Source organism: Callorhinchus milii, unplaced genomic scaffold (genome assembly GCF_018977255.1).
Source record: "Callorhinchus milii isolate IMCB2004 unplaced genomic scaffold, IMCB_Cmil_1.0 Scaffold9, whole genome shotgun sequence".
NCBI classification, from domain to species: domain Eukaryota; kingdom Metazoa; phylum Chordata; class Chondrichthyes; order Chimaeriformes; family Callorhinchidae; genus Callorhinchus; species Callorhinchus milii.
Window position 1 is genome coordinate 105,003 of NW_024704750.1, and position 72,089 is coordinate 177,091.

Consider the following 72,089-nt stretch of genomic DNA (forward strand, 5'->3'; position numbering starts at 1 on the left):
GCAGAACATCAATGTCCTCAGAAACACCTCGGCTTTACACACAGAGAGCAGCAAAAACGTACAGCCTGACTCACTCAGTAACAATGATAATAATAATCATTGCATTTGATTTAGCGCCTTATTATGTCGTTGAGACGTCTCAAAGTACTTCACAGAATACACTGTAAGGTGAATTGACTTTTGTGGGTGAAACGTGGCAGCCGATTGTGTACAGCAATGTTTCACAAACAGTCGTAGATTGAGTGACCACATTTTTTTTGGAGGGATTATTACACCCGGAAACCACTTTGGCGTCTACCTCAGAAGGCTGGTGGGTTCAAATTCTATGTCAGAACTTGAGCTCTCAGTCTGGGCTGACACTCCCAGTAATGCGAATGCCCTGCATTGTTGGTGCTCGCTGTCCTTTGGATGAGATGCTAAACCAAGGTCCTGTCTACTGCTGTTTGGATGGAGGTCAGGGTTGACCTGATATCTTTCCGAGTTTTCCTGACTCGACCAGACCAGACACAGAGACTCCTGAGCACAAAACTTAGTAAATTCTGGAGGCAGTCTCTGTTCGGGAAACATTTAATACAGTATTGGATACAGTGTATAGTTTGGGACACGACATGCCAAACGACTGCCAGAATGGTGGAAGGTGAACTAGATGGACCTTGATCTTCTTTTGCTGACCAAATTCTTATGTTCTCATTGCGACTTGCATTATTGTCAGTTCTCTCCCTCCTGCTCCCAGTGTCAACTCCAGTTCAGCTGCTGCCAGCAAAAAGGTACTGAAGATTGTGTAGTTTCCACAGTTCATTCAACATCAAAGGGAAACAGTGCAATTTTAGTGCTACAAACGGGAGCAACAGGATTAAGGTTCCGCTCAGATATTTTTTTCTTATATCATACAAAAAACACAAATGCAGGGAATAATTATTTTAATAGGCTGTGAAAGGTGAGCTGTGAGGCTTGAGGCTCCATTTTAATTTAATTTTATAGGAGCTTTGCTGAAGTCTTAATTGGAATTTCTTGTGCAGAGACCAAAAAAAAACAAATTAAAATTAATTCAAATGAGCGAGGCCTGTCAACACAGCCACGATGATTGACAGCAGTAGGCCTGCCCCTCAGCTGCTCCCCTCAGCCCCTGTGCTGACCCGATAGCCCCTCAGCCCCTCCCCATAGCCCCTCCCCAAGCCTCTTAAGTGCTTCATAGGGTAATTGCTGATAAGTGTAGTGACTGTACATTGGTAGGCTTGCTAGCTCCTGAGCAGCTACTTTTCATTAATATAAGAATGTTCCATATCCAATTACTTGCGCTGTCAGCCACGCAACGGATAACTTGGGGACAAGCAGAAGGAGAATTGGCAGAGATAGGGTGAGTGATGGTGTCTAATTGGGACTTGTGTTGCAATCTGCACTTGCCCCAGAGTGACCTTTGCTGACAGATTCCCCAACTTTATCTTGATTCATGTTGTCTTTAAGGGAACTGCCACGCTCTACAATAATGCCTTCCACCTTATAATAATAATAATAATAATAATAATAATCCTTGCATTTGATATAGCGCTTTTCACGTCGGGAGGACATCCCAAAGCGCTTCACAGAACATACTATAAAGTGAATTGACTGTATATTTGTGGGCGAACGCGGCAGCCAATTGCGCACAGCAATGTCCTACAAAGAGTTGTAGATTGAAAATGACCAATTTTTTATTGGTTTTGGTTTTGGAGGGATTATTATTAGGCTCTGTGTGGAGTAAGGAAACTTGCCCAAGGTTTCACCCTCTGCCTGGAATTGAACTCAGGTCTCTCACTTGCAAAGCGAGTGCTCTAACCACTGAGCTACAGGACTCCACCTTGTACAGCTAATGTATGCCCTTCGTTCACAGGCACATAAACACAACCTGGAAACATGGTGTTGAAGCAACAGCTCTTTGGGGCACTATGCAATATCTCAGTTGTAATAATAATAATAATAATAATTATAATGATAATAATAATCCTTGCATTTGATACCGCGCCTTACTTTTTTGGGACGTCTCAAAGCATTTTGCAGAATATAGTGTAAAGTGAATTGACTTTGTATTTTGTGGGCGAAACATGGCAGCCAATTGTGCACAGCAGTGTCCCACAAACGGTGGTGGATTGAGTGACTGAATTATTTTTTTTAAGAGATTATTACCCCGGAAAAATAATTCACCAATCGAGGTTCCTACTTACTGTTAGGTAAACAGAGGCAGTGGATGGAATAAGGAAACTTGCCCAACATTTTGCTCTGTCTGAGAATCAAATCCAGGTCTCTCACTTGCGAGATGAGTGCTCCAAACATTATACTACAGGACTCCACACCATTATAGAAACAAAACTCATTTCTGGCTTAGCAAAGTCTTCCTTACAATGTCAAATCCTGTTTGTGTGAACGTCTTTGTCATATTCCTCAGTGTTTATGTTCCCACGCATGTGGGAATCCAAACCCCAGTTGAGTAATTAAATGGAGGAACATGATAAAGACATTTAAAGTGGTGGTGATGGAACTACATGCAGGCTGTTTGACTTAAGAGTGGAGAAGCAGAACTAAAGGATGTTGGTTTGATTAAACAAACCTCCAGCAAGTCTGGAGATCAGAAGGATTGTTTCCCCACAGACTGGTTGTGTGGATGAGGTTCCCAATGAAAACTAACATTGTGCTAATTAAGTGTTCACATAAGAACAGAATAAGTAACTGCCTGGGAACAAAACACAAAATACTGCAGATGCTGGAATCTGAAACAAAAAAGAGAGAGCTGGGAATACTCAGCAGGTCAGGCAGCATCTATGGAGAAAGGAAAGTGAGTCAACGTTTCGGATCCACGATCCTTCGTCAGAACTGGGGCATGTTCCCTATTTTCCCTCTCAAACATGCCCCAGTTCTGATGAAGGGTCGTGACGAAGGGTCGTTGACTCATTTTCCTTTCTCCATAGATGCTGCCTGACCTGCTGAGTGTTCCCAGCTCTCTCAGTTTTTGTGCCTGGGAACAATGTTGGAGTTGATAAGGACAGGTACAGACTGAGTTGAAGAAAATCTGACAGCACGCAATAGTCTCTGGGTCTGGGGCTCTGGTGGACAATCCACAACAAGGAGTATTATCTTAGAGCTTGGCCATTTAGGAGTGAAATCAGGAGGCAGTGTTTCACACAAAGGGAAGTGGAAATCTGGAACTCTCTCCCCCAAACAGCTGTGGTTGCTGGATCCATTCACATCGTCAAGACTGAGATGGATAGATATTTGTCAGGTCAGCGCATCAAGGGATATGGGGCAAAGGCGGGTAATTGGAGTTGAGGTACAGATCAGCCATGATCTTATAGAATGGTGGAACAGGTTTGAAGGGCTGAATGGCCTCCTCCTGTTCCTATGTTCCTAGTTATGGTTGAATTGTAAAGGTGTGGGGAAGAAAGGATATCTACAACGACAACAACTTGGATTTATATAGTGCCCTCCACGCCGGACGGCATCTCAGAACGCTTTACAATAATGGATCCCGGGACCGAGCCAGGGGGAGGGGGAGGAGCCAGGCGGAGGGGGAGGAAGGTGACCAAAGGTGCGGTCGAAAAGAAAGGTCTTCAGCAGAGACCTGAAAATAGGAAGAGAGGGAGCGAAGCGAAGGGAGTGAGGAAGTGTGAGTTCCAGAGCCTGGGAGTATAGTGGCTGAAGGCATGGCTACCGAGGGTGGAGTGGAGGACTCGGGACGAGGAGGAGGCCAGACCCGGAGGAATGAGGACAATTGCTACTGTTTTGAGGAGAGAGGAGGTCAGAGAGGTCAGGATGCAGAGGAGTGCAGGGATTTGAATACAAGGCTGAGGATCTTGAAATTAATCCTCTCTGGGACAGGCAGCCAGCGCAGTCTGGCCAGGACTGGGGTGATCGGGGAGCAGAGCTTGGTGTGGGTGAGAATGCGGGCGGCAGAGTTTTGAATGATTTGCATTTTATGGATGGTAGTGGATGGGAGACTGGCGAGGAGGGTGTTAGAATAGTCCAGCCGAGAGGTGACAAAGGTATGGACCAGGGTTTCAGCGGCTTTTGGAGTGAGGTATTGGCGGAGACGGGCAATGCATCAGAGGTGGAAGAAAGAGGTGATGGTGAGGGACCGGATGTGGGGGAGGAAGGATAATTGGGGGTTGAACCTGACGCCTAGGTTGCGTATGGGTTCGGAGAGTTTCAGTGGGAGGTCGGGTAGGTGGAGGAGGTGAGAGCTGTGAGATTTTAGACGTTGACGAGAGCCAACGGTTTCTGTCTTGTCAACGTTCAGCTGAAGGAAATTTGCACTCATCCAGCTCCTGAGATCTGACGGGCAGCTGACAGAACATCAGGGAACTGGGGGTCGCAAAGAGAGGTGGAAAAATAGAGTTGGGTGTCGTCTGCATACATGTGGAAGTGTACCCCATGTCTGCGGATGACATCCCCAAGAGGGAGCATATAGATCAGAAAGAGGAGGGGGCCAAGGATGGATCCTTGGGGTACCCTGCAGGTGACCTGGTGAGAGTGGAAGGAGAAGCCGTTTGTGCAGATGTACTGCTGTGTCTGTGAGGAAGGACTCGAACCGGGCGAGTGCGGTCCCAATGAGGTGGATGACAGAGGAAAGGCGGTGGAGGAGGATGGCGTGATCGACTGTGTCGAACGCAGCGGAGAGGTCCAGGAGGACAAGGAGGCAGAGGCATCCCTGGTCACAGAGAGAGAGGATGTCGTTTGTGACTTTCACAATTGCAGTCTCTGTACTGTGGACGAAAACCGGAATGGAGGGGTTCGAAGAGGGAGTGGGAGGAGAGGTATGTGCGGCGTTGGTTGGCAACAACGCATTCTAGGACTTGTGCGAGGAAGGGCAGGTTAGGAATAGGGCAGTAGTGGCAGGGGTTTGAGGGATCTAGAGAGGGTTTTTTCAGGAGGGGAGTGATGACAGCAGTTTTGAGGGAGGCAGGGACTGATCCGGAGGAAAGGTACTGGTTGATGACGTCAGCCAGTAGTGGGCAGAGGAGGGGGAGCTGGGTGACAGTAGGTTGGTGGAGAGGGGGTCGAGGCAGCAAGTGGTGAGTTTCATGGAGGTGATGGTTAGTGAGAAGAAGGAGGGAGAGATGGGGAGCTTTTTTCTGGAGCTTTAGCTCAATTACCTTTAATGATGTGGGGAGAATATAGCTCTTGTGTGGGTTAAGACTTTACAGGGTCCGGGATGAAGTAGCTTGATGGGCAAATAGCCTTTTCTTGTTCGATGCTTGGTTCCGAATGGCCAATTTCTCTAAAGGAGCATTGACCAGGACATTAAGAGAAACTCCATTCTCTTTTTCAATAGTGTGTGGGGAATCTTTACTGTTTACCGGAACAGGCAAATGGGACTTCGGCTTAACATTTCCTCTGAACATTCTTATTCATCTTCCAAAGGCAAGAAGGAGGTGGAAATAGGCGTGTTCAATAAATTGCATTTATATAGCGGGGTAGCTTAATGGTGGCGGAGCCTGTCGATGAGCCGGGAGGAGAGAGGAGGCGTCTGTAAGCATGATCTAAGAGGAAGATGTTCAGACACGATCTGAAAATAGGGAAGGAGAGGCAAAGGATTTAGGGAGAGTTCCAAAGTTTTGAGGCGTAGTGGGTGAAAACACGGCTGTCGATGGTGGAGTGGAGACGAGGAACAAGCAAGAGGCTGAGCGCAGGTGGCGGGTGGTGAAGTGGGGAGAAAGCAGGAGGGAAGTGTTAGGGCGTGAAGGGATTTGTAGTCGAGTGTGAGGATCTTGAAGATCCTTGGAAATCCGAGAGAAAGGTGTCAGAGCTTTGCTGAGGTGTGAAGTACAGCGTTTAACCTTTGTCTTGAAGTAAGAATGTTTTTCATTTCAGTTGTTGAGATGAGAGTGGCACTAGGTGTAAGGTTGAGCGTGACTGCTATACTAACATGGGACCTGAGGAGGTTCTGTACCATGTGACTGACCTGATAGAGCAACATGTAATATTTCCCCTTTGGGTAATCAGATTCAGACTCTACACAAAAGATTTTCCTTTGGTCCTGAACTGAATTCAAAACACAAAGCTAACAGCAAGCCTTTCTTTTTTATTGTAACAAATATCCCTTAATTTAGCCAATGACAGAAAATAAAATACCCCAAACTATTTTCCATTGTTATCACTGAAACCTGGTTTTAATTAAAGGCAAGGATTATTGAGAATTTTTATGTAACTGTTGATCTAAGTATCCATTTTTTGTGCAGTTTTCCACATGGATGGCTGCTTCTCCGCCAGAAAACAAATCTACTCAACAGCTCTATGCGACGCATAAGTAATAATAATAAAAAAAATCCTTGTATTTAATACAATCCATGACTGTTTGTGGGACACTGCTGTGCGCAATTGGTTGCCACATTTCACCCATAAAATATACAATCAATTCACTTTACAGTATATTCTGTGAAGCACTTTAAGATGTCTAGGTTCCTACTTAGTGCTAGGGAAATAGAGACGTGTGGAGTAAGGAAACTTGCCCAACATTTTGCCCTGGGGGAATGGAAGCCACGTCTCTCGCTTGCGAGGCAAGTGCTTTAACCACTGACCTACAGGATTCCACTTCCTGTGGGATTCCTTGGTTCGGACTCACAGCAATTCCTTGATGGTTTGGCAGACTGGAGTGACATCCTTGGCATGTGATCTTCGACCATGTTTATGGTCACCTCCTCCCTCCCCCTGGCTTGGCATCAGGCTCTGCAACTGTTAAGCGCTCAGAGACTCTGCCCCATGTAAAGAATGATATATAAATACAAGCTGTTGCTTCTCCAGGCTGCTCAAACTCAAACCTGTCAGCCCAGACCTTTGCAGAGTACTGCTGTTCCTTCATTTCCTTGTACATCAAGCTCTCTGAGACGTTACCCTGCATGGAGAGTGCTATATAAGTGCAAGTTGTTGTTGTACATGGGTCATTTAGCACCAATCTTGTACGTTATTAAAATGTTCAGGTTTTCTACGCATCGGCTGGAAAACAAATTTCAGAACTTGACCCCGAATGCCGAGAGGTGATCATTTTCTATGGGTTGACAGCTCACGGTTACTGTAGGAACTGGTTGACAGCTGATGTGCGGCACCTCTGGTGAGGAGATCCAAGGGTGTAGGAGGCCGCGCTCTTATCTGACATAGGTCTTAGCTGACAGAGGTCTTAGCTGACACAGGTCTTAGCTGACACAGGTCTTACCTGACACAGGTCTTAGCTGACACAGGTCTTAGCTGACACCTCAAGCAGCAGCTGCCGTTGTTCAGCTATGAGGAGACGGTCCCAGGGAGAACGATACAAACATTTTAATCAGTGATTAGAAACATGTCATTTGTTTTTTCAACTATATTTGGCAACAGGAAATGCAAATTGTTGTTGACCCCTGTGAATGATTAGGACCTTTCCATGCTGTGGTATTGTTGTGTAAATCACCCGGTACAGTACATTACAGCACGTTCATCAAAAGGTACCTTTGGAGTCCTGTAACGCAGTGGTTAGACACCCGCCTTGCAAGCGAGCAGATCCGGGTTTGATTCTTGGGCATATAACAACAACAACAACTTGGATTTATATAACACCCTCCACGCCGTCTCAGAGCGCTTTACAGTTTAGGATCCTGGGACCAAGCCAGGGGGAGGGGGAGGAAGGTGACCAAAGGCGCGGTCGAAAAGAAAGGTCTTCAGCAGAGACCTGGGAGAGGGAGCGAGACAAAGGGGGTGAGGAAGGCAGTTCCAGAGCCTCGGGGCGTAGTGGCTAAAGGCACGGCCGCCGAGGGTGGAGCGGAGGACTCCGGGGACAAGGAGGAGGCCAGACCCAGAGGGCGAAGACAACAGGTACTGTGCTGAGGAGAGAGGAGGTCAGAGAGGTAGGGGGGTGCAGAGGAGTGGAGGGACTTGAATACGAGGGTGAGGATCTTGAAATCGATCCTCTCTGGGACAGGCAGCCAGTGCAGTTTGGCCAGGACTGGGGTGATCAGGGAGCGGAGTTTAGTGCGGGTGAGAATGCGGGCGGCAGAGTTCTGAATGAGTTGGATTTTATGGATGGTAGTGAATAGGAGGGCGAGGAGGGCGTTTGAGTAGTCCAGCCGAGAGGTGACAAAGGCATGGACCAGAGTTTCAGTGGCTTTTGGAGAGAGGTATTTGTGGAGACGGGCGATGCGTCAGAGGTAGAAGAAAGCGGTGCTGGTGAGGGACCGCATGTGGGGGAGGAAGGATAATTGGGTCGAACCTGATGCCTAGGTTGCGTATGGGTTCGGAGAATTTTAGTGGGAGGTTGGGAAGGTGGAGGAGGTGAGAACCCTGAGAATTTAGACGTTGACGAGAGCCAAAGTGTATGGCTTCCGTCTTGTCAACGTTCAGCTGAAGGAAGTTTCCGCTCATCCAGCCCCTGAGATCTGACAGGGCAGCTGACAGAACATCAAGGGACTTGGGGTCGCAAAGAGAGGTGGAAAAATAGAGTTGGGTGTCATCTGCATACATATGGAAGTGTACCCCATGTCTGCGGATGACATCCCCAAAAGGGAGCAGGTAGATCAGAAAGAGGAGGGTACCAAGGATGGATCCTTGGGGTACCCCGCAGGTGACCAGGTGAGAGCAGGAGGTGAAGCCATTTATGCAGATGTACTGCTGGCAGTTTGTGAGGAAGGACTCGAACCAGGCGATTGCGGTCCCATCGAGGTGGATGACGGAGGAAAGGCAGTGGAGGAGGATGGCGTGATCGACTGTGTCGAACTCGTCAGAGAGGTCCAGGAGGACAAGGAGGCAGAGAGAGAGAGTTTGGTGTTTGTGACTTTCACAAGCGCAGTCTCTGTACTGTGGGCGGAAACCGGACTGGAGAGGTTCGAAGAGGGAGTGGGAGGATAGGTGTGCGCGAAGTTGGTTTGCAACAATGCGTTCTAAATAGGGCGGTAACGGCTGGGGTTTGAGGGATCTAGGGAGGGTTTTTTCAGGAGGGGGGTGATGACAACAGTCATACGAAACCTTAGGCAAGTTTCCTTACTTGACACACCTAATAATAATCCCTCCAAAAAACAAAACAATAATAAATTGGTCATTTTCAATCCACAGCTGTTTGTGGGACATTGCTGTGTGCAATTGGCTGCTGTGTTTTGCCCACAAGTATACAGTTAATTCACTTTACAGTATATTGTGTGAAGCGCTTTGAGACGTCTAGAAGATGTGAAAAGCGCTATATCAAATGCAAGGATTATTATTGTTATTATGACCTGATTGTTAGTTGATTAACAGATTGCTTTCCGAGCGTAATAATACCTCCAAAAAAAAATTGTGTTACTCAATCTGCGACTGTTTGTGGGACACTGCTGTGTGCAATTGGCTGACGCGTTTCATCCACAAAATACAGTCAATCCACTTTACAATATATTCTGTAAAGCACTTTGAGATGTCTCAACATCATGATAAGGCTCTATATCTATATCAAATTGCAAGGATTATTTTTATTACCAAAATATTCACAACAGATGTGTTACTGTCTCTCTTACTGGCGAGATCTGGGAGATTGTTCTCCATTTGGTCTAAACTCACTGAACAATAAACAACAACAACAAGATTCCATTTATAAAGCGCCTTTCACGTCAGGAGGACGTCCCAAGGCGCTGCACAGTTGGGTCATGACCCGAGCAGGGGGGAAATGGTCAGGGTGAGGGGAGGGAAGGGAGGGAGCGAGGAGCGGGGAAATGGTCAGGGTGAGGGGAGGGAAGGGAGGGAGCGAGGAGGGGGAAGAGAGTCGAGAAGGGAGCTGAAGGCACGGTCAAAGAGAAAAGTCAGTTTGCAAAACTCGGACTCTCCTCCTGAGGGGTTCATTAATATTCATTCACAACTACTCCCAAAAGCAGTTAACCCATGGTTACTCCGAACTCCATGTACCCAAACCTCATGAAGATTGACATGCTAATTAATGTGTCAATAACCGACCAAAGCCTTATGAATTCAAGCAAATTTAGATTGTAAACTCTGTTCTACATTTCTGTAAGTCTCTTCTCAAGTCTTTGTTTTTAAAGTTTGCTTCTTGTGTTCTGAATCTAGCAACCACTACACACGACTAATATCCCAAACCACAAAATACACAGTCACTAGAATTTGCAGTGTATTCTGTGAAGTGCTTTGAGACGTATCAAAGACGTGATAAGGCACTATATCAAATGAAAGTTTTTTTTATTATATTAACATTTAAGAACGCAGAGGCCTTATCCTTAAGAAAAGTCTTAAAATTTGAGATAGTACAGAATTTCTGAGGAGTTCAACGTGGCTCAGTTAATATCACCAACCACAACTTGCACTTATGTAGTGCCCTCCACACAGGGTAGCGTCTCAGAACACCCTTGGCACTGTGTCAGAAGTTGGTGGGTTCACACCCCACGTCAGAACTTCGAACTCAAATAGTCTAGGGATGCACTGCATTCAGATGAGAGGTTAAACCATCGACCAGTCTGTCTGTTCAGATAAACATTAAAGATTCCATGGTGCTATATGAAAGGAGAAGGAGTTTCTCCTGGTGTCCCCCCTGATGTGAAAGGCATTATATAAAATGCAAGGATTATTTAAAATTCTTAAATTCAATTTTCCAAAATTTTGCACGGTCTTAATTTTACAATAAATGGTTTTAAGGCCAAGGCCTTGGGAAATCTTTGGGCCTCAGATCTCTTAAATAAGTAGAAAGAGTGAAAATATTCAAACTAATTTTATGTTACTGTACCTACGAGAAAGGCTGCACGAAAGGGATTGCACTTTTTAAGAATAAATGTGCACGTTAATTATCACATTAATTTGGGGAAGATGGAACCTGATCATGGAATATTACAGATTTTAATCCTCGAGTTACATTGGATACTTTTGGCAGAAATTTCCCAGAGCCTTATCTTTATATGTAGTTCTTAAGAACATGAGAATTTGCTAGACAAAAGAAGACCAAGGTCCATCCAACAACAGCAACAACAACTTGCACTTATATAGCGCCTTCCATGCAGGGTAGCATCTCAGAACACTACTCAGTTCACTTCCACCATCTGGCACATGTCGTGTCCCACAATATTGTTTCCTAAAAAAAGTCTATCTAATTTGGATTTGAAAGAATCAACACTTTCTGCTTCCACCGTCTCCGAAGTCTGTTCCATTTCTTACTCACTCACTGAAATAGTGTTTCTGCAGATTTGTTTTGAATTTAACCCCTTCAATCCAGGTCACGTCCTCTGGTTCTATTGTTCTGGACAAGTTATCAAGGTCTACATTCTCCAAACCTTTAGAATCTTAAAAAACAATTCTTCACCTCCTTCAAAGGATAGAGTCTCTCCACAATGGTGCAGGTTGTACATAATCAGCAAAACTATTCTGGTTACCAACACCACACGGTGTGGCTGGGGTCTGGCTAGATATCAATTAGTAATTAATATTAATTAACAGTCACTTTTCGTTTTTTAAAACCTATTTTACTGATTTCTATTCTGAGCCACTTGTCAAGTTGTCAGGGACCATTTTGTTGGTGGGGGAGCGCGGATGGCAGTGGCTGTTTTGTGGGGGATCTTGAAGGCTCTCACCCCCACCCCCCACCATCACCCCTACCCTCAGTCTCACCCCCATTGAAACCTGAATAAAGCCCATACACAAGGGCAAGATTTTCTTTATGATGTAATTATTCAGACTAATGCTTAATGACTTGTTATATGGATTCATTCCTATCTTATCAATGTTAACCACTTCTACTAAACACAACTCCTATTATTCCAAATTAGGCTGATATAAATGTCTCTTTATTGATTGTTGGATCTGTTTTTTTAATGGGTTTTTCTCACATTAAATTGATGTGCCGTCCTATTGGGTAATAAATTGTAATTAAAAGTTGTGTCTGTTGCCGGTAACAATGGGAATCAAATCTCTCTATATTTATATATACCGGGTCACCAAATAGACGTGTTTCTATTACAATGTCTAATAAGTCTTAAAGAAGCTATGAAATTTTGGAGGATTTTAGATAATAGGGTAGATATCATGACTTTTTAGTCACCCTGTATATGTAACAGACACACAAACATAAACAGACACATATATGGAGTCCTGTAGCTCAGTGGTTAGAGCACTCGCTTTGCAAGTGAGAGAACTGAGTTCAATTCCAGGCAGAGGGCGAAACCTTGGTAAAGTTTCCTTACTCCACACAGAGCCTAATAATAATCCTCCAAAAAAAAACAATAATAAATTGGTCATTTTCAATCCACAACTGTTTGTGGGACATTGCTGTGCGCAATTGGCTGCCGCGTTAGCCCACAAATATACAGTCAATTCACTTTACAGTGTGTTCTGTGAAGCGCTTTGGGACGTCCTCCCGACGTGAAAAGTGCTATATCAAATGCAAGGATTATTATTATTATATAAATAAAACATATACACATATTTATTATAAAATATTTAGAACAATATTGACATATTATTATAAATCTCCACACCCCGCGTCTAAGAATTTTTCCTTCTAAAGGGTCAGTGAAGCTGGTGCCAGTTGTTGGGTTGAAATCAATACCTTTCTATATTGTACTATTATCTCTCTTTCACTGAGAAGAAGCTCATGGCTTCTATTTTACACCCTTCCGAGAGAGTGTAGTAGAGATTACGATCCTTCACCCCTCACAGCCTTTTATTGGCCTTTTATTCAAGAACTCTAGCACTTCTGAAGATGATTAAGTTTATTACATTTTGCCAATTTATGATTACTGTAGAAAATCCCTTATTGTCAAAATGTGTTAAATCTAACCCCCACACTGAACATAACCCCATCATCTCAGAAGTAAGATCTTTTCTAACCACAGGTTAAGACTAAGAGGTTAATCTGCAGGATTATAAATGACTGACATGGGATGTCATGGGATATTTAACGCCACCTGAAAGACAGAAGGACCTCGGTTTAACATCTCATTGAAACAATGGCACCTCTGACAATGCAGCAATGCCTCAGCACTGGCAGCATAGACTATGAGCTCAAAGTGCCAACATGAGGCTTTGGAGTCCTGTAGCTCAGTGGGTAGAGCACTTGCCTTGCAAGCGAGACACCCGGGTTCAATTCCAGGCATCAGGGCGACACCTTGAGCAAGTTTCCTTACTCCACACGTCTAATAATAATCCCTCCAAAACAAAACAATAATAAATTGGTCACTTCAATCCATGACTGTTTGTGGGACGCTGCTGCGCGCAATTGGCTGCTGCGTTTCACCCACAAATATAGAGTCAATTCACTTTACCGCGTATTCTGTGAAGCGCTTTGAGACGTCTAGAGACGTGAAAAGCGCTATATCAAATGCAAAGATTATTATTATTATTTTGACGTGGAGGTTAGAGAGCTCTGGACTGAGCCAGGCTGATACTGAACAAACTGGGATTAGATTGGTTTGAGGAGTGTTGCAGACCTGATGGGCCAACATCAGCAGTGGGTCTTCAGCCTCTGCTCCCCCATCCCTTGGAACTCCATCCCACATTTCCTTCGCCTCGCCCCCTCCGTCACCTCCCTCAAGACACATCACATGACCCTCCTCTTCAACTGTGCCTTTGGCCACCCTACTACCCTCCCTGACCTCCACCCTCCCTTACCCCAATCCTCCCAGCACAGGTCCAAATCCCTGACCATCCAGCGCCTTAGGATGTCGTCCCGATATGAAAGGCGCTGTACAAATGCAATTTTGTATTCTATTATCATGTCATCGAGGTGTCTCAAAGTGCTTCACAGGATATGCTGTAAAGTGGAGTGACTGTGTATTTTGTGGGCAAAACGCAGCATCCAGTTTGCACACAGCAGCGTCCCACAAACAGCCACAGAGTGAGTGAATGATTTTATTTGGGGGATTTGTTTGTCAGGACGCTGGGAAAGAGAAAATCCATTCTCTTTTAACATCCACCTGAACAGGAAGACGGGACCTTGGTTAAACATCTCATCTGAAGAACAGAACCTCTTACAATGCGACATACCCCAACGCTCCATTAGAGTCAGCTTAGTCTATGTAAATCCAAGTCCTCCACAATCTTCTGCCTCACTGGCGAGAATGCTTCCCACTGTGGCAGGCTGACACACTCATCACACAAATAAATTGAATGCAGTGCCATTTTACTCTAGGTTGAGTGACCAGTCTTACTTAATAGAGAAACAATTAAATGTTGTAGTTAATTAGAAAGGATGTGGATCCCTGTTCTGTCAATAAAATCATTGACTGAGCTCATCAGCTAAAATTCTGCCTGAAATTTCACGTCACCTACACGTCACGACAGAAATATAACTGAGGATTTCTCCTAAGCAGTGGGGAGACAGGTTGTTTCAGACTTTCGGTGAAACTTAAAGGGAATTTGCATTGATAGTTTCCTGTACAATAACCTCTACCTTTAGATAGGCACTATATAAGTGCAAGTTGTTGCTTAGTGCTAACAGCTTAATTAAGGACCTGGTGAGTGCGACAGTGGGAGTCTGTAAGGGTTAATTTATTTCCATGACCCTGCAGTGAAGTAAGGACTGACACAAATGTTGTACAATTAATTTATTAATTCAGATTACTAATACTTATAAGTACATAAGAACATAAGAATTAGGAACAGGAGTAGGCCATTCGGCCCCTCAAGCCTGCCCCACCATTCGATACGATCATGGCTGATCTTCTGACTGAACTCTAATTACCTGCTGTATTCCCATATCCCGTAATTTTAAGTAATTAAAAGAATATATCGGATTATGCTCGTATCCACGAATACTGTAGTTCACAACGATTTAAGTTGATCAAACCAAATGCTGCGGGAGCGATAGAGGAGCAATGTCCAATTTAATGTCCCATTTGAATCCAAATATAAGTCCTCAAAAGGTAACCAAGTATTGCTGTACGATTCCGTTCGATATCACCCAAAAGTATCCAGGTGTTATTGTACTGTTTAGTGTTGTTTAAATCGTAGTCTTGATCTTCCTTCTTTAGAAGCTAGAATATTGTTCGCGGCTCCAAGTTCCAATTTCTTCCTTCTCTCTTTCGAATCGATCTCCGTTTATACTGTTGATTAGGTGACCTTTCACCTCTTGTCTTTTGCAAGATGGTTCCTTTGTTAAAACAAATACCACACAGCTCTCTCCTGCTGCAGAAAATTTTCCATGAGAAAATGACTGACAAGTAATGAAAACAGTTTGTTGTCTACAAACAGTCGCTTGTTTCTCCTCCTTGAGCAAGAACCTTCTTCGAAGCTGTCACAACCAGCTCCCCTCATATGAGATTGACCATATGTTTCAAAGATATAAACATCTCAAATATTATTTGAGATATTATTTAACACATCAATTGCATAAATCCTACAAAGCTGCATTACAAGTGGATATAAAATGGGATATAATCATTAATCCTGGAATCTAAAGCAAGTCAGGCAATTCAGCTGCACGTGTTAATTTCATTATCAATAACAACAACAAATGACATTTACACACACCTTTCCCGTCAGGAGAATGTCCTGAGGTTCCGCACAGTCAGGTCAGTAATTATCAGACATTGAATACACCAGTTGAGGTTAGTTAATAAAACGCTTTTTTAAAAAAACAAAAGTAACCAAACTAGACAGGGGGAAACCTACAAATAATCTGAAATGTAATATAAATTCTTTACATAGCTGTTTCTCACCCACAAAAGTATAGTCAATTAATTTTACAGTAAATCCTGTGAAGCACTTTGAGACGTCTCGACGACGTGATATAAGGCATTATATCAAATGCAAGGATTATTATTATTATTTGGAAATCAGGGATAAAATAGGATTGGGGCATTTTTGGTTGTGACTAAAGAGACAAAAAGACAAAGTGACTTTCTATTTTGAAAGGAGAGATAGCAGCCCTAATCTTTAAAATTACATCAACCGTAATTTATAAAAGAAAATATTAAATAGCAATTAAGCATTAATATTAACACATTCCATAGATATTGTACCAGTTTATAACCTATTTGTTTTAAGTGTTAATTATTTTAGGAATAATGGAAGTAATTTATGTTTGAGTAATGTCTTCAAGTGATGGATACAATACAATACAAAATTACATTTATATAGCCCCTTTCACGCCAAGGATAGATTATATATTTTTAGACAATTATCTATATAGCATTTGCTTCTCCCCCTCCCCCCAACCCTAGCTCATTAATTCTTAAATTAAATTCATTGAATACACTTTACTTACAACAGAAACTTTCATTAAATTCTCTCCCGTTGCCAAGAGAGTTGAAATTCAATTATTGCCGCTGTGTTTTGCGATGCGTGCAAATACACTACGAACAGTGGCTCCATTGAGCACCAGCCACACAAGCTTCACTGAGCAGGGGCATCAGGGCTTCTATAACTTGGTGACGCAGATAGAGCCTAAAGGGAAATAGTGTAGGAACAAACTCATATTCTCCTTTCCGCAGGTTTAAAGGTGAAGTGTGATCCATGGGAACTGAAAGAATAACGTTTAAACATCTCTGACATGTAGGGATGAGTTCCTCAGACTTCACCATTTAGGGAATTAATCAGCATGATATAAGAACAGAAGAATTACTCGAAAAAGAAGCCCAAGTTCCATCCAGGTCGCCTTCCACCATCCTGGCAGTCGCTTGACATGTCGTGTCCCAAACTATAAAAATACGTATAGCAAGATATTATTTTCTAACAGAAATCGACCTAATTTGTTTTTGAAACAAACAACACTTTCTGCTTCCACTGTCAGACATCAAGTCCTGGATCAGAGCTGATTTTCTTCAGTTAAACGTCAACAAGACCAAGGCTCCTGGTTGTCCCTTCAGCGCCTCCTCACCTCAGGCGCTGACAAAATCACCAGCCATGGTTGCACACTCCCCCTCACTGAGCCAGTCCGGAACTTTGGGGTCTTGATTGACCCTCAACTATCCTTTCTACCCAACATCTGTGCCATGACCTGCTCTGCCTTCCCCACCTCCGCAACATCGCCCGACTCCGCCACTGTCTCACACCACAGGCGACCGAAACCCTCATACATGCCTTCATTACATCGAGGCTCGACTATGCAAACTCCCTGCTTGTGGGCCTCCCCATCTCCTCCCTCCACAGGCTGCAGATCATCCAGAACTCTGCAGCCCGTGTCCTCTCCCGCACTAGCCTCCGCGACTCTATCACCCCCAACCTTGCCCAACTCCACTGGTTCTCCATCACACAGTTCAAGATCCTGATCCTCACCTTCAAAGCCCTCCACAGTCTTGCTCCCCCTACCTCTGTGACATCCTAACCTCCTACCATCCTGTTTGCTCCCTCCACTCAGCGAGCTCCGGCCTGCTTCACATCCCCTGCCTCGCTCGTCCCACTATTGGCGGGCGGGCCTACTGCCACTCTGCCCCCACCCTCTGGAACTCAATCCCATCAGTCCCACCGCCTCACCCCCTCCCTTGCCTTCTTCAAGACCCATCTCAAGACTCTCCTCTTCAACCATGCTTTCAATCTCCCTGCTTCCTCCCCTGCCCTCCACCCTCCCCAATCCCGACCCCTGGTTCGGGTCCGTAATGCTGTCTGTTCAGCACCTTGGGTCGTCCTCCCGACGTGAAAGGTGCTATATACATGTAATTTTGTTGTTGTTGCTGTTGTTGTCTATATCCCTCAGGAGACTGTTCCATATGTTTACTAGTCGCTCAATCCACGACTGTTTGTGGGACACTGCTGGGTGAATCGCTTGCCACATTTCAACCACAAAATATACAGTGAATTCACTTTACAGTATAACCTGTGAAGTGGATCATAAGGCGCCATATCAAATGTAAGGATTATTATTATTATAATATTGCAAGGTACCAAGAGACTCAATGTAACTGCAATATAACCACATAATGTTGCAATCCTGAGACTGATTATCATTCATATCTTTATTAACCTGGGACTTACCTTGCTCACCATTATAATTCCTCAGTGATTAAAAACAAGGCAGCCAACTCAAACACAATTTTAATAATTGCTTGAACACTGGCTGGTATATTGTTGTAGTGTTTTAGGGCAGTAAATCAGTCTAGCTGATTGGCAGGACCTGGAAGGGCAGACCCTAACTCAATGCACACTCTGGGGTCCCCAAGCCTTGGCTCTTGCCAACCAGCACCTAATATTTTCTAAAATTAAGTAAACAGGATGTGTCCCTCCAGGGAGAATTCCATTTCAACAATCTATCTCTGAGATTTCCATGTGTAGGTGATATGTGGGGAATTCTTAGCTTGGTTATATAATAATATAGTAATCCTTGCATTTGATATAGTGCTTGTTTGGAGACTCTTAAACATGGTGATGGGTTTCCACGTGTGTCAAACACCCGGCTGACCAAAAAAAAACAAATCCTTTGAAATTTATGATCTGAATCTGAATGGGTTGCTGAGAGGTGAATAGTGTTAAAAGGTCTGACATGAAGTGAATTTGGACAATTTTAACCTTGGATCCCCAAGACTTCAGGTCCTTATCAGAGCACCTGCCCATAATTGATCACTAGTTGTTACTAACCAGGAACTGGTTGCCTAGAAGCAGATGGAAATGTCATCCTGGCATGTTATGTGGGACCCTCCTTAGGCAGCAGCATATTGGCAGGATCATGTGGAGAGTTTCACACAGTGTCTGTCCTGCAACTAAATCTATCCATAGCATGATTGATGAACTTGCCAGTTACTGGCTGAAACAGTAGAAAAATATTTCTTCTGTTGACCTGATGAGCTCTTGACTTGATAAGCATGAGAATCATTCCCTATCTCAACATAGTAGCAATGTTTCGCCCACCCACATGGAATAAGAAATGGGTTTTGAGCATTCAATTGAGGTTGACGGTCCATGATATAAAACTGTTGTGCCATATGGCATAACAATCGGGCTTTCGCTTCAACACTTGTCATCCCCACCTGCTCCTTCCTTTACTGCCAAAATGTCTTTGAGCCATCGACAGACCAGTTCCAATTGGCCAGTGCCTTGTTCATAACGTGGGAGTTTGCTCACCAAAATAGTCACACCACTTTACAGTAAATACTGTGAAGCGATTTGAGATGTCCTCCCAACATGAAAGGTGCTGTATCAAATGTAAGGATTATTATTATTAATAGGCAAGTTTCCTTACTCTTCTGTTTACCTCTGTTTACTTAGGAGTAGGTAGGAGCTTGGTTGTTAGTCAATTGGCGGATCTTTCCAGTGCTAATAATTCTTCAAAAAAAAATTGTGATCACTCAATCCATGACTGCTGTGCACAATTGCCTGTCACGTTTCGCCCACAAAATACACAGTCAATTCACTTAACAATTAGTTACAGCAATGTAAAGTAATATAACCCATTTCCCATGAATCTGTAGTAATAAAGATGATAAATAGTAACATTTTGTGCAAAAATAAATAAGGAAATGCTTATTCCTTGCCCAAAGTCTTTAGCTCAGTGGTTAGAGCACTCGCCTTGCAAGCGAGACACCTGGGTTCAATTCCAGGCAGGGAAACCTTGGGCAAGTTTCCTTACTCCACACAGAGCCTAATAATAATCCCTCCAAAACAAAACAATAATAAATTGGTCATTTTCAATCCACAACTGTTTGTGGGACACTGCTGTGCGCAATTGGCTGCTGCGTTTCGCCCACAAATATACAGTCAATTCACTGTACAATCTATTCTGTGAAGCGCTTTGAGATGTCGAGAAGATGTGAAAAGCGCTATATAAAATGCAAGGATTATTATTATTATTATTATAAATCCACTGGCTTCCCAACACACAGAGGATACAGTTCAAAATCCTGGTCCTCACCTTCAAAGCCCTCCACGGTCTATCTCTCCGACCTCCTAACTTCCTACCACCCTGTTCGCTCCCTCTACTCAGCGGGCTCTGGCCTGCTTCACATTCCCCCGCCTTGCTCGCCCCACTATTGGCAGGCGGGCCTTCCGCCACTCTGCACCCACCCTCTGGAACTCCATCACGCAGTCCCTCCGTCTTGCCCCTCCCTTTCCACCTTCAAGACCCACCTTAAGACCATCCTCTTTGACCGTGCTTTCGATCTCCCTGCTTCCCCCCTTGCCCTCACCCCTCAGCTCGGGTCCGTAACTCTGTCTGTCCAGCGCCTTGGGACGTCCTCCCGACGTGAAAGGAGCTATACAAATGTAATTTTGTTGTTGTATTTGTGCAGTTGTTTTTGAGTCAACAAAGCCCTAGCATGGCTTTCCCCATTCTTCAGTGATTATAGTACTCAAACTTTTGAATGAAAAACAATGTTTATTTGTTTTGCAAAAAGATTTTTGTTGCTCCTAATAGAAAACCCAACCATTTACTTTCAACAACTCATTTTTCATTTATTTCGCTTTCCTTATTTTTATATTTCGTTCACACAGCTTCTTAAAGGGGCATCATCTTCCCTAATAATAATAATCCTTGCATTTGATGTAGCACCTATCATGTCTTCGAGATGTCTCAAAGCAGTGTCCCAGAAACAGTCATGGATTGAGTGATCAAGTTGGGACCTCCTCAAAATCTACCGCTCCACTCTAGCCTCGGCCAAGTCGTTCTTCTACTCAAGGATAATCCCAGGCTACTGTTTTCTACCACATCCCGACTCCTCCGTCCCCCCCGCCACCTCACGCAGGTCATCTCCTCCAACCTTCACTGCGAGGAGATGCTGGATTTCCTTGAATCCCAAATCAAGGGAATTCGCTCCGCGGTCACTTCCCCTCCAACATCCACCCACCCCCACCCCTCCCTCCCACACTCCGTCTCCTACCCATCCTTCCCTACACACTTTCCTACCCGTTTCCCCACCCTCTGTCACCAAACTCATCCTATCCCTGAAACCCACCACCTGCTCCCTTGACCCCATCCCTACTCCACTCCTTATTCCCAGCTCCACCTCCTTGCCCCACATATCACAGACATCGTCAACCTGTCCCTCTCCTCTGGCTCTGTTCCCACTCCCTTAAAAACTGCCACCATCACTCCCACCTTGAAAAAACCCTTCCTTGATGCGTCGCAGCTATCAAGCTACCGGCCCATCTCCAACCTCCCCTTCCTGTCCAAGGTCCTGGAATGAGTTGTCGCCTCCAGCTGCGCTCTTTCCTCTCCACCCATTCATTATTCAAACCCCTTCAGTCGGGTTTCCGTGCTGCCCATAGCACAGACACTGCCCTGGTCAAGGTCACCAATGAGATCCTGACCATCTGTGACTAGGGCTCCCTCTGCCTCCTCGTCCTCCTCGACCTATCGGCAGCATTCGATACGGTCAACCATGCTATCCTCCTCCACCGCTTGTCCTCCCACCTCAACCTTCAAGGCCCTGTCCTTGAGTGGTTTACGTCGTACCTCTCCCACCGTCTTCACTTTGTTTCCACGAATGGCTTTTTCTCCACCCCCCGCACAGTCTCGTGCGGTGTCCCTCAGGGCTCTGTCCTCGGTCCCCTCCCTTTCACCCTCTATATTCTCCCCTTTGGTGACATCATCCGCAGACATGGGGTTAACTTCCACATGTATGCGGATGACACCCAACTCTATCTTTCCTCCTCTACCCTCAACTCCACGACCACCGATGTCCTGACAGCTGCCTGTCCGACATCGAGTCCTGGACGAGAGACAACTTTCTTCAGCTCAACGTGCGTAACACTGAGGCCCTCCTGATTGGCTTGCGTCAGCGCCTCCGCACCTCAGGCGCTGACAGCATCAGCATCCAAGGCTGCACTCTCCACCTCTCAAAGCCGGTCAGGAACCTCGGGGTTCTGTTCGACCCTGAGCTGTCCTTTCTCCCTCATATCCGCACCACAACTGGCACCGCTTTCCATCACCTCCGGAATATCGCCAGACTACGGCACTACCTCACCCCTCACGCTGCTGAAACTCTGGTCCTCGCCTTTATCACCTCAAGGCTGGACTATGGGAACTCTCTCCTCGCCGGCCTTCCCTGCACCTCCCTCCACACTGCAGGTCATTCAGAACTCTGCAGCTCGTGTACTGTCCCACACCAGGCTTCGGGAACACATCACTCCCACCCTCGCCCTCGCTCGCCTCCACTGGCTCCCCATCCCCCAGAGGATCGAATTCAAGATCCTCATCCTCACCTACAAGGCCATTCACGGCCTTGCTCCCTCCTACCTCTCTGACCTATTATCCCCCTACCTACCTGCCCGTACCCTCCGTTTCTCTGGATCCGTTCTGCTCCACATCCCCTGCCCCAACCACCCTACCATCGGTGACCGGGCCTTCAGCCTCTCAGCCCCGAGGCTCTGGAACTCCATCCCCCAGTGCCTTTGCCTTGCCTCCCCCTTTCCTCCTTCAAGGCCAGTCTCAAGACCTTTCTCTTTGACCTTCAGCCTTCAGCTCCCCTCTCGACTCTCTACCCCCTCCTCGCTCCCTCCCTTCCCTCCCCTCACCCTGACCATTTCCTCCCTGCTCGGGTCCTGACCCAACTGTACAGCACCTTGGGACGTCCTCCCGACGTGAAAGGTGCTCAATAAATGGAATCTTGTTGTTGTTATTATTTTTTTAATTTAAATTTATTTTTAAGGGATTATTACCCCTGGAAAAGCGATCCGCCAATTAAGTAACAACCGGGTTCCAACTTACTGCTTGGTAAACAAAGGCTTGTGGCATAAGGAAACTTGCCTAATGTTTCACCCTGCCAGGAATCAAACCTAGGTCCTTTCAATTGTGAGGCGAGTGCTCTAAAAACTGAGCTACAGGACTCCACAACGTAAGAGAGAGTGGATACAGCAACAAATCAGTTTCTATAGCTGAGGTGAACTGTGCATTTTATTATCGATTCAGTTGGCCAGTTGGCTCTTTGCTCAGTGACAACCTGTGATCTATTTGTTTTCGATCTTTACATCAGAAAAGCTTTCAGAGTCCTCACTCACCGCACCTCATGAGAGAAAGCAAAAGAAAAGTTGGAAGTTACAGATATAATGATTCAGAACCCAAAGTATACAAAATACTGCACATTATACAACAGTGGATTGAGAACCTACATTACAATTGTTTATTCATTGTAAAAACCGCTGACCAAAATATAAGGGGATATTGTACTCTTAAGGAAACCCATTACAGAAACCCATCTTAAATCAGCCGGTCAGAGACTTGTTAGAAAATAGCACACCCTCAGTTTCCAAGGTGACGCCATGAGAGACCTGATGCACTATTTAGTTGGGTTACAAGAAGCCACGCTAAACGTAGCCTATTTTGAAATATTCCTGCGAGCTTTGAACCCATCAACAAGTCATATAATCACTGTGAACAATTGGCTGTTGGGTTTTCTCCACAAAATATACAGTCAATTCACTTTACAGTGTATCCTGTGAAGCGCTTTGAGACACCTCAATGATGTGACAAGGCGCTGTATCAAATGGAAGGATTATATTTTTATGAGCTTTGTGATGTAGAGGAGTGATATGTGGTCAGGTTGATGGAGATGATGGAGCAGTATTGGAGCTGTGTTTGTGGTACAATAGAAACCACAATAGCCCACAAAGGCAGTTGTGCTGCCTCTAACAGCTGGTTTCCGAGCACCAGCTGTGGGTTATCTTCTTGGCCTGAGAGTGTAGTAGCAACTGGCAAAGATGCTGATAAAATTATGGGAGTGGGGGGGGTGAAGGGAGGGAAAGACAGAAGGGAATCAAAATAAATACAAATGGAGTAACATTCAGTTGGGCATGGCATTGCAAGTTATAAATAAACCAGCCAGAAAAAGATGACTTGTTTTAGCCATCCATAGGTTATTAGCCAGCTGTGTTGTAAATATCAGAAATAATCTATCAAGCGAGGCAATAAAGACAAAGATAATGGGGTTATTGAATGTAAAATAAGATCCATCTGCTGAGGTAATGTACTAGAGGATGAACACTGGTGCACCGATATCTGTTCTCATTTTCTCACTATCTGACAGTAACTATCTGACAGTAAAGAGCAGTTTGCACCCATTGTGTAGCATTCCCTCATCAGGGTTCAATGAACTATTCCCCTTTTTCCCCCAAATCTAAATGATTGGGTAATAATATTACAGAGGAAGTGTATTTGAGAGTATAATAATAATAATCGTTGCATTTATTATAGCACCTAATCATGTCTGAAAGCGCTTCACAGAATATACTGTAAAGTGGATTTACTGTGTATTTTGTGAGTGAAACGTGGTAGCCAATTGCAAACAGAGTGTCCCACAAACAGTCGTGGGGAAAAACCTGGCAATTGGCATGAAGATGGATGGCTTCTTGGAGGAGCTAATTCAGACATGGCCTCCTGCTGTGTTGTGAGTTTTTATGGTTCTAATTCCACAGGCGGGTGGGTCGGTAACCCGAGGACACCAATTTAAAATAGTTGTTAAAAGAAACAGAGGGGAGGTGAGGAGAAATGTTTTCACACAGCGAGTTGTTGGGATCTGGAATGCATTGCCTGAAAGGCTGGTGGAGGCCGATTCAATGACAACTTTTAAGAGAGAAGTAGATAATTATTTGGGTTTGAAGGGCTATAGGGAGAGAGCGGGGGAGTGGGGTTGATCAGGGCTATGGGGAGAGAGTGGGGGCGTGGGATTGAATTGGAAGCTCTTTTCAAAGAGCCAGCGCAGACACGATGGGCCGAATGGCCTCCTTCTGTACTGCATCATTCTATGATTCTATGAATTGAATTGGTTGATGCATACCCTTGCAAAGCTCCACAACTATCCAGTGCTGCATTTTACTGAACACGAATACGGTGTCAGCCTAGACTGTAAGTTCAAAGCCCTGACTTGCAACATTCTGACACCAAGGCACAGTACACAGTGATTACCCTTTACATAAAGTCCTGTGAAGCGCTTGGAGATGTCTTCCCAACATAAGGTGCTGTATCAAATGCAAGGATTATTATAAAGTATTATTCAAGTTACTGATGGGGCACCCTTTTGCCTTAATAAAGTTGATATCAATGTGGGATAATAGTCTAAAGAATTAATTAATGTAACCCAAAAAGTAGTTCATTCCTTCAATGCCAATCTGATTTTAAATCAATTGGCATTGATGCTAACTAATTAATGCCTCCCTCCCTCCTCCCACTCCCTCTTCAACCCCTCCCACCTACTCCCCCTCCCCACCACCATCTGAACCTTGAGGAGGATGGTTTGTGGTCAGTGATTGAAAGGGAGAAGTGCTTAATTGTCCACAAATACTATTGGGTGAATTATCACTGTCTCACAAGGTTATCACCACTCTAACCCTCCACAGAGGCCCACTGGCATTGCAATGAATTTTCAACCGATTATAAATCACGCTGAGGAGTATATGTGTGTGTGTCCTCTCTGCCTCTCATCATTCTGCTAATTATTGGATGAATACAGATTTTTAAAAATTAGTCTTTTTTTGAATATTTCAAATAGAACCATATGATCGTTGCTGCAGAATTACACTGGTGTCTGAGCCATTTGTTTCACATACTTTATTTATAGAATGGCCAGTGCACAGAAACAGAGGAAACTTTCATGATATTTTAACAATGAACCGCTAATTGCGGTATAATTGGCTCAGTGAGAGGGGAAATTTTTAGGGCATCATTTGCTTAGCAACAGTGAATGTCCTATTTTCATCTGATTGGCATATCCACCATGTACTGACTTCATTTGCCCCGGATCAGCTCATTAGTTATTTACATTTATACATTTTCTCTCTCCGTTTCTTCCATTTCCCGCGGCTCTATCTAGCATTCTTCTCCACCCCCCGCCCCCCATCCCACGCACCCCACTTCCCTCCCACAAGTATTGGGGCAGATCACTACACAGATATCACCTGCCCAGGCCACTCGCTTGGGGTGAGATTGCAACAGTCGGCTTCAGCAGCCATCTATCTCTGCCACCTTTCCCTGTATCAGGTGCTGTGCCTTGTGGTGGGTCTGTCAGTACCCTTCGCTACATAAACTGCTCTTGAATGCTGGTTGGCTCTGGGGGTGTGAACCTCCCAGTCAGTGCAAGGATGTGTAGCAAATATCTCCAATCTCCTTGGTACAGGCAACAGAAACATTCCATATCCAAATGGCCATACAATGAATAATACACACACGTTACTCAGTTAATAGGGTAATAACATTAGATAGTCAAACATATGAAGAACTGTCTTTCCAAAATCTTCCAGGCAAGTGTGCTGGAGTTTGACACTATACATGTCCTGGTTTTGATAAGTAAGCAATGAGAGCCACAATCACTCCCACATACACTCCTGTTCCGATGGTGATGGAAAGTGCAGCTAGGAACAGAGCTCTCCTTGAGGCTGAACTTGCTCGTGGATAGTCTCCCTTGGCAATCGCTTTGCTCGTCTGTAAAAGAAGGAATAATATTTGTTCCATGATTGTAATATATGCAGATGGGACCTCGCTTTTAACGTCTCAGCTGACGGATGCCACCTCCAATTATGCAGCAGTGAATTGAAGTGTCAGCACAAACTGTATGAGACCAAGGTCCTAAAGTGGGGCTTGAACCCATAACTTTCTGACTCACAGGCGAGAGTGATACCAGCTGAGCCAGGCTGCCACACAATGGTCAGAGCTCGGTTCTAACATTCTAGAGTTTTATTCCACAGTCGGCAAAGAAACATAAACCTTAAATCAAGGTATTTGAAATGGTTAAGAATACAAACACTTACAAGCAGTTCTGAAATTCAGCCTCAATTTACCGATGTATCTGTGAAGATATTTTATTCATTAACAGAACTGACCCAAGCTTTTCAGAGAATATAGATTAAATTCCCAGCAATTCCATTCTTTGCTAAGATTGACAACAGCACCTCTCACCTGCCTGTTACTCAACTGATTTTTGAATGAGTTGTTCCAGCAATTTGCTAAATGCTAATTTTTCAAACTATTCTATATTCATCCACAAAACACATAGTCACTCCACTTTACAGTATATTCTGTAAAGCGCTTTGAGACATCTCAATGACGTGATATGGCGCAATATCAAATGCAAAGATTATTATAATTTAGACGACCCACATGTTACATCATGGGTTTACTGTAATATCTTTAATTGGATTTCAGCCAGGTGAAATATTGAAAGGTTATGGGGGCAAAAAGGATACATATTATAATAATAATCCTTACATGTAGTATAGCAACTTTCACTTTGGAAGGATCTCAAAGTACTTAATAATAATAATCCTTGCATTTGATTTAGTGTCTTACCACATCTTCAAGACGTCTTTTCATTTTCTTGTATTGCAAATTAACAGACGTTTTGATCCAGTGAATGTATATTCTTACAGTAAAGCTCCATAGGGAAAGTAGTTAATAACTGAGGTATTGACAGTGGTTCCCCCCTCTCCCCTTCTCTGTAAGCCATTGACAGAATAGCAAATGTAATAAAACATCAATTATTTCCAGAATAAATGACTTGCTGTCAAGATATAATAGCAAATAACAAAGAAATATAATGAAAAATTTGCAAAAAAATTAATTATCTGATACAAATGAACTTTATCCAAACAGGTTTGTTCACTGGGCTACATTAACAGCTAGATCCATGACAATGTAATTGACTTAAGATGGTCAATGGCTTTCACAGCACCTGTCACAATGTGTAACTGCTGACAATGAGATCCATAATAGAGCTATCAGCTTATCAAGGATTGTAATTTATTGAAGTTGACTATTCAACCCATTGTTTGGTTGAGTCGACAATTATCTAGTTCATACAAAGAAAGGATTCAGGCAAATAGAATTGATTTCTGTTTTGATGGAGAACGCCTGCTAACTGGTTTCTGTAAGATTTTCAGTTGTTAAGCAAACTGCCACATGCGTCTGCTGTAAGACGATCACATAGAAATCCCTAACACATAGAACCCTGAAATATAATAATAATCTTTACATTGATATAGCTCCTTATTATGTTGTTGAGATGTCTCAAAGCACTTCACAGAATATGCTGTAAAGTGGAGTCCTCTGGAGTGTTAGAGCACTCGCCTAGCAAATGAGAGAACCCAGGTTTAATTCCCGAAACCTTAGACAAGTTTCCTTATTCCACATACCTGTGTTCACCTCGCAGTAAGTAGGACCCAGTCATTAGTCGATTGGTAATATTTTCCGGGGGTAATAATTGATATAGCACCTTATCACATCTTCAAAGCGCTTCACAGAATATTCTGTAAAGTGAATTGACTGTAGTATTTTGTGGACGAAATGCAGCAGCCGATTGCACACAGCAGCGTCCCACAAACAGTCGTGGATTGCGTGATCAAATTATTATTTCTTTTTTGAAGGGATTATTACCCGGGGAAAGCGATCCCCCAATCGACAGATATTTGGCAGCTGTTCACCAATGTTCTCCTAGAGCCCAGCACAATGGTTTTCGGACACGTTTTGATGTTAGAAGGGAAGAAAAATCCTTTCAGATCTTTGCTCAGCATTGATTTAGAACCGTTCTTCATGTGAAAAGATTGATCAACCTCGACAGCTTCAATACTTGGCACCTGATGCTCTGCCCGCAAAGAGCACTTTAATTGCTGCAGATATTTCAGGTTTAGCAGAGAGGAGGTAAATTCCAATGAGTAGAGTTAATCTCTGCCAGAACTGTGGAAAATTCTTCAATTCACTCTTAATTTGTTAGCTGATTTTTCAGGTGCCAGTAAAGTTACTGCTTTTCCAACATCAAGCAGAGTAAACTCCTGATAACTCATCACTGCGCCCTTTCTCTTGGAGTGACAAGTATCAGGAGTTGATATATTAGCTGTATCTACAACAACAACAACAAGATTACATTTGTATAGCGCCTTTCACGTCGGGAGCACGTCCCATGGTGTCCCAAGGTATCTATCACAAATTAGATACACAGAATCTATTTCCTCTGGTGAGGGAATTCAAAACAAAGGGCGTCATCTTAAAATTAGAGTTAGGCCATTTAGGACTTAAGGAGTCCTGTAGCTCAGTGGTTAGAACACTCGCCTCGCGAGTGAGAGAGCTGGGTTCGATTCCCGGCAGGATGAAACCTTGGGCAATTTTCCTTACTCCACACGCCTGATAATAATCCTTCAAAAACAAACAATAATAAAATTGGTCACTTGAATCCATGACTATTTGTGGGACACTGCTGTGTGCAATTGGCTGCTGAGTTTCCCTGACAAAATATACAGTCAATTCACTTTACAGTCTATTCTGTGAAGCATTTTGAGACGCCCAGAAGACATGAAAAGTGCTATATCAAATGTAAGGATTATTATTATTATTAGGAGTGAAATCAAAAGGCAGTAAAAATCTGGAACTCTCTCCCCCAAAAGGCTGTGGATTATCCATTCAAATTTTCAAGACTGAGATGAATAGATATTTGTCAGGTCAGGGTATCAAGGGATATGGGGCAAAGGCGGGTATTTGGAGTTGAGGTAAAGATCAGCCATGATTTAATAGAATGGCAGAACATGTTCGAGGGACTGAATGGCCTCCTCCTGTTCCTATGTTCTTATGTTTACTGCATTGCTTCCAGGCTGTAACTCCTTCCTGAAGTACTGCTGTTGTTGTTGTTAAAGTGCCAACAACTATGTCAATATTATAATGTGATTCTCTATTTGATTATATGCCTAAAATGTGCCCGTTTCTCTGTATTGTTTTAATTAGTGGCTTATAATGTGAGGATTTGAATAGTCTCTGTGGCCTGGTCTTCACAGCAACCACAGCTGTTCTGAATGAAATGAGTTATCCAACTAATGAGCTTTCTGCAGTCAGTCGTGAATGATATTAATGGCACCGAACAGCCAGTCCTTTAAATTCAACTGAGTAGTTTTAAAACAGCCAGTGTTGGCTGAGAGAAGGAAACACAGCTCGAAAAAGCTGTTAGTAGCCGTTTGCTGAGAAGGAACGTGTCAGTGAGGAAATGCAGAGACACTGAAGTAGATGTGACATTCAGGTGAGTTTCAGCTGTGAAGAAATGAGAAAGTGTCTGTGTTTTGATGTGGGCATGAGGGACTGAAAAGCAATTAGATAACTAGAATTTAGAGGTGATTTAACGGGGGGAATTGAAGTTCATTGTAAATTTTGAACCAAAATAATCGATTTTCTCTTGAAAATCGATTCATTGAGTTTGAGATTCTGGAAACAACCATGTCATTTTACACATAAAATCTGGTTGATTAATATCAGAATGAGAAGTTTTCTCTCTCTCATTCTTATTGGATTCTACAAAACCAATGTCTTCACAAAGCAATTAATCTCCTGTGTATCTACTCTTCATCCTTGACATAAATAATCATTAATAGTAAATAATAATGAATCAAAAAAAGAAAGTTTTCCCACAACCCTTAACTGACAGAGCCACAGGTTAGACCATCCCCAGACTCTTATTGACTTGGAAATGCCACCAAGTTCTTCTGTTAAAATCTTGAGGGCAGAATATTGTGTTTCAAAAGTTTGAAGAAGTTTTCCACAAAGCACGGCATGTATTGGTTCATTACTCTCGATATTACCACTCATGGGAGCAATTGTACTTACAGGAGAATACAGTATAACATTCCTAATAGGTGGCATCCACTAACACACTCAGCCAAGCACACACATGGGCTGTAACCTGTTCCTTAATGGATAGAAAACTTTGGGCCAAAGGGAGGTGACTTCAACAAAGAACAAAGTGAACAATGGTGTTAAAGAGACAGAATTTCGCTTCAAGGCTCACTAATAATAAATAACTAATAATGACTCAAAAGGTGGAATAATTGACAGAAAGTCACAGGCGACTAGTATAATGTGCGCTCCGAGACACCAGCCCAGGGCTGCTGACGTATATTAATGTATTATCGGTGACCAGACAGTTGTTAGCCACTTAGAGCTCATGTTACAATAGCTGATTGGCAGATCACTTTCCTGGGGTAATAATCCCTTTAAAAAATAATTTGGTCACTCAATCCACGACTGTTTTTGGAACAATGCTGTTTGCAATTGGCTGCCGCGTTTTGACCTCAAAATACACAGTCACTACACTTTACAGTATATTCTGTGATGCACTTTGAGACATCTCAAAGACGTAATAAAGTGCTATAACAAATGCAAGGATTATTATTATTATAAACCTTGCATTGGATGTAGTTCCAAAACAGCTCAAAGTGCTTTGCAGAGAATAAAAAGCAAGTTCCCATAAACAGCCATGGAGAAAGTAACAAATTCATGGAGGATTGTGGGTCAGGACATGTGGAGAAAACTCTCTTCTCTTTTCCAGTCGTGTCATAGAATCTTTAACATCCACCTGAACAGGTGGTTTAACGAGTGCTATTTCTGACACTGAAACACTGAGTGTCAGCCTGGAGTATGAGCTTGGGGCCTGATGTAGAGCTTGAACCTACAACCTTGTGACGCAATATGGGGATAATGCTACTAACTGACACTTGAATCTGACAGCAAACTGCTGTTTTTTCAACCCGAATAACTTCAGAATGATTTATTAAAGGCTTGCTGGAAAGCGGTGAGACAATACAAGGCAATTAAAATAAGAATCCTATATGATTTTAATAGGACTGAGATTTGATGTGTAGTTCTCCATAGAGAGATCATGACATTTATCTGTGAAATATAACATTGTGCCAAATCTCTTGCTATGTTCATTGCTTTTTTTATATACATGTTCCATTAATAAAGATGCCTTAACCTCATGGGGAACACTTGATATTGGAGTTCCCATTGTACAGGATTACAGTGCAGTGCCCAATAATAATAATAATCCTGGCATTTAATACAGTGCCTTATCACGCCTTTAAGACGTCTCAAAGCGCTTCACAGAATATACTGTAAAGTGAATTGACTGTATATTTTATGGGTGAAATGCGGCAGCCAATTGCACACAGCAGCGTCCCACAAACAGTGTGGAATGAGTCATCAAATTTTTTTTTGCGAGATTATTATACCCGACAAGTGATCCATCAATCGACTAACAACTGGGTTCCTACTTACTGCTGGTAAACAGAGGCGTGTGGAGTAACACAACTTGCCTATGGTTTTGCCCCGCTTGGGAATTGAACCCGGGTCCTCTCGCTTGCTGCACTATCCACTAGGTTACAGGACTCCATAAACTCAAGAAATATGCTGGGTTACAATGCAGTGATCAACATACTGGATCACAGTGCAAGAGAGAGGAACAGAGGAAGAAGCTGTAGGCCAAAGTTACCCAAATTAGTTTTGTTTCTCTTGTAAACTCACCAGAAAACATCAAGGAAAAAGACTGCAAATGACAGCCAGCTCTCTGGCGTTGGATGAAAAACAACAACAACAAAATTACATTTGTAAAGCACCTTTCACATTGGGAGGATCTCCCAAGGCGCTGGACAGACAGAGTTTCGGATCTGAGCTGAGGGTCAGGGTGGTGGAGGGTGGAGGGCAGGTGGGAAAGGAGGGTGATTGAAAGCACGGTCAAAGAGGAGGGTCTTGAGATGGCTCTTGAAGGAGGCAAGAGATGGGGCGAGACTGAGTGACTGCGGGATGGAGTTCCAGAGGGTGGGGGCAGAGTGGCAGAATGCCCACCCACCAATAGTGGGGCGAGCGAGGTGGGGGATGTGAAGCTGGCAGAGGTAGGGGGGGAGCAAGACCGTTGAGGGCTTTGAAGATAAGGACCAGGATCTTGAACTGTATCATCTGTGTGATAGGAAACCATTGGAGTCGGGCGAGGATGGGGGTAATAGGGTCCCGGAGCCTGGTGGGGGAGAGGACACCGGCTGCAGAGTTCTGGATGATCTGCAGCCTGTGAGGGAGGTGTTGGGGAGGCCGACAAGCAGTGAGTTTGCATAGTGGAGTCCTGTAGCTCAGTGGTTAGAGCACTCGCCTTGCAAGCGAGACACCTGGATTCAATTCCTGGCAGGGCGAAATCTCCTTACTCCTTACAAGTTTCCTTACTCCACATGCCTAATAATAATCCCTCCAAAAAAAACAAAACAAAAAATGAATTGGTCATTTTCAATCCACGACTGTTTGAGGGACAGATGCTGGTGTGCGCAATTCGCTGCCGCGTTTCGCCCACAAATATACAGTCAATTCACTTTAAGTCTATTCTGTGAAGCACTTTGAGACATCGAGAAGATGTGAAAAGCGCTATATCAAATGCAAGGATTATTATTTATTATTATTATAGTCAAGCCTGGATGTAATGAAGGCGTGAATGAGGGTCTCGGGGGCCTGTGGTGTGAGACAGTGTCGGAACCGGGCGTTGTTGTGGAGGTGGGAAGGCAGAGTGGGTCATGACGCATATGTGAAGTAGAAAGGATAGTTGAGGGTCAAACAAGAACCCAAGGATCCGGACTGGCTCAGTGAGTGGGAGTGTGCAACCATGGCTGGTGATGTTGTCAGCGCCTGAGGTGAGGAGGCGCTGATGGGAGCCAATCAGGAGCCTCGGTCTTGTTGACGTTCAACTGTAGAAAATTAGCTCTGATCCAGGATTTGATGTGTGACAGACATTCTGTCAACATAGCAGTGGTCTTGGAGTTAAGGGTGGGATGAAATTTTTTGTTCCCACAGGATGGCATTAATGCAAAGCACATTGGTGGGCGATCTATTTATTTGGGTTGTCAGTGAGGTACCTGATAGACAAATCCTAAATCTGATAGTTATAGATATATAAGCCAGCCAACTGAGAAAACATCAAAAGAAATTTCATCTTCTGGGTGAATTTCCTGAGAAATGTTACCAACAGAGTTCCTGAATAACTATCTATATTCACCCCCATCAGTAATTGAATCCTGGCTGAAACTGACCTTCTCACCCCATGAATTGTGTGCTCAGAATACTATTTTAGCCCATAATGTGAGCTGTACCTTTATGTGCTGATAGTCAGGGTGGGAGAGAAATGCTCCATTTCCCCAGCGCTGTCATCCTTCACCTTCACAACATGCTCCAGATAGAAAACCATCTCTAGTTAGATCAGAGAAAGTAGAACATTTCCCAACCTCTGCTCTCAACAGGCTCCTCGAGACAGGAGAAACTGAGAATTGAAAATCTTTATTTAATTCTCAACTACAGCCTTGAGAAAGAGAACAGACAAAAGCATTTCTCTCACTCTCTCTCAGCCACTTTCTGTCTCTCTCTCAGTCTCTCTCTCTCTCAGCCACTCTCTCTAGACACTCTCTTGATGTTATGGTAGTAAGGCTGCTTTCAACCGTAAAACACTTGGAACTCACAAACTTTATTTTAGTGTCTATTCGCAATGAAACTTTGGGATTTAATATTAGAACAAGAAAAATGAATTAGATAACATTCAGTTCTCAAACGATAGGAAATGATCAGGTCTAGCAAACCAAGAACCAACCAGACTTTGCTATATCTAAAGTCCCCTTAAACAATAGCATAACGTAATTCTGCCATATTAACTGACAAATCCTTTACACTAATGGCCCATTGCAGGAATTGTATCCAGAGTTAGCTGGAAACTCTGTTAGAAAATGATCCTATAATACTTGAGGAATTTTATTGTTTTTATTTTACTGCCACAGTTAGTGTCTCTTATTGTTCTGAGACTGGAAGCGATTTAACTGTTCTGCTCAGCATCTTCCGCTGCACTTAACACTTAAGTCCTGAGGGTCACTACCCCACGTGAAGGTCACTGTATAAATGCAAGTAGTTGTTTTTGTTGTTGTTGTGTACCGCTCTACCAATAACTCTCCTCTTTCCCTCTAATTTTCTAATTATTATTAATAATTAATAATTATTATTAATAATCTCCCATCACAAGGTGCCAACTCGCACCACACCAAGTGATCGTTCTTATAGGAATATAGGAGCAGGAGGAGGCCATTCAGCCCCTTTAGCCTGTCCCGCCATTCTATTAGATCATGATTTTTACCTCAACTCCAATTACCCGCCTTTGCTCCATATCCTCTGATCCGCTGACCTGACAAACATCTGTCCACCTCGGTCAGTGTGTCGGTCAGTGAGTCGATTGGTGTGTCAGGGGAGTGGGGGCCTTTTTTGACAGCCTCAGGGACCACTTCTGGCCCCCGGGCCACAGGTTGGCCACCACTGAATGAAAGGGACTGGCAAACACCTGACTGCATACACACACACACAGACAGGCACAGACATACTCACACACAAATGCACACACACGCACAGACAGACAGACACATACAGACAGACAGATAAACACACACACATAAATGCCCACAAATACCCGGGCGCCCACAGACAGACAGACAGACGGACGGACGGACGGACACACACACACACCACACAGACAGACACAGACATACAACAGACACAGACAGACATACACTTCACAAACACACACACACACACAGACAGACAGACAGACAGACAGACAGACACACACACACAGACAGACACACGCACAGCCACAGACAAACACACAGACATAGACACACAGACAGACACACGCACAGACACACAGACATAGACAGACACACACACACACATAGACATACACAGACACAAATACTCCAGAGTTAACGCAAGAGAAATACCTCTCATCCCCCCAGAGTGAAGAGGGGAAAAGGGAATCTCTTACCCTCTGGGAGAAGTAGAACGCAGCAATGCCTAGAGGCCAGAAGCAGCAGAGCATCGAGAAGATGGCGAGGCCCAGGTGGTCACGTGGTGGGGTCAAGATGAAGTTGTCCTCACTGTCACTGTCGCTGGAGCAGTCGCTCTGGGGAGAAAGGAGAAGAGGCTCATTAACTTTGCGATGTCTCAATGACATGACGAGGCTCTATATCAAATGCGAAGATTATTATTATTTGGATGTGTATATCTGTCTAGTTCCCTTTTAAAAATGAATGTGGATTCTGTCCAAACCGGCGCCCCTGATAGGCCATTCCATATCCTAACAACCCTCTGTGAAGAATATTCTTCTAATCCCCCATTTGCTAGTTATTTTAAACTGATGTCCTGGAGTCACTGACAACCGACTAGTGAAAACAATGTCTCTCTATTGACTCTGTCCCAAATCTTCAATTTTAAAAACCTCAACCAGGTCATCATCAACTTTCTTTATTCCTGTAGCTTGTGGAGTCCTATAGCTCAGTGGTTAGAGCACTCGCTTTGCAAGCGAGACACCTGGGTTCGATTCCCGGCAGGGAAACCTTGGGCAAGTTTCCTTACTCCACACAGAACCTAATAATAATCCCTCCAAAACAAAACAATAATAAATTGGTCATTTTCAATCCACAACTGTTTGTGGGACATTGCTGTGTGCAATTGGCTGCCGCGTTCGCCCACAAATATACAGTCAATTCACTTTACAGTCTATTCTGTGAAGCGCTTTGAGATTTCGAGAAGATGTGAAAAGCGCTGTATCAAATGCAAGGATTATTATTATTAAGTCCCAGTTCCTCTTGTCTCTGCTCATGAGTCAGACCACTCTTATTATCTCTGATATTTCATGTACATTCTCTCTCCAAGGTACGCTAAACCGAGAGTGCGTTTTACCTGAATCTGAGCCTTATTGTAATTGATTTGGAGTGTTCACAGGCTGAACTTTGATGAGCAAAAAACTAAAAATATAAATGTATAAACATTACAAGCGGAAGCACAAAATAGATTGATAAGGTTTCATTAAACTCCTCCGGCCTCGTTAATATTCACAAGATGAACTCCCCGCTTCCTGCCATGTTGCAAAATTCATCAAATGAAGCGCTGATAGCTATGTGTGTGTGGGTGTGTGTTTGGTGTGTGGGTGGGTGTGGTGTGTATGTGTGTGTATATGCATGTGTGTTTGTGATGTATGTGCATATGTGGTGTGCATGTGATGTGTATGTATGTGTGTGTATGTGTGGAGGAGTGTGTATGTGTCTGTGTGGGGGTGTGTGGGGATGTGGGGGGATGTATGTGGGGGTGTGGATGTATGTGTGTGGGGAGGGTGTATGTGTGAGGGGGGTGTATGTGTGGGGGAGGGGCGTATGTGTGGGGACGTGTGTGTGCGGGGGAGTGTATGTGTGCTGGAGGTTGTATGTGTGGGTGTGTGTATGTGTGGAGGTGTATGTATGTGTGTGTGGGGGGAGGTGTGTGTATGTGTGTGTGTGGGGGGGGTTTCGTATGTATGTGTGTGTCTGTGGGGTGGGGGTGTGTGTATGTGCGTGTGTCTGTATGTTGTATGTGTGTGTGGTGTGTGGGGGTGTATGTATGTGTGTTATGTGGGGTGTGTGTGGGGGTGTGTGTGGGTGTGTGTGTGTGTAGCGTCAGTTGATCTCAGACTATCTGTTGGCTCAAAAACGTAGCACTTTATCTTGAACAGATCCCAAGATTGACTGATAGTGAAGGGCCTGTGAGTCATTTTCCAACTGAGATTAATATTCCTTTTAATATATACGTCTCTATGATTCCCTACATTGTGTATATATAAAATATATATATATATAAGTTTCCTTACTCCACACACACCTGTTACCGGCAGTGACTAGTAACCCGCTGGTTAGGCGATTGTCTGATCGCTTTCCAGGGGTAAAAATACTCCAAAATATAAAATAATAATGTGGTCACTCAATCCACGACTGTTTGTGGGACACTGCTGTGCGCAATTGGCTGCCGCGTTTCACCCAGAAAACACACAGCAACTATACTTTACAGTATATTCTGTGAAGCACTTTGAGAAGTCGCGAAGACATGAAAAGACGCTGTATCTAATGCAAGGATTATGTATGTATATACATCTATACAGTATATACAGTATATTTATGGGACTGTGATTCCCCACAAAACCTTATAAAATAGCACCTGCTACTTCCTGAAATGTACTCTGTTCTTCTGTAATATTTGCAATATTTGAGATATCTCAACGACATGATAAGGCGCTGTATCAAATACCAGCTGCACCCTGTTGCAGCTTCTCTTGCAACCAGAGGATCCAATATGAAATGTGGATTGACAGACAGACAGACGGACAGACAGATGGACAGACAGACAGACGGATCAAGGGACACATAGACAGATACACAGACAGATACACTTACTTATCTTTGAAAGGTTTGATTTTCGCTTTAGCATCTTTATAATGATCAATATCATTTATAATCACTGAGACGTCCTCCCGACATGAAAGGCGCTTTTTGGCTGTGTTCTTTTGTTCCCACCGCTGCTTGACTACATACAAGCCCTGTGACGCACGATACTAGCCCCAGCCCCCCCACCTCCAGCAGCACACCCAGCCCCCACCCAGCACCCCCACCAACCCCACCCGATTGCATTTGATATAGCGTCTTATCACATCTTCGAGACTGTATATTTTATGCGCGAAAGGTGTCAGCCCACAGTGTCCTACAAACAGTTGTGGATTGTTGTGGATTGAAAGCTATGTTTCTCTAGAACTCGATTATATAAAAAAAAGGAAAATGGGCAGAACTAAGTCGAGGTATGTGCTTCTCCTCACAGATCGTGATGCTGCGAGCCCACATTGTACTTCATCCAGAGAGAAATGACAGTCAGTGGGATGGAATTTAAATATTCATGCTTCAAAATGATTCAGTTTAAGTATAAGTAGTGTAATAGTGCCGTGGAGACCTCTTAACACTCCTTTTTTTTATATCTTAATTTGGTAATCATTCACTGCCTTTTCATCTTTCTCCCTCTGAAATTCTATGTAATGTAACCTCTTCTCAGAATAAAACATGACCATCTATGGTTCATCCGAGTAAAGGCCACACACACACACATCCAGCCCTCGCCAGGGCTTTCTCTGTGCCTGTGTGTTGCTGACAGCTGTGAAGTGCACATGAGACAGTCCAGGGGAAGTGTGTGCGTTGTTTAGGGGGGATGTAAACAATTTACCCCAATCTTCGCTCATTCTCCTCTCCTAATCACATTTGTACTTATTCCTTCATGTCTCTGCACATTAGGCGAGTGGTTAAAATAATAATAATCATTGCATTTAATGTAGCGCCTTATCACATCATCAAGACACCTCAAATATATACTGTAGTGAAAGATATAAGTGGATTCACTTTATTTTGTTTGTGAACAGCGGTGTCCCACAATCAGCCATGGAGTGAGTGACCAATTATTTTTATGCAGATTGCCTTGGTTAGACTCCGCTTTCTACCCCCCTCCGCCTCTCTCTTTCTCACGCACATAAATGTTTAATGGATATCATGGGATGTGAGCAGATGCCTTTACCTCAGTGGAAAGAAAAATGAATCTGAACTTGAGCAGAGGCAGAGATGACAGAGTCCCTATAGCTCAGTGGTTAGAGCACTCGCCTCGCAAGCGAGAGGACCTGGGTTTGATTCCCGGGCAGGGCGAAATGTTAGGAAGTTTCCTTACTCCACACACCTCCATTTACCTAGCAGTAAGTAACAATAATAATCCTTGCATTTGATATAGCGCTTTTCACGTCTTCTCAACGTCTCAAAGCGCTTCACAGAATAGACTGTAAATTGAATTGAACGTATATTTGTGGGCGAAACGAGGCAGCCAATTGCAGTGTCCCATTGCTTTATAAATAGGGGTATAGAGTACAAGAGTCAGGAGGTTATCATTAACCTACATAAAACACTGGTAAGGCCTCAGTAAGAATATTGCGCTCAGTTCTGGGCACTACACTGTAGGAAGGATGTTAAGGCATTGGAAAGGGTGTAGAGAAGATTTATGAGGATGGTACCAGGAATGAGGGACCTTGATTATGAGGAAAGGCTGGAGAGGTTAGGATTATTCTCATTGGAGCAGAGAAGGTTACCAGGAGACCCAATAGAGGTCTTCAAAATCATGAGGGGATTTAATAGGTTGGAAAGGGAAAAACTGTTTCCATTGGTGGGTGTGTCGGTGACTCGAGGTCACAGATTCAAAATAGTCTCCAAAAGAAGCCGAGGGGAGGTGAGAATAAATGTTTTCACGCAGCGAATTGTTGGAATCTGGAACGCATTGCCCGAAAGGGCGGTTGAGGCCGATTCGATAACTACTTTTAAAAACACGGTGGACAGGTATTTGAGGAGGATGGGTTTGCAGGTTATGGGAAATGGGCTGGGGAGTGGGATTGACATTACATTGCTCTTCTCAAAGAGCTGGCACAAACTCGATGGGCTGAATGGCCTCTTTTTGTGCTGTACGTTTCTATGATTCTATGAGTCTATGAAACAGTCGTGGATTGAAAATGACCAATTTATTATTGTTTTGTTTTGGAGGGATTATTATTAGGCGTGTGAAGTAAGGAAACTTGCCCAAGGTTTCGCCCTGCTTGGAAATGAACCCAGGTGTCTCGTTTGCAAAGCAAGTGCTCTAACCACTGAGCTGCAGAACTCCAGTAGGAACCCAGTTGTCAGTCGATTGGTGGATCGCTTTTCTGGGGTAATAATTCCTTCAAAAAAATAACAATGAATTGGTCACTCGATCCACTATTGTTTGTGGGATGCTGCTGTGCGCAATTGGCTGCTGGGTTTCACCCATAAAATATACAGGCAATTCACTTTACAGTGTATCCTGTGAAGCGCTTTGAGACGTCTCGAAGACGTGATAAGGCGCTGTGTCAAATGCAAGTATTATTATTATTATTGCTAGGTAAAATTGGGAAGAACAAAACAAAAAAGTAAAAGCAGGTTTAGGTTCAGTCACCTAGCGGGCATGTTAATATTAATCAGCATTCACTGTCAACGCTTATTAAAAGAGCCCAAAGCGGCTACTGTGAAAGAGGGGAAACAGGAGAGGAGAGATTCCTGTAACACACACTGACTCCATCACTCGTGTCCACTTAGTACAGATCCAACCGATGGCCCCACAAGCCTCTCCGTGATAATTGGCCAATGTTTGCAGACATGGAATTCTCTCAATTGCTACTTGGGTGAAAACTTGGAAAACATGCTGTATAGCTATCGTCAGGTTCCTGTGATCATCCCACCTTCACAACGATATCCAGTTAGATTACCTTCACCAGCTCGAGTCCAGACTTTGTCGGGTGAGAGGTGTGGGGGGGCATTCAAACCGAAGCAGGTGCTGGAGGGATTGATCCAGCCTATCACAAAACCAAGCTTATTATGTAACAGAGAAGGGAAAGTGTTTAAATAGGGCTGTTGGCATCATTCCTGATTCTGATAATAATAATCCTTGCATTTGGTTTTTTGGTCTTGTCTCGTCTGAAAGACGTCTGAAAGCGTTTGATTTAGTCAACAAATGACCAATTTTATCCTCCCTCACCCTGGCTCAGCGTCAGGCTCCGCCCCTGTTAAACCCTCTGAGACACTGCCCCTAGTGAAGGACACTGTTATTTGCAATATATTCGGAGGAATGGACATGTTTTCCTCAGCTAGTGTGTTATCCTGGCTAATGCTCTGCAAACACCATGTGATGTTTGTAACACACAGCCTGTTATATCTGTTATATCTGTGACATGTGGCAGGGGGTGTGCTATCCTTTATGCAACGGGTTCCAATCTGTGTTATGTGTGTAACATAAGAACATACCACAAACTGCAATCTATGTGTCCAACTGCATTCCCCATATTCCTTATGGAATGTTTTATTCCACAAAGCACAATGAAAATGCTGACTGAGGGACATGAAATGGAAGCCTAGGAGATAGTACAACTGGGAGAAAAGGAAAAGGATTGTGAGCAGGCCACATGATTTATAATAATAATAATAATAATAATCCTTGTATTTGATATAGCGCTTTTCACGTCAGAAGGACGTCTCAAAGTGCTTCACAGAACACACTGTAAAGTGAATTGACTGTATATTTGTGGGCGAACGCAGCAGCCAATTGTGCACAGCAATGTCCCACAAACAGTCGTAGATTGAAAATGACCAATTTATTATTGTTTTTGGTTTTTTGGAGGGATTATTATTAGGCTCTGTGTGGAGTAAGGAAACTTGCCCGAGGTTGCGCCCTCTGCCGGGAATTGAACTCAGGTCTCTCACTTGCAAAGCGCATGCTCTAACCACTGAGCTTCAGGACTGCACGGGCAGGGAAGCCTCTCACAAAGTCTCTCACACAACCTCTCACACAAAGTAGCATCCCAGAGTGCTTTACAGTGGCGGAGGGTAGGGGGGAGATAGGAATGGTAACGTAGGAATGGTCGAAGAGGAAGTTCTTCAGGTACGACCTGAAGATGGGGACAGAGGAAGAGTGTTCCAGAGTTTTGGAATGTAGTGACTGTCGCCAGACTACGACACTACCTCACCCTTCACGCTGCTGAAACTCTGGTTCATGCCTTTATCACTCAAGGCTGGACTATGGGAACTCTCTCCTCGCCGGCCTTCCCGGCCCTCCCTCCACACTGCAGGTCATTCAGAACTCTGCAGCTCATGTACTGTCCCACACCAGGCTTCGCGACCACATCACTCCCACCCTCGCCCTCACCCTCACTCGCCTCCACTGGCTTCCCATCCCCCAGAGGATCGAATTCAAGATCCTCATCCTCACCTACAAGGACATTCCCGGCCTCGCTCCCTCCTACCTCTCCGACCTACTATCCCCCAACCTACCTGCCCGTACTCTCCGTTCCTCTGGCGCCAGTCTGCTCCACATCCCCCTCCCCAACCGCCCTACCATCGGTGGCCGGGCCTTCAGCCTCTCAGCCCCGAGGCTCTGGAAGTCGATCCCCCAGTGCCTTCGCCGCTTCCTCCCTTTCCTCCTTCAAGGCCAGTCTGAAGACCTTTCTCTTTGACCGTGCCTTCAGCTTCCCTCTCGACTCTCTACTCCCTCCTCGCCCCCTCCCTTCCCTCCCCTCACCCTGACCATTTCCCCCCTGCTCGGTTCCCAACCCAACTGTCCAGCGCCTTGGGACGTCCTCCCGACGTGAAAGGCGCTCTATAAATGGAATCTTATTGCTGTTGAAAGTCCTAGAATGCATTGTTGCCAATCAACTCCGCGCATACCTCCCCTCTCACTCCCTCTTTGAACCCCTCCAGTCCAGTTTCCGCCCACAGTACAGAGATACGGTTGTGAAAGTCACAAATGACATCCTCTCTATCTGTGACCAGGGCTCCTTCTGCCGCCCTGAACTCCTGGACCTCTCTGCCGAGTTCGACACAGTCGATCACGCCATCCTCCTCCACCGCCTTTCCTCCGTCATCCACATCAGTGGGACCCCACTCGCCTGGTTCGAGTCCTACCTCACAAACTGCCAGCAGTACATCTACACAAAAGGCTTCTCCTCCCGCTCTCACCCGGTTACCTGCTGGGTACCCCAAGGATCCATCCTTGACCCCCTCCTCTTTCTGATCTACATGCTTTTTCTTGGGGATGTCATCCACAGACATGGGGTACACTTCCACATGTATGCAGACAACACCCAACTCTATTTTTCCACCTCTCTTTGCGACCCCCCCAGTCCCCTGATGTTCTGTCAGTCTGCCTGTCAGACCTCAGGAGCTGGATGAGCACAAATTTCCTTCAGCTGACTGTTGACAAGACGGAAGCCATACACTTTGGCTCTCGTCAACATCTAAAATCACACGGTTCTCACCTCCTCCACCTACCCGACCTCCCCCTAAAACTCTCCGAACCCATACGCAACCTAGGCGTCAGGTTCGACCCCCAGTTATCCTTCCTCCCCCATATCCGGTCCCTCACCAGCACCGCCTTCTTCCACCTCCGACTTATCGCCCATCTCTGCCAATACATCACTCCAAAAGCCGCTGAAACCCTGGTCCATGCCTTTGTCATCTCTCGGCTGGACTATTCTAACGCCCTTCTCGCCAGTCTCCCATCCACTACCATCCATAAAATCCAAATAATTCAAAACTCTGCCACCCGCATTCTCATCTGCACGAAACTCCGCTCCCCGATCACCCCAGTCCTTGCCAGACTGCACTGGCTGCCTATCCCAGAGAGGATCGATTTCAAGATCCTCACCCTTGTATTCAAGTCCCTCCACTCCTCTGCTCCCCCTGACCTCTCTGACCTCTCTCCTCAAAACAGTACCCGTTGCCTTCGTTCCTCCAGGTCTGGCCTCCTCCTTGTCCCCGAGTCCTCCTCTCCACACTCGGCGGCCGTGCCTTCAGCCACTATGCCCCGAGGCTCTGGAACTCCTTTCCTCACACCCTTGCCTCGCTCCCTCTCTTCCTATTTTCAGGTCTCTGCTGAAGACCTTTCTTTTCAACCACACCTTTGGTCACCTTCCTCCCACTCCCCCCGGCTCAGCCCCGGAATCCGTTACTGTGAAGCGCTCTGAGACACCGTCCGCCTTGGATGGCACTATATAAATCCAAGTTATTGTTGTTGTTGTTGAAAGCGCTACAGACCAAAGGGACAAAGCGGTGTGACAACAAATACCAGTTCTCCTATGTGCAGGTTCCAGTGATGAGGTTAAGCCACTCTGCCTCCACAGAACAATACAAGCAGAACATTAGTAATTAAACTGGAGAGGTGCTCCATCAGTGAGGTTAGCTACCCAGAGTGAAATTACTCTCACTCCACTGTGTAAAAGAAAACCCAGTTAGAATGTTTTTTTTGTTGGTGTCCAGCGCTTGACAAGGGGTGTGTGTTGTTAGTATCTGCACATAATTAGCCTCGGCGTGAAATTCAATCTTTGCTCAGCCATCAAAACAATTGAACATTGAGACTGTGTAAAAGCACCAAATCTACAGCAACAATCAATTTGGTTGAAAACTGTTTGAGGGGCCGAGTGGTTTCTGATCATTGTCGCTGATGAAAATTCTATTTTTATCTCTCTGTGGTCGAGTGGTGATGTAGCCACTGACTGACTGGAGTGCACAATAATAATAGTAATAATATTAGAAATAATAATAATTCTTGCATTTGATAAAACATCTCAAAGCGCTTCACAGAATATACTGTAAAGTGAATTAACTGTATGTTTTGTGGGTGAAATGCGGCAGCCAATTGCACACAGCAGTAGCCCACGAACGGTCAAGGATTGAGTGACCAAATTATTACATTTTATTTTGAGGGATTATGATACCCAGAAATGCAATCCGCCAATCGACAAGCGGGTTCCTACTTACTGCTGGGTAAACAGAGGTGTATGGACTAAGGAAACTTGCCTAAGATTTTGTCCTACTTGGGGAATTGAACCTGGGTCCTCTCGTTTGCAAGGTAAGTGCTCTAACCACTATACTATAGGGCTCCACACTGAGCTACAGGACTCCTCCATTTGGTCGAGATTGGAGGAATGTGGCTTAGTGCTCTCTAATTCTCTAAGACCACTTTAGCCAAGAATTGATGAGAAGTAAATTTGAGAAAACTTATTAAGAGATTAAAAAAACAAATTCCTTTGCAAGACAGAGCTTTACAAAATTCCCAATGGTTTTTACTTCTCTACTTGCCAATTTAATTTGGTTTTCAGAAGCCAGTTCCAGAGGGAATCCACTCAGTTTCCTCTCATCTCCTCAAGCTAATGCTTCTTCAAGCTTTTAGCTTCCACACTGTCTTGTCCAATGACTCTGTAACAACTCCGATCTTTCTCAGCTGTGTTTCCCCACAAGCCCAACACTTCAGCCCAGTGCTGAGAGTTTTTCTCTCACTCTCCTCTCAACTGCTCAATCTCTCCTCACAGGGAAGAGTGAGTGTGTTCACAGATTGAAACCCTTATTTACTCCCAAATAGTTTTCAAAGAATGATACCCAATCATTTCCTCCAAAATAAAAATATATAGTATAGACTTTGTATTTGATCCCTTCTGTCTTCACTCATTGCCGTCCATTCCACCATCAGTAGCTGCGTTTTCATCCACTACACCCCAAAACTCTGCAACACTCTAAACCTTGCCCTTGCCCCCTCTTTCCCCATCTGCAGATCGCGGTGGGGGAAAGAGGGAGCAAGGGCAAGGTTCCTCTTCAAAGTCCTTTTAAGAATTAGTGATAATGACTTCAAAGTCAAGGCTGAATTCAATAATTTATAATAATAATCTTTGCATTTGATATAGCGCCTTATCACGTTGTTGAGACATGTCAAACTGTTTCACAGGATATACTGTAAAATGAATTGATTATATTTTGTGGGTGAAATTTACAAAATTCTGAACGCTCTAAAGTGCTAAGAAAACATGGTAAAGCTACAGCCAGGGGAAGCTCCCCATCATTATAAGCAAAGACAAGGAAGAACTCCCCAGGAAGCCAGGCAAAAGCACCACCACCAACAACAACAACTTGCATTTATATAGCATATAAGTGCTTTACCATATAACATAACATGTAGTAGGAGGAGTAGGCCATTCGGCCCTTCGAGCCTGCCCCGCCATTCAATCATGGCTGATCTTCTAATCTAACTTCAGCTAATAACCTGACGCTGCCTTATCCCCATATCCCTTAATCCCCTTTGCAATAAGTGCATATAGTATATATATATATATCTTCTGTGAAGCGCTTTGAGATGTCTAGAGGACGTGAAAAAATGCTATATCAAATGCAAGGATTAGTATTATTATTATAAGTATATATAAGTTGTTTTACTCCCGGCAGGGCAAAACATTAGACAAGTTTCCTTACTCCACATGCCCCTATTTACCGAGCAGTAAGTAGGAACCCGGTTATTAGTCGATTGATGGAATGCTTTCCATATTCCCTTTAAATTAAATTATAATTTGGTCACTCAAACCACGACTGTTTGTGGGGCACCGCTGTCTTCCATGTTTCTCGCACAAAATATACAGTCAATTCACTTTACAGTATATTCTGTGAAGCGCTTTAAGACGTCTAGAAGACTTGAAAAGCGTTATATCAAATGCAAGGATTATTATTTATAAAGTGCCCTTCATATAGGTGAAGTGCCGTGTCCCACCAACACACCAGTGCAGTGTCACACCAACACACCAATGCAGTGTCACACCAACACACCAGTGCAGTGTCACACCTAATGCAGTGTGTAGCCTGTGTGTGGCCAGTTAAGGAGGTGGCTGGTGACACTGGGCAAACGGTTTGCACTTGAACACAAACGACAACTGACTATCTGGCCAATCCCAAAGAAAATGCATATTCCTAAACTCCTCGACTTCTCAACACCCCCAATTCCATCACCAGAATGCTAATTCTGACTTGAACTTGCTGACACAATCGGCCTCCACTACCTCCCTGGGGGGTCATTTCTATATACTTTGTGATCAGTCTGTACAAAAATATTTAACTCTGAATGGTGTGTTCACCTTCCTTTTTATGACCTTGTCTCACTCACTGTGTAATGGAAATACTGAGAAGAAACTAAGGTGGTCTCTCTCCTTCAAGCAAGTTTGAGTGAACCACAAGAGCAAACTGTTTTGTGCATGTGTGTGTGCACGTGTGTGTGCGTGTGCATGTATGTGTGTGTGTATGTTTGTGCACGTGTGTGTGTGCGCGTGTGTGTGTACTCGTGTGTGTGCGCGTGTGTGTGCACGTGTGTGTGCACATGTGTGTGTGTGCACATGTGTGTGTGCACATGTGTGTGTGCGTATATGTGTGTGTGTGCGCATGTGTGTGTGTATGTGTATGTGCAACTCGAGAATGGAATGATACAAATACAAAATGACATTTGTATAGCACCTTTCATGTTGGGAGGGCATCCCAAGGCACTGGATCTACCCCTTCTTACTGGAAATTAGGACCAATACATTTTTAGAAGTTTTTGGAATGGAACTCGTTGCTCAATTTCACGGGCTGGTGCCACAGTAATTTGTCACACTAATGACTCCATTTATCATCCTAAAACATCCAACACAATCTCAAATGAAAGGAGTGTTTGCTTGTATTTTCTGAGTTAGATGATTGTAAAGATGCAGCCAAGGAATTCGATTCCCCAGGAACATAGGACAGGAGGAGATCATTCAGCCCTTCGAGCCTGTTCCTGTCTCTACATGATATTACAACAACAACAACAAAATTACATTTCTAAAGCACCTTTCATGTTAGGAGGAAGTCCCAAGCCGCTGGAGCAGCAAATAAATACTTGATTTCATTGAAATTTCCCAAATGTGTTCCCCAATATATTACTGGAACAGAACACCACAGGTTTCGGTAGTTTAACATCTCAGCAACAAATAACAACAACACCAACAAATGACATTTACACGGTGACTTTCACGTTGGGAGGACGTCCCAAGGCGTTGGACAGTCAGGGATTTGGACCCGAGCTGGGGCTTGGGATCAGCAGGGGTGGAGGGCAGGGAGCATAGGGATAGGAGAGTGACCGGAGAGTGACCCAAGACGGGTCAAAGAGGAGGGTCTTGAGACAGGCCTTGGAGAGGGCGCGGCAAAGGGAATGTGGAATGGAGTTCCAAAGGGTGGGGGCAGAAAGGCCTGACCACAGATGGTGGGCCGGGCAGGCTAGGGGGCACGGAGCAGGCCAGAGCATGCTGAGTGGAGGGAGTTCAGCATCTCATCTGAAGAGTGGAACCTTTGACGAAGCACCACTCCCAGTATTGCAGTGGAGAGCCATATACACTACACACATAAGTCCTGACATGGGGCTTGAACCCATAGGAAAGAGAAGTTATGTTCTCCATGTCAAATCAATGGCTCTCCCTGAGGATTCAGGCTAAAGCAGGGCCAGAGATTCTCCATGTGGCTGTGCAGCTGCCCTGATACAAGCAAATGCACTCACTGGAGATAATGGTGTGATTTGCCCTTGTCATGTTCTGTATTCATAACCAGTTTATGGCAGTGAGATTTGAAAGGGCTGCTCTGTATTCTGTCATCATCTTTGATGTACACTGTCAGACGAGATTAAGAGATTACTTTGCCCTTGAAGCCTTATAGAAAAACAGAAACATTTATATGGTAATTTTTTTTATCTAGCCAGATCAAGAGGAAAACACGATAGACCTTTTGATGGTTTTTAGACCCCTCTTTATTATACAGATGTATCCTTGAGTTTGTCTTTTTCCATTTGCATTGGTGTTCCTTCATCATTTTCTCATAAGAAAGAGAAATAATATAGTGCACACAATGCAATCAGAATGATAATCCAGAATTTGTCAAGGGCCGACAGTTTTATTGCCATCATATTGACTCCACGTCTCCCCTTGGGGCCAACCCATTTCTTTGCTTTGGGCCTTCGCTGCAATTAATTTATTTTCCCATCTCCTGAAGGTGCTGTTTTTCACTCATTCTTCCTGCCACTTGGGTGCAGTTTCATGAGCGCTGGTAGCTCTCTAGGACCTGGCTCTGACCTCCTGCTTGTCCCTTGAGCCGTCTGCTCCACCATCAGCGGCGGTGCTTTCAGCCACTATACCCCAAAACTCAGGAACACTCTTCCTCAATGCCTAGCCTTGCTCCTTCCTCACCTTCAGGTCACGCCTGAAGACCTTCCTCTTCGACATCCCCCTGGCTCAGCATTGCGCTCCGCCACTGTCAAGCCCTCTGAGATGTGCGTGAGTGATGGTATATAAATGCAAGTTGTTGTTGGACCTCACCCATGTGAGCTTTGAGTGTCAGAGCTATAAGTCCCAGATACTGACAGAAAAGTTTTGGCAGGAGCCAAGGTCATAAGAGACAATTCAGAGTTAAACATTTTTGCACAGACTGATCACTAAGTCCGTGGAAATGGCCCCCCAGGGAGGTAGTGGAGGCCAATTGTATCAGCAAGTTCAAGTAGGAATTAGCAATGTGGTGATGGAATTGGGGGTTTTGAGAGGTCAAGGAGTTTAGGAATACTAACTTTCTTTGGGATTGGTCAGATATAATATTATATATAATAATACTTGCATTTGATAAAGCACCTTATCACGTCAATGAGATGTCTCAAAGTGTTTCACAGAATATATTGTAAAGTGTAGTGACTGTGTATTTGTGGGCGAAACGTGGCAGCCAATTGCGCAAAGCAATATCTCACAAATAGTCGTGGATTGATTGACCTGTCTGTCTGTCTGTCTGTCTGTCTGTCTGTTTGTTTGTTTGTTTGTTTGGGGGAGGAAAGGATTATTATCCCCGGTAAAGCAATCTGCCTATTGACTTAACAACCAGGTTCCTACTTACTGCTAGGTAAACAGAGGTGTGTGGTGTAAGGAAACTTGCCCAAGGTTTCGCCCTGCTGGGAATCAAACCCAGGTCCTCTCGCTTGCAAGGCGAGTGCTCTAACCACTGGGCTACTGGACTCCACATATAAACCCCAGTGATCTCACATGCTCGTGCACAGCAGTATGTTCTTAAACTAATCAGTGATCTGAACGGCTGAGCCAGTGGGCGACCAGGTGGCACTGAACTGAGGGGAGTAACAGAAAGCTGCTGGTACCAGGAACCTGATTAAACAGCCAGGACAACCTTGTAAAGTTCCCAGGATGGATTTGTCCATTGATTTAAAATAAATTATAGCAAGATGCAGATGCATTTGATAATTTTTTTTTCATATAAGAAAAAGGGAAAAGGGACATAAAAACCCTGGCTATTTATTAGGTCCTGCTCTGATGGCCTCAATAAATGAGATACTGGAGGTACATTAACGTACAGTAAGATGAGCTCAAACTTGACATATTTTGTTGCCATCTCTCTCCAGATGTCCTAATTTCATCCCACTAACCTGGTGTGTGATTGTGTTAACAGAATGGATTGGGACCCTGGCAAAAGAAGTACATGAAGCCTCCTACAATATTCTATGAGTCTTGGGGAACTGAATGGCGTTTGTTGTTGTGAGGAGCGATTGCAGTGGATTACTTTTGCTCCTCTTGGGACGTCCTCCCAACGTGAAAGGCGCTATATAAATATAATTTTGTTGCTGTTGTTGTTGTTGCCCTCTTCCCTTCAGCTGTGACCCACAGCAGCCATGTTTGTCCTTGTGTTAATTGTGTGCAGCCATTGGGTGATGTGGGAGAAAGTCAGTCAATAGAACAAACCAAACAGTCTCTTGCCAGCAAACACAAACAAGTGATTACGTTTATAGGACCTGTAGCTCTAACCTTTATATTGCGTCCTCATCCCATGCAGAAAGTGCCTGAGGGCAGAAATTCTAGCTGGGTGTAACCACTCTGATGATGTTTTATTTCAATAGGGAAATACTACAAGCCAGCCCTCTGGCAAATAACCATGATTTAAAATCAGATCCTAGATATTTTTTATTGCTCAGCTGGGTGTCTGCACATGCGGGAACCTATCACCTGTGCTTAAGAGTCTCCAAATCAAGGTGAGAATTCCATGTACTTATCTTCACATGGAGATTCCAAAATTAAGTAATCCTGGATTATTTTACGAGTTGCAGGTTGATCATTATATACGGAAATAGTGACTGTAGTAAGAACGTTAAAAGGAGTCAAAATTGACAAAAGAACCAGAGGGCAGACTATGTGAATTTTTTTCCCCAGCGAGCTGTTACAGTCTGGAGTACACTGCCTGAAAGGGTGGAGGAAGAAGATTCAATAATAACTTTCAAAAGGGAATTGGATATGTACTTGCAGGGCTATGGAGTAAGAGCGGGAGAGTGGAACGAGTTGGTAGCTCTTTCAAAGAGCTGTCACAGGCTCAGGCATAGGCTCAGGCCCGACGGGCCGAATGGCCTCTGTCTATGGTGTAGGAGTCACTATACCTCAAGCGGAGGACAATGAGAAAAGAAGAGTTTGGACTAGACTCTCTCTCCCTCTCTCTCTCACACACACACTCTCTCTCTGTCTCTTGCTCCTTCTGGTACCAAATTGTTCTCACAGGCTTGAAAAAAACACAGGCCTAAAAAAAACACCAGCATTTAAAACAAAATTTAGCGATTTCTACAGGTAAGGTTTTCAGCAGAAACTAAGCACAAAACAAAGTGGGAAGTGACTTTACCTCACACTCGTGAAATTCCTCCTCCTCCACCTCATACGAGACGGTTTGAATTTTAGCCTCGTTCTCTGCCAACTCCGCTAGTTTAGATTCGCGGCCAGGCGAATCGATAGTCAAGTTTTTGTCCTCCGTGAAGGTGGTCTCACAACTGTCACCTTTGTAATCCTTGACCTCGTCCTTAGTCTCATCCTTGTACAGGATAAAATTTGGTCGGTAAAAAGCTTCCACAGCCAGGTGTAAGGAGCTGGCGTCCAGCAGCTGATGGGCAAAGTTGCCTTTGGGCTTGTTCTTGTTGGAACTGCTGCTCACAAAGTAGTTGAAAATCTTCTCCTTGTAGTCCCGTTCACTGTAATCGTCCTGATAGCTGAAATCGCCCTTGACATGTCTGTTGCCTTTCTCCAGCAAAGGGTTCTGAAGTTCGGTTAGATTTTCCATTCCTCAGACTCGAGGGGGAGAGAGTGGAGTGAGAGGGTGGGGGAGGAGGAAGAGAAGGGAGTAAGAAGCCTTGAGATCAGACGATTGATTGATCTATCAGACTGTGACTCTGATCACTGGCCGGAGCCCTGTGGAGATGAAGCAGAGAAGATTATGTTTACTGTCCTTGTGCTAACATTTCTGTACAGAAGAGATTCTGAAAAGCTATAATCCCTCATAGACTCAGTGCAAGCAGAGGGCTCGATTATAAACCTAATACACTGATATTTAAACCACTGGATTGGAAAGTCAAGATCTGTTATACACTGATTTTTTCTTTGGATCTTGATTGTGAACCTTTGTATAACTGAGAATGTTACAGCACAGAAATCAGGTGTTTGGTTCATCAACTCTGGACTGGTGTTTCTGATCCACCTAAACGTAAACCCACTCTCCTGCTTGCTGCCCATATCCCTTGATGGTTCCATAAAATTCTTATCAATCTAATTAGAGATTGGTATATCGACTGATGCCTCAAAATCAGATGGGAGACAATGATGAATTTAGCCCCCAGCAGTCTATGCTTGAACCCATCTCCCCCGCCCCCACTCGCTGTCTCAGCTGGGAATGAGGTGTTGCAGGGTGGGGAACAAGCAGAGAATATCGCGCTCGAATCCGCTGTTTTAAAGTTCTCGGACTCTTGCGATTTTTAAGTAGTGACCCTATCGGCTATTTGTTTACACAGTCACTACACTTGACACCAAATCCCTGTGAAGCTCTTTGAGGCATTTCAATGTTATGAGCTCTGTATCAAATACAAAGAAGATTGGCATATTAGTACATGATTATAAATAATAATAATACTTGCATTTGATATAGCGCCTTATTACGTCGTTGAGACATCTCAAAGCCAATCGACTAACAAGCATGTTCCTACTTATTGTTAGGTAAACAGAGGCGTGTGGAGTAAGGAAACTTGCCTAACCCTTCCCCCCCGACCAGAAATCAAACCCAGGTCCTCCCTCTCGCTTGCGAGGAGAGTTCTCTAATCACTAAGGTACAGGACTCCATTTGGAATATCCTACCATGAGGTGTCTAAGGCATTCAAGGCAGTCACCTGAAATAACATTTAAACAACAATATGAAAGCAGGAAGGAATTTTGGTAAATGTAAAGGAGAGCCATTTAGCAGATTCTGGGCTAATGTTCAATTGACAAGTTCATCTTAATTCAACAAGACACGAATGTCTGAGCAAACAATGAACAGAGTGAAAGGTAACAGCCTGACTACAGTAAATACTGATGGTATTAGTTAAGCCAGTGGTGGCCAACCTTTTTGGTCGACCAACAAAATAAATGCTCTTGATTGAATATTTCTTGATTTATGCCATGAGTGAAGTGAGTGACCAATTTTATTTGAGAGCTTGTTGACCAGAACACCAGGAGAAACTCCCTTCTCCTTTATCTTTAACATTCACCTGAACAGGGAGATGGAGGCTTGCTTTAATGTCTCATCTGAAACACTGTAGCCCCAGCACTACATTGGAGTATCAGTCCAGACTGTGAGCTTAAAATCCCAAAGTGGGGCTTGAACCCACAGCTGACTCAGAGAGTCAAACCTGGAATGATGTGCTCGATAAAACTGGAGATTAATCCGTGAAACCAAGACCCAAACTATAGTGAGACCAAGGCCTATAGTGCTGGTGCACAGATACTGCTCCTGCATGTCAAATAGTAAAGGTGACTCAGATGATTGGTGCAATTTTAAGTGCTATATTATTTCATTTCTATTGATCAGAATAAGAGCTGAGTGGGGCACTGAGTAAAATGGGATAGCTGGTGATTATTAAATGCTTTAAGCCTCAGGGGATGTGAATTGCATTGCGCTCATGAAAATTAAACGGAAGATAACAGAATTACAAACTTTTAATATATAGTATCTGTTACTGACTATGTCATATATAAAGGGACTGCTATTCCTTCTCCAGCACATATTCACTTACTATTATTCCCCTTCATGTAATAATAATAATCCTTGCATTTGGTATAGCGCCTTATCATAGGAACATAGGAACATATGAATTAGGAGCAAGAGTAGGCCATTCAACCCCTCGAGCCTGTCCCACCATTCAATAAGATCATGGCTGATCTTAATCTTTTAATTTAACTCCATCTGCCCGCCTTACCTCCATATCCCTTAATCCCTCTATCTTTTAGAAATCTATCAATCTCAGTCTTGAATATGTTCAAGGACTGAGCACCTATAGCCTTCTGGGGTAGAGAATTCCATAAATTCACTACCCTCTGAGTGAAGAAATGTTTCCTCAATTCTGTTCGAAAAGGCTGACCCTTAACCTTAAGACTGTGACCCCTGGTTATAGATTCTCCAACCAGGGGAAACAGTCTCACACTATCTACTCTGTCAAGCCCCATAAGAATCTTATATGTTTCTATAGGATCTCCCCTAATTCTTGTATATTCTAGAGAATATAGGCACAGTTTACTCAACCTCTCCTCATAGGTCAACCCCCTCATCCCAGGAACTAACCGAGTGAATCTACGCTGCACCCCTTCTAAGGCGAGTATGTCCTTTCTTAAATAAGGAGACCAAAACTGCACACAATATTCTCGGTGCGGTCTCACCAAGGCCCTATACAGTTACAGCAAGACTTCCCTACACTCGTGCTCTAACCTTTTTGCAATAAACGCCTAGTTGCTTGCTGTACCTGCATACTAACTTTTTGTGACTGGTGTATAAGGACACCCAAATCCCTCTGAGCACTGATACTATCTAGTCTCTTCCCCTCTAGAAAATAATCTGCTTTTTTCTTTTTACTACCTAGGTGGATAACTTCACACTTCTTCATATTATATTCCATCTGCTTCCTTCTTGCCCACTCACCTAGCCTATCTATATCTCTTTGCAATCTTTTTGTGCCATCCTCAGAGCTTACTCTCCCACCGTGCTAAGTATCATCCGCGAATTTAGATATTTTAAGTTCTATGCCCTTGTCTGGATCATTGATAAAGATTGTAAATAATTGAGGCCAAACACTGATTCTTGTGGCCTCCACACGTCACATCTTGACAATCTGAGAAGGACCCGTTTATCCCTACTCTCTGTTTTCTTCCCGTTAGCCAGTCTTCGATCCATGCTAATATATTGCCTTTAATTCCATATGCCCTAATCTTGTATAGCAGCCGTTTATGTGGCACCTTCTTGAATGCCTTCTGAAAATCTAAATACACTACATCTACTGGTGCCCCCCCTATCTAACCTGCTAGTAACACCCTCAAAGAACTCTAAAAGATTTGTTAAGCGTGACTTCCCTTTTGTAAAGCCATGTTGACTCTGCCTAATCATGTTATGGTCCTCTAAGTACCCTACTACCCACACGTCCCTAATTAAGGATTCTAGAATTTTCCCTCCACCGATGTCAGACTGACTGGTCTATAGTTCCCCACCTTCTCTCTCCCACCCTTCTTAAATAGTGGCATTATGTTTGCAATCTTCCAATCAATGGAAGAACCAACTGGTTCCAGAATCCACAGAATTTTGGAAGATCAAAGACAAGCCATCCACTATGTCAGCAGCCACCTCTTTTAAAACCCTAGGATGCCGATCATCAGGTCCAGGGGATTTTTTTTTCATTTTTCAATCCCAACAGTTTCCCTAGTACTAATTCTTTATGATGTTAATTTCCCTAAGTTGCTCACTAACATTAGCTTCTTGTTTCCCCTCTTTTGGTAAGTTTTCAGCATCTTCTAACATGAACACAGAAGCAAAGTACTTGTTTAATGACTGCCATATCTTTATCCCCCATTATAATTCTTCCTGGTTCTGCCTGTAATGGACCCACATTCATTTTTGATAGTCTCTTCCTCTTTATGTATTGTTGGTCTCTGAAGCCTTCCCAATCCTCAGATTTACTGCACTTTTTGGCAGTATTATAGGCCTCTTCTTTTAATTTTATACTTTCCCTAACTGCTCTAGTTAGCTATGGTTGAACCACTTTTCCCGTGATATTTTTATTACTCAAGAGAATATGTGATCGCCGGGAATAATGTACTATATCTTTAAAGGTTTGCCATTGCTGATCTACCGTCATATCCTTTAATCTAATTCCCCAGTCCATTTTAACCAAATCCTCTCTTATACCTGCAAAGTTGGCTCTATTTAAATTTAAAAGCCTTGCTTCGGACTTAACTAAATCACTCTCTAATTTAATGCTAAATTCCATCATGTTATGGTCACTCTGCCCCAGAGGAGTCTTAACTTCCAGATTGCTGATTAGCCCGATTTCATTACATAAAACAAGATCTAGGATCACCCGTTCCCTGATTGGTTCCTCAGCAAACTGATCTAGAAAACTATCTCTAATACATTCTATGAACTCCTCCTCTAACTTACTTTTGCCAATTTGGTTTTCCCAGTCTATATGAAGATTAAAATCACTCACTATTAGTTTATTTCCTTTGCTACAAGCTCCACTAATTTCCTGGTTAATACTCTGCCCAATACTGTGACTGCTGTTCGGGAGTCTATAAACTACTCCCACTAGTGTTTTCTGCCCCTTGTTATTTAATAATTGCACCCATACTGACTCTACATTCTGATTTTCTGATTTAAAATCCTTCCTCTTAACTATTTTTATCCCATCCTTTATTACCAGGACTCATCCCCCACCTTGTTTTCCACATTGCCTATCTTTCCTATATGCCAAATACCCCAGAATATTTAGCTTCCACCCTTGAACCCCTGTAACCACGTCTCAGTAATGGCTTCCAGATCATACTTGTTTGTTTCTATTTTTGCCAATAATTTGTCTATCTTATTACGAATGCTTTAATTTTGACTTCTTGCTATTTCCCCTTCTCGCTCTTTGCTGAGCTTCGTGTCCCTCCTTGACACACTCTGTTTATCTACCTCGCTAATCTGCTCTACCAACTTCATCGTTCTTAGTTTTGCTGTTTTACTTCTAAATGTAGCTGTAACCGTCCACCCCCCAACCCCCCACCCCACCCTTAGTAGTTTAAAGCACTGGTTACCTCCATATGTATTCGCTTTGCCAGGATGTTGGTCCCAGCCTGGTTTAGGTGGAGCTCATCTCTATGGAATAGCTCCCTCTTCCCCCAATACTTGTGCCAATAGCCCATAAAATGAAACCCCTGCCCTCCGCACCACTCTTTCAGCCACGCATTTAATTCTTTTATTACCTTGGAAGTTTTACTTTGTAACTTAATTCCCAATTCCTTGAACTCACTCCTCAAGTAGTCACTGCTTGTCCTGCCTATGTTGTTGGTGCCTATGTGGATTACCACAGTTGAAATCCTCCCCTTCCTGCCTCAAATTCTTCTCCAGCCCTGAAGAGACGTCCTTCACCCTGGCCCCAGGAAGACAACAGAGCCTTTGTGTCTCCTGGTTGCAGTTGCAGAGAAGAGTGTATGTCCTCCTGACTTCCTCATCCCCAATTACAACTAAATTCCGCTTATCTCCCCCCACCTGTATAGAGGTGTTGGGAGTCAGTTTGCCCATCCTACTCACAGGCCTGGGGTCCCCTGACCTGCCTGATTGTCAGTCACCCTGTGCGGTCCCTGACAAGTAACGTAATCTATACGTTCCCTGAGCCTCAGGGGAGGGATTGCCTCCAGGATGAAACTATCCAGGAAGCTGCACTTTCCCTAATGCTGCGCACCGTCTGCCCCTCGGATTCCAGCTGCTCTGACCTGGAGCTTCCTCAGTCGCAGACACCGGCTGCAGGTGTAGTCGCCCGAGGCTCAGGTTGCCCTCCATCAACTCCCACATACAACAACAACAACTTGGATTTACATAGCGCACTCCACGCTGGACGGTGTCTCAGAGCGCTTTGACATAGCGCAGTCCTCGCCCATCACCTGCCCTGCCATTCCCTCCTCTCTCTCACTCTGGATTTTAGGGTTTTCTAAAAAAATTGAAAGTTTTTTTTAAAAAGTATTTTCATCAGTGCTTTTGTTGGTGTTTTTGTTGATGCTTTTGTTGGTGTTTTTGTTGGTGTTTCTGTAGGTGTTTTTCTTGGTGTTTCCATTTGTGGTTTTGTTTATGAGAATGATACCAGGAATGGGGAACCTTAGCTATGAGGACAGTGGAGAAGTTAGGACTTTTCCCATTAGAGCAGAGAAGGTTACGCGGGGACCTGATAGAGGTCTTCAAGATCATGAAAGGTTTCGACAGGCGAGATAGGGAAAAGCTGTTTCCGCTGATATTTGTGTCTGTGACCCGCGGTCACAGTCTTAATATATCTACCAAAAGAAGCAGAGGGGAGGGTTAGAAGAAATTTTTCACTCAGCGAGTTGTTGGAATTTGGAATGATCCGCCCGAAAGGGCAGTGAAGTCCGATTCCATAACAGCTTTTAAGAGAGAACTGGACAGGTATCCGGGGAAGACGGGTTTGTGGGGATATGGGGAGAAAGCTGGTGATTGGGGTTAGTGAGAGTGACGCTCTGTCAAAGAGCCGCACAGACTCGATGGGCCGAATGGCCTCCTTCTGTGCCGTAACAATCTGTGAATCTATGAATCTATGTTTTTCCCTGGTTCAGTTGTTTAAGTATGACGTCGCACTGATGTCACTTGTCGTTTTTCTACAGCTCCCTGGCCTCGCCCCCACTCTGTCTGGTCCAGCCCCGCCCCCGCTCTGTCTGGTCCGGCCCCGCCCCCGCTCTGTCTGGTCCGGCCCCGCTCTGTCTGGTCCGGCCCCGCCCCCGCTCTGTCTGGTCCGGCCCCGCCCCCGCTCTGTCTGGTCCGGCCCCGCCCCCGCTCTGTCTGGTCCGGCCCCGCCCCCGCTCTGTCTGGTCCGGCCTCGCCCCCGCTCTGTCTGGTCCGGCCTCGCCCCCGCTCTGTCTGGTCCGGCCTCGCCCCGCTGTCTGGTCCGGCCTCGCCCCGCTCTGTCTGGTCCGGCCTCGCCCCCGCTCTGTCTGGTCCGGCCTCGCCCCCGCTCTGTCTGGTCCGGCATGGCAACAATATATAGATACCGCCAATGTCACCCAGTTTCAGATGTGCAGCAACAACAACAGCTTGCATTTAAATAACGCTCTTCAGGTAGCTTCATAAAGGAAAGTTTTTTTTCTAAATGTACTTTTTAAAACTCTTTGCAAATTTCCAATCAATTTTCCAATTAGTGTTATATCAATAAAAAGAGATTCAGAAAGTCAGTCGATTTTTTCACAAAATACACAGTCGGTTCACTTTACAGTATATTCTGTGAAGCATTTTGAGATGTCTCAACGACATGATAGGTGCTATATTAAATGCAAGGATTAGTATTGTTATTATTACCCCCTGGTCTCGCACGTCAATGTGATAAAGAAGATGTGTAATTCCCGCTGGCAGTTTTCTCGTGTCCTAACCACAAACATGCACTAGTGACAAGGCTTGTTGTGTTCTAACTCTTGACACATGACAGATACCATGAGAACAAAAGAGCATAGCAATGGTGGAGGATATCAGGGAGAGAATCGTGAATTATACTAACCTTAGACACTCCAGGTTAGCATTTGAGGCTCACACTGAGTCATTCTCCATTCAGGAACTAATTGTTGTCATGTCCTCACCTATAAATATGCAAATAGATCTATTTGCTGTGAACCAAATGGGTTTCAGTTGAATTGGGTGTTGATTATGCCGCCGCTTCGAATGGAAAGACTTGCAAATGTTGAAATAATTGAGAAGAGTGTATGGTTTATCAAGAACTGCTGTGAGTGTCACAATGTGTACTGACATGTTTAGCAGCACATAGTGAGCCAACGTCTCTCAGTGTATTGCTTGCTGTATGTCACTGCACATCAACGCAACGTGTTGCTATCTCACGCTGGGTTTAATTCCATCCCGATTAGTGTGGAGAAAGGAAAACCATAAATAGAAAGAGACATCAGCAGAAAGTGTAAATAAATCGTGCAACGCAGAGAACTTTGAATAACACACACATAAAGTGACCATCATGACAACAAACAACAAATTTTATTTGTTTAGCGCCTTTAATATTAATAATCCTTGCATTTGACACAGCGCCTTATCACGTCCTCGAGACGTCTCAAAGTGCTTCACAGAATATACTGTAAAGTGAATCGGCTGTAGGCTTTCACGTCGGTAGGATGTCCCATGATGCTGGATAGTCAAGGATTTGGACGAAAGCTGGGGGTTGGGATCAGGGTGGGCGGAGGACAGGAGGATTGGAGTGGGAGGGCAGAGAGGGTGACCACGGTTAAAAAGGAAGGTCTTGAGACGGATAATCTGATTCCCTCTATGACAATCCCCAACCAAATCCCAATGATCCCACAATGTACACGATCCCAAATTAATTCCCACTTAAGACCACTATAGAAAATCTCAAGGGACCAATTCCTTCCATTGCTTTGCGTCCCAGGAGATCACACCATTTTGTATTCTCTTGCATTGTGTAGAATCCTAATGGACGAAACTTTCTATAAATTCTTAATGTAAAAAAACTGGAACAAGCAAATTCCCTTCTGATTCAGTCATATTATTCCTACTTAAAGTGGACTACACATTAGCACATTTATTTTGCGGTACTTCTTGGGGGGAAAATTCGACCTGGGTTTCGACTTTGACTTTTGTCATCATTTCAGAATCTGTAAACTTTCAATTAGTTTTAAATTCGCTCTTAATTTTAAAGTCATAATTCTTAAAATAACCAACAAAATATCTAAAATCCAAAGAAAGATTCCACGCCTAGACCTGGATAGAAATTCACCCCTCGATTTCTGCATTGGAAAAGTCCAACCAATCCTGTGGAATCCCGTAGCATAGTAATTAGAGCACTCGCCTCCCAAGTGAGAGGACCTGTGTTCAATTCCCGGGAGGGGCGAAACGTTAGGTAAGTTTCCTTACTCCACACTCCTCTGTTTACCTAACAGTAAGTAGGAACACGGCTGTTAGTTAATTGGTGGATCGCTTTCCGGGGGTAACAATCCCTCCAAAAAATAAATAATAATTTAGTAACCCAATCCACAACTGTTTGTGGGACACTGGTGTGTGCAAATGGCTGCTGCGTTTCGCCCACAAAATATACAGTCAATTCACTTTACAATATATTCTGTGAAGAGCTTTGAGACGTCCCAACAACATGATAAGACACTATGTCAAGTGCCAGGATATTAATATTATTATCAGCACTGAAATTCAAAAACCTGTGGGACGTATGGAATGTTCTGTGAGGATCTTGTGTTTTGCAGCTCAGTGTAAATATCATCAATCTGCTGCCAGCTCTGACCCACAGTCAGAAACACATTTAGAAACGGAATCTTTAGGTAAAATATGTGTTCAGCACTTCTATTTATTTTTGTAAAGGTTGAATCTTAAATGTATGAATGATTAAATGGTCCAATGCAATGTTTGCTAAACAAAACAGTAACTGTGACATCGAATGATACATCATCAGCTTCAGATTTAACCAATTGCCCAGGGACCCAGTTTACACACTGGATTCCAATGATCATGGATCCAAATCCAGAAATTACTCCCGTTTGGAAGTCAAACTGAGAGAGACTTACAGGATATATAAAAAAAAGGTCAGGTTGAAAGGAATTTCTTTAAACAGTGGATAATCATTAGGAGTAGGGGATGTGTGTGGTGGGGGGGAAGGTGACTGAAAGCGCAGTCAAAGAGTCACACAACCTCTTTGCATAAAGCTCTAATTGAAATCTGATGGGCAATGAATCATTAAAGCAAAATCCATGCTGTTTATTTTAAAAAAGGGAATTCAATAACTAGTAAAAAGGAAAACATGAAAGGGTGTGTGGAGTGAACAGGGAGGATTAAATTAGGTGGCTCACGTACCCATGAAACAATAACTTGCATTTATATAAGAGTCCCTCATGCAGGGTATGATACATTGCTAGGTGCTGTATTGCCAATTCAAGGCTGCACACTCCACCTCACCACGTCAGTCAGGAACCTAGGTGTCTTGTTCGACCCTCAACTGTCCTTTCTCCCTCACATCTGTGCCAAGACTCACTCTGCCTTCCCCACCTCCACAACATTGCCCAACTCTGCCACTGCCTCACTCCTCAGGCCGCCAAAGCCCTCATGCACGCCTTCATTACAACCAGGCTCGACTAAGCCAAACTCCTGCTTGTCAGCCTCCCCAACTCTTCCCCCCACAAGCTGCAGGTCACCCAGAACTCTGCAGCTCGTGTCCTCTCCCGCACCAGACTCCGTGACCCCATCACCCCCACCCTCGCCCGGCTCCACTGGCTGCCCATCCCTCAGAGGATCAAGTTCCAAGACCTCATCCTCACCTTCAAGGCCCTCCATGGTCTTGCCCCCTCCTACCTTTCCAACCTGCTAACCCCTCATCGACCTGTCCACTCCCTCAGCTCAGCAGGCTCTGGCCTGCTCCATGTTCCCTGCCCCACCATCGACAGTTGGGCCATTAGCCTCTCTGCCCCCATCCTCTGGAACTCCATCCCACATTCCCTTTGCCTCGTTCCCTCCTTTGCCTCCTTCAAGGCTCGCCTCAAGATCCTCCTCTTCGACATGGTCTTCGGCCACCCTCCTACCCTCTCTGCCCTCTACCCTCCCTGATCCCAACCCCCGCCCCCCACTCGGGTCCTAATCCCTGACTGTTCAACGCCTTGAGACGTCCTCCCGACGTGAAAGGCGTTTTACAAATGTAATTTTGTATTGTATTGTCAAGAGGGCTGTCCTTTGGATCTAGTGTTAAACTGAGGTGCTGTTTGCTTGCTTCTTATGTGGACATTGGAGATGCCATGAAACTTTTCCACAAAAGAATGGAATTGCACCTAGTATCTGACTTAAGGGCTGTTTGTGGGTCAGTGGGCGTTGTGTAAAATGCTGCTATATTTGTCCACAAATATAGTCAATATACTTGACAGCAATTCCCTGGGAAGCTCTGTATAAAATGCAAGGATTTTGTTACTTATTAATATTAAAATCTGACCCACCACTGCCATCTCTGGGGTGTAGCAGTGCTGCATAATTGGACATGCATTTCTACATCTGATTTTCTTAAACTCAATCACTTGTCATGTCTTGGTCCAGGGAATGAAACAAAGACAATAATCACAGTGATCACAACAACAAGCCAGCCTAATGGACATTAAATTGGAAATCTTTGAAACAACAAACGGGAACCAGGATGATTACGTGAGCTTCACTATTACACTAATTGCTCATTTTCCCCATCGCTGTAACACACATTAACACTGTCAACTGAAAATAAGTCAACAAACAGGCCAGAGTCCTGGGGATGCAGACAGAGGCGTGTCTCAGTCACAATAGCAAGTCAACAGTCTCTGTGCAGCTTTGAGAATGAACATGGCTTTTGTATGTGTAACATTCATCAATTGTGGAATTAATGATTGGAAAGTGTACACACAAACACACACACACACTACCACACACCAACTAACACACACAAACACACACACACTACCACACACCAACTAACACACACAAACACACACATACTACCACACACTAACGCACACACAAACACACCCATAAACACACACACTAACACACACACACTAAGACACACACATGCACTAACATGCACTAACACACACACACCACCACACACACATGCACTAACATACCCTAATACACACACTAACACACACGCAGTGCTCAACAGTAACATACCCCACCATCCTAATGCCCCGATATCCAGAGCTGGGATTACTGTCCAGGGAAATTTCAATGTCTTGGGGATATGAATGTGTGGATTTCTCAGTCTTGTTTGGATTACACAATACTTAAATATGGTGATGGGTTTCCTTCTGTACAAACGCTTGGCACCAAATACATCACGTCTCCCTGTCTTCAACCCCCTGCGGAAAAAGTTAGTTCTTTGATCATTGGGTCAATATCTTCAACCTCTCCACCCCCTCCCTTCCCCCCTATTCACTTTACTTGATGATACACATTGTCTTTGTTAAGTGCTTAAAGCAATTCCAGATCTGATCCTATGCAAAAGATGCTGGTGAGTGCAGATTGATGTTTTTGTGTATCCCGTATTGTACAAGAGATAATGTGCATTCACACCCAGCTGCTTTTTACTGTATTTGTACAGCCTCAATGCCTATCTGAGATCAGGATAACAGTCTGTGAGGTAGCATTTAATAACATACTAACTGGAGTGTGTTTTATACACGATAACAAATAGGTTGTAGGTAACACAAACTGCGGTGGGTATGTTAATAATAGGATGTCTCACAGCAGAATATAATAGTGTTTGTTATCTATATGATAACTGACCAGCTCCGTGAAGAATAAAACGTACAGTAGAATTTGCTGCATCGGTTTGAGTGAAACTGCAATTGTATCAAAAACAGAGAGAGCTGGGAAAACTCAGCAGCTCAGGCAGCTTCGTCAGAACCTTCCCCAGTTCTGCCGAAGGGTCGTGGACCCGAAACGTTGACTCACTTTCCTTTCTCCACAGATGCTGCCTGACCTGCTGAGTTTTCCCAGCTCTCTCTGTTTTTGTTTCAGAATCCAGCATCTACAGTATTTTGTGTTTTGTGCAATTGTATCAAGACTGCGGCTGTGACAAGCTCAGATTGGTTTCTTTATGGTTTGCAGGGAATTGATATTCCTGTGTATGTTGTAAAGGACATCACACACTCAGTACTGTATGTGGGAGAAGGTGGTCACCCAGTACATGTTATTATCAACAGCTTCATAAAAAAACTGTGTATAGAGGGAATAGCCACCTTGTATTGGCTATAGCGCATATCACTAGAAATCCTTTTTGGGGGTCAGTCAGGTGTCTGACACATGTGGAAACCCATCACCGTGTTTAAGATAATCCAAACCAACCTGAGAATTCCATACATCCCACATACACATGGGAATCCCAGAGAAGGATTGTTGGAATAGAATGCACTCACTCTCTCTCTCTCTGCAGGAATGGATCCTGCTTACCCAATTCTGGACAGTATTAGGCACACATCCTGTATGTAATTACTGTTTACACAATTGCACATCCTAACTATAATACAGTGAATACCAGATGCTAGAATTAATGTAAATGTTGGTCCTCTACCCAGAAAGCTGTGGAGGATCTATTTTACCCTCTTAACATGAACCCCTAGATTTGTGAGTTTTTCCTTATCTCAAACGGATTCCCCCTGGATTAGCAACAATAATATGACTGGACTTTTCGACAGATCTACATAAAGTAACGTAGTGATCAATATGATGTCAATCATCTCCAGTTTAGGAGCAGCAAAGTACACAAGGAGATGGGTTACATTGACAGGGAATACACAGGAACAGTCCTCTGTGGAAGGAAGGACTTGTTTGCCATCAAGCAAACCACACTTTACATGCAGATTTGATTCCAAGGGATTTGCACACTGCTGTGCTCTTGTCAAACTAGAGAATTGCAGGTTGCAAAGTATTTAGCCTCACGTCCTTCCATCTCTACATAAAACCATGGTAGTTGCAAAGTGCAGCAATTCACAGCTGTGCAAAACTGAATTTGAACAGTCAGTGTGTGAGCTAGAGAGGCCGTCACAGCTCAGTGCGTTCACTGCACCATCAAACAAATAGCTATGATTTCCGGGGATCATCAGGATATTCTGTTAGATTATAAAATATGTTCAGGTGAAGAAGTACACACCCTCGCGTTTTCCTATCACAGCGTCAAGCTGGTTCCTGAAAGAGTTCAGTGTGGCTTGAAACACCCACCCTTCCTGCTTCCCCATTCTCATTGTTTGATCTGATCAGCCTCTGTGTAAAGGGGACTAGACTCCCTGCAATCTGATCGGGTTACATTGTGCAGCGCCTTGGGACGTCCTCCTGACGTGAAAGGCTTTACACATGCCATTGGTTGTTGTGCAGCATTTTGTAAAATTCTTAAATTCTGTCTTCATTCGGGACACACAAGTTTTTAAGAATCGCAGGAATCGGGATTAAGAATTCTTCACAATCTAAAATAACGCTGTTAAAGCTAAAGAGAATGTCAGGCCTCTGGACTCCTGAATTAGGTTCCATCCTGCAACTCACTCCAGATATCCATTATTCTGTATTATATTATATATATAATAATATAATAATCCTTACATTTGATATAGCGCCTTATCACATTGTTGAGACGTCTCAAAGTGCTTCACAGAGTATACTGTAAAGTGAATTGGCTGTATATTTTGTGGGCGAAATGTGGCAACCAAATTAAGCACAGGAATGTCCCACAAACAGTCATGGATTGAGTGACCAAATTAATATATATTTTTAAGGCGTGTGTGTGGAGTAAGGAAGCTTGCCCAACGCTTTGCCCCTCTCGGGTTGTCTCGCTTGTCTCTCTAACCAATATGCTACAGGATCATATTTATATTTATATCTATAAACATTCTGGACATCTTGATTAGATTCGTACCTCTACCTCACTCCAGGAAGACATGATATGCGAGTTCAACTTTCCAGTTCATCTGCAATTTTGCCTTATTAATCCTGCCAGAGAATTATCCAAAGCGACTGGGCTGCCCACAACTTCATTAACCTCCTGTTTGTTCTGTCACACTCAGCATGGAAAAAACACTAATTAATTCACCCCTTTCCAGCAAAGCTCCTCCATGCTTCACTGCACAGTCGGGAGAGCGAGGAGGTGAGGGGAGCATGATGTCATAATTAGAAACGAAAACAGCAACAACAACAACGTCCTGGCAGCCCCTGGCACTGCCATCCCAGCCATGACCACACAGCCTGAGGGCTGATGCCGTCCTGTTGATCGCTCGCTCCAGGTCCCTGCGTGCGTGTTTTGACCGCCGCCCCGACCCGAGCCTCCCCCTCCCCCTCCACTCCAAATGTCTCTCCTCCCACCCCCCTCTATCCGCTACTCCCCCTCTGTCGTTCTCTCCCACCACCCACCCCGCCTTCTCTCTCTCCTCGACCACATTACCACTTCCCTCTGCTCCAGCCTGGGCATCCTCTGCTGGGCCCATCGTGGCTCCCGGCACTGGCTGTACCAGAGCAGCAACCCCAAGTGTCCAATCATTCACTCCCTCCACTCAAACCACCTCCTTAAGGCAAATCCAACTCCCCCTCCCTGATATGTCACAGCCACACTCCACAGCCATCTCTCCTGTACACACCCAAAATCCTCTCCGCCTCACTCTCGCCTCCCTCCAGCAAACCCACCCGCATTTCCCTCCAAAATGTCCGTTCCCTCTCAAACAAAGCCCTCACCATCCACGACCTCATTCAGGACGAGAACCTTGACATTCTTGGGCTCACCGAAACCTGGGTCTCCCCCAATGACCCCGTCCCCCTTGTGGAAACCTCCCCTCCAGGCTACACCTTCCATCACAACCCCCGTCCAAACCAATGTGGTGGCGAGATGGCCTTCATTTCCAAAGCCTCCCTTGGTCTCCTCTGGCTGCTTCCCCTCCTTCGAGCACCTCACCCTCTTCCACTCCTCTCTCCCATTGAAAACCCTCCTTGTCTACCACCCTTCTAAGCCCCCCGGCTCCTTCCACACAGACATCTCTACTCTCTTCCCTGTCCCTCTGCTCCGAACGCCTGCTCATAATGGGCGATTTCAACCTCCATCTAAACACCCCTTGCACTACTTCTGCCAACTTCACTGCCCTCCTCTCCTCCCTAAACCTCACTCTTCATATAAATTCACCCACCCACAAGCACGGTCATGCACTTGACTTCGTCATTACCCACGGCCCTGATATTTCCGATCTCAGCACAATGGACAAGGCCATCTCGGACCACTTCCTCGTCTCCTTCTTCTCTCACATCCCTCTCTCCTCCACCAAGCCCTCAACCATCCTGTACCGCCCTTGGAAAAGCCTACCCCCTGAGACCCTCACAAAGGTCCTCTCATCATCAAACATCCTATCCCTCTGGCCTTTCATCCGCAGATATCCTGAAGCAGCCATCCAGCTGCTCCATGATCGCCTCTCCTCCACCTTCAACTCCCTCGTCTCCCTAAAATCCAGGACCATTTCCAAACCTACCCAATCCCCCTGGTACAACAACCATCTCTGCCACCAAAAACACCAAACCCAGCTGCTCAAGCGCAGATGGCAGAAAACTGGCCTGACAGTTCACCACCAAGTGTGGCTCGAGCATCTCCACAGCTACCACCGTTCTTTGACACTCACAAAAACAGCCCTCTACTCCAACATCATCTTGGAGGCTAAACACAACCCTAAAATCCTTTTTTCCACCACCCACTACCTCCTCTGTGCCCCCGCTCAGGTCTCCTCAATCTGCATATCAAATGCCAAGTGCGAGGAAGTCATGGACTTCTTTTCATCTAAAATACATAACATCCACTAGGCAGCCTCATCCACCTGCCCCTTGTCACCCTCACCATCCCCATCATTTGCTCCTACCACCACCCCCATTCTACATTCCTTCCTCCCCATCTCTCCCTCCTCCCTCTCACCCAACATCACCTCCATGAAACCCACCACCTGCTGCCTCAACCCCCTCCCCACCAACTTGCTGGTCACCCAGCTCCCCCTCCTCTGCCCACTACTGGCTGACGTCATCAACCAGTCCCTCTCCTCCGGATCAGTCCCTGCCCCCCTCAAAACTGTTGTCATCACCCCCCTCCTGAAAAAACCTCCCCTACATCTCTCAAACCCCTGCCACTATCGCCCTATTTCTAATCTGCCCTTCCTCGCAAAATCCAAAAGAACGCATTGTTGCCAATCAACTCCGCACACACCTCTCCTCCCACTCCCTCTTCGAACCCCTCCAGTCCGGTTTCTACAGTGCAGAGACTGCGCTTGTGAAAGTCACAGACGACATCCTCTGTATCTGTGACCAGGGCTCCTTCTGCCTCCTTGTCCTCCTGGACCTCTCCACCTCGTGGCATCCTCCTCCACCGCCTTTCCTCCGTCATCCACCTCAGTGGGACCGCACTCGCCTGGTTCGAGTCCTACCTCACAAACTGCCAGCAGTACATCTGCACAAACGGCTTCTCCTCCCGCTCTCACCCGGTTACCTGCGGGTACCCCAAGGATCCATCCTTGGCCCCCTCCTCTTTCTGATCTACATGCTCCCTCTTGGGGATGTCACCCGCAGACATGAGGTACACTTCCACATATATGAAGACGACACCCAACTCTATTTTTGCACCTCTCTTTGCGACCCCCAGTCCCCTGATGTTCTGTCAGTCTGCCTGTCAGATCTCAGGGGCTGGATGAGCGCAGATTTCCTTCAGCTGAACGTTGACAAGACGGAAGCCATACTCTTTGGCTCTCGTCAACATCTAAAATCTCAAGGCTCTCACCTCCTCCAACTACCTGACCTCCCCCTAAAACTCTCCAAACCCGTACACAACCTAGGCGTCAGGTTCGACCCCCAATTATCCTTTCTCCCCCACATCTGGTCCTTCACGAGCTCCACCTTCTTCCACCTCCGACGTATCACCTGTCTCTGCCAATACCTCTCTCCGAAAGCCGCTGAAACCCTGGTCCATGCCTTTGTCACCTCTTGACTGGACTATTCTAACACCTTCCTCGCCGGTCTCCCATCCACTACCATCCATAAAAATCCAGATCATTCAAAACTCTGCAGCCCGCATTCTCACTCGCACCAAGCTCTGCTCCCCGATTACCCCAGTCCTGGCCAGACTGCACTGACTGCCTGTCCCAGAGAGGATCAATTTCAAGATCCTCAGCCTTATATTCAAGTCCCTCCACTCCTCTGCTCCCCCTGACCTCTCTGACCTCTCTCCTCAAAACAGTACCCGTTGTCTTCATTCCTCCAGGTCTGGCCTCCTCCTCATCCCCCGAATCCTCCTCTCCACCCTCGGCGTCCATGACTTCAGCCACTATGCCCCGAGGTTCTGGAACTCCCTTCCTCACCCCCTTGCCTCACTCCCTCTCTTCCTATTTTCAGGTCTCTGCTGAAGACCTTTCTTTTCGACCGCGCCTTTGGTCACCTTCCTCCCCTCCCCCTCCCCCTGGCTCGGCCCCAGGATCCGTTACTGTGAAGCTGTGAGACGCCGTCCGGCGTGGAGGGCGCTATATAAATCCAAGTTGTTGTTGTTGTTGCACATGTTCACACACATCAGGTAAATGCAATTCACTTACGTCTGTCATTGTACAAGTCGTGCTTGTCTGACAGTTGTTCCTCAGGGAAGGGCTGGAATGGTGAAGCTTGAGTAGGTCTGAATCTGTACATGTTAAGGACATGCTGGATAAGAGCTGATGATTCCCTCTTGTCTGGCTATTCCTGTGCCTGTGCAGTATAAAGCTTATTCAGGGCTTCAGGTGTTGGTGTAGAGATGGCTGGAGAGAATTAAGCAGCAGCTACAAACAAAGCTTCAAACCGAGAGTGAAACCTGAGCAGTTTGTTCTTAGCTGAATTCGGATAATGGACGAGTGTGCAAGTATGTCACTGGGCGCTGCGTCCCATTCCTTCTCTTGCTCTGAGGTTGAGGAAGTTTAAATGACAGTATGCGTCAGTTTGGTGTGAGGTGCACAGAGCTATACCGGGCTTCTCACACACCAGCTTATTCTGGTTATTTAACCCTTCATCTGCCAGTGTTGAGCAGAGGCAGAGAGCCTGATTTACTGCCCCTCCATAGCACATTGCACCAGAACCATTAGAAAGTAATCCCTGATTTTATTATTAATAATAATAATCTTCGCATTTGATGTAGCTCCTTATCACGTCGCTGAGACGTCTCAAAGCGCTTCACAGGATATACTATAAAGTGTAGTGCCTGTGTATTTTAAATTATTTCTAAAAATATGTTTAAATTATTTATAAATTTTGAATAATTATTTAATTAGGCTTTCAGTGGCCATGGATGAGTGAGCTCAGGGGCACTCATACCCATTATACCGCCATGTAGGTATTGTGTGCGCATGTGTATGTGTTTATGTGTGTATGTGTGTGTGTGTATGTGTGTGTGTGTATGTGTGTCTGTGTGTTTATGTGTGTGTATGTGTTTATGTGTGTGTGTTTATGTGTGTGTGTGTGTTTATGTGTGTGTTTGTGTGTGTGTGTGTGTGTATGTGTGTGTGTGTGTGTGAATCATCCTGATACCACATTCTCCAGGTAATGTCTGTCCAGAATGTCATTGATACACCAGCAAATGTACATTATCAATGCAGTGTTTCACCCACAAAATACACAGTCAATCCACTTCACAGTACAGGAATATCCTGTGAAGGTATAATAATTTGGTCACTCAATCCATGACTGTTTGTGGGACACTGCTGTGTGCAATTGGCTGTTGCATTTCACCCACAAATGTACAGTTAATTCACTTTACAGTATATTCTGTGAAGCGCTTTGAGACATCTCAAAGACGTGATAAGTTGTTATATCAAATGCAAGGATTATATTTATTATATGATTATTATTTATAATGATTTATTAATCATAACAATTGTAATTAAATGTAATTATTATAATAACTATATAGCTGGCAGTACTGGAATACCTCAGCCCCCCCAAAGCGCTTTTAAAATAATTTCAGTTCAAACACTGAACAAAGCCTCAGTATCACAATGAGAAAGCATCTGAATGTCAGGGTTAAGGTAACTATAATAATAATAATAATTCCTGCAATAACCTTCCTGTGCAGCTGAAGTAAATACGTAAAAGTACAATTTCAAATAAGACCAAAATAATTTGAAGCAACTTTACTTCTGTTTGTCGAACTTTTTCCCCCTTATCCCAATCCCACCTTTTTCCAATTTGGATGCTCTAGATGTGAATTGAACTTTGAAGCGTCCGGTATATTGTCTTATGTTTCTAATATAACTTTAAAGTGATTTCACTTCAGTTCACTTTACTGCCCACTTTGGAGGCAAGACCACACTTCAGGGATTGGCCCCGATACATTGGTAACTATAATAATAGTAATAATAATCCTTGCATTTGATATAGCACCTAATCACGTAGTTGAAGCGTCTCAAAGCGCTTCACAAGATACACTGTAAAGTGAATTGACTGTTTATTTTGTGGGCGAAATGTGGCAGCCAATTGTGCACAGTGTTCCACAAACAATCGTGGATTGAGTGACTACATTTTTTTGAGGGATTATTACCTCCGGAAAGTAATCTACCGATCGACTAACAAGCAGATTCCTACTTACTGCTGGTAAACAGAGCTGTGTGTGTGGAGTAAGGAAACCTGCCTAAGGTTTTGCCCTCACCCAGGAATCAAACCCAGGTCCTCTCACTTGTAAG

At 44.5% G+C, this 72,089-nt stretch overlaps 1 protein-coding gene across 1 annotated transcript; it reads right to left on the reverse strand.

The window, feature by feature from the left end:
- Positions 1–25,235: 25,235 nt before the first annotated feature.
- On the reverse strand, positions 25,236–52,043 carry syndig1l (synapse differentiation inducing 1-like). Its single transcript, XM_007910457.2, has 3 exons — positions 51,490–52,043; positions 35,397–35,534; positions 25,236–26,236 (listed from the first exon to the last, which is right to left on the reverse strand). Exons 1-3 carry the CDS (start codon positions 51,919–51,921, stop codon positions 26,078–26,080), a joined length of 729 nt encoding a protein of 242 aa, XP_007908648.1. The 5' UTR covers positions 51,922–52,043; the 3' UTR covers positions 25,236–26,077.
- Positions 52,044–72,089: the final 20,046 nt, after the last annotated feature.

What these genes read in the sequence shown, in the direction of transcription:
- syndig1l (XM_007910457.2), bottom strand. Translation starts at nt 51,921, where the DNA reads ATGGAAAATCTAACCGAACTTCAGAACCCTTTGCTGGAGAAAGGCAAC. An exon ending in AGGAATTTCACGAGTGTGAG is followed by an intron (nt 35,535 to 51,489) that starts GTAAAGTCACTT and finishes CTTTCTCCCCAG; the next exon opens with AGCGACTGCTCCAGCGACAG. An exon ending in CGTTCTACTTCTCCCAGAGG is followed by an intron (nt 26,237 to 35,396) that starts GTAAGAGATTCC and finishes CTTCTTTTACAG; the next exon opens with ACGAGCAAAGCGATTGCCAA.